Here is a 72,089-nt window from a genome sequence, read left to right as displayed (position 1 = left end):
TAATACACAAAAATATAGTAGACCAAGGAATATGTGACAACTGAGACAGGCGATGCAGAGTAAAACAGCCAGCGCACACTTGTGAATATTAGAGATTTGTGGCCCATTTCCCCTAAAACCATAGTTTCAGAAAATTGTATTCACTGGAAAACTGGCAAAATGTCGACTTATTGCGTGTCTTCCATAACGGCTCATGAATATCCGGATTGCTGACAAGTGACGGCATTTACAGTGGTGTTTGTGACATCTGACGCAGGAGCTGTCCTCTAAAGCTTTGCCTTCCAGACAGAAACTTTTCCAGATTACTTTATGTCTGGATATGATGTACAAGTTTTCAAAAACTAATGCATGGGAAGCTGTTCATCCAATGGAATACAAAAGGGAGAAAAAATATGTTTCAGTCTATTTCTTTTTTCACGAGAAACAGAAAATATTTTCCTAGCTTTTGTTGCCTTGAATTATAAAACTTAACCTCAGACAAGCCTTAATATAAACTATGTCTCTGGTCAAAGCTTCAAAACATACAAATGCATTCATTTCCCTATCCTCAAACAGCGTCTTTACATGATATTTAATTCATAGACTACTTTTTTTTCACCAATGCATTAATAGCTCTTAAAGTTCACTGCTACAATATTATACGGCTATTAAGAATATAGATGCACAGTTGAGGAGAGCATTGAGCTTACTAGATGAAGGCCAGACAAGGTCGCGCTGCTTTGAAAAGGATGCGTTTGTGCAATTTTTGCAAGCCTGAAGAAATATTCGAAAGCTCTTTGTTCAAGGATGTATGAATTCTTGGAATCTCAGTATTCCACTTACCACGGCTGCTGAAGTGAGCGTTATTTTCTTCGCTGCTCATGCAAGGGGTTATTTGCTCCTTTTCTATCTCACTGTGTTATGTGTTGGCCTCCGGGGAGGCAGAGATTCATTACAGCTAAGGCCCACTTTAGCATGTTTGGAATGGCTCACATCGATCTATTTGGCCTTGGTAGATCGCTGTCTGAACTTTTGCATTAGTGGGTTGCATCGAGGAGCACAGTGTCCACACCTGACAGGTAATGAAGCTTAGACCCAGGCTTCTTTTCAGAAGTCAAAACAAATCTATTTGGATGAAAACCTTTTGGAGTCTTACCCTGTAATCTGCCTTTCATTATCTCCTCCTCAACTCATTACAGATTGGATTTTATTTATTTAGCAAATGAATAAAATAAGAAGATAAAGCATGGTGTTTGGGTGTATGTACTAAGCACACATGATCTCATAAGCTTTCCAACACATACAGCCTCTATTCCAGTGTTCTGACTTCTGTCAATAAAACCCACAGATAACAAAGTTTTCCCAGTAAAGATATTCCTCAGCCAATAACCTGGGAATCTGTACCACATCTCCTGCCAAACACTAGCCTCTACTGATGAATCTGAAAAATTGGAAAGGTGCTTGACAGATGTGTACTGGCAAGAAAACACTGTGATTGTGTCTGTCCATCACAGGGCACATTGTTTAGCATCTTCCCTCAAGAGAACAGGGGAGCGCTATAGAGCCTGCGTCGAAGTGTGTTAGTGCGTGCCGTGGCTGACATGATATAGTCTCTGAATATTGGCGAAGTCTATTATGTGTGCTGAGATAGAAGGGGATTGTGCGATGGCATCTAGCGCTCAGCAGGAGCAGGAGGAGTGGAGGGTGAAGCTCCCAGTGTCTGTGCACAGAACATAAATGTTTCAATAACTGCACCTACTTCTGAGTATCCACCTACTTCTGGGGCAGATGCTTCTCTGCGAGCATAAAAGTGGGATATAAAGGAGTTATACTCAATCTGAGCTATCTGCCAGGACTCTGCAGAGCTTTAAGTATAGATCTTCACCAAGTCCCCAGTTGTTTGAGGGTCTCTCAGGCAGCAGATGTATTTCCAGACCCCACTTAGCCAAACACTGGAAGTTGATCAATGGAGGGGAGGAAAGGCACAACTGAGGTGATGGAGATACCTGCCACTGCAGCAGCACGGACTGATCTGTTACTGACAAATACTCACCCTGGGACATGAATCTCCTCCAGATCCCTCCAACTGAGCTGGAGCACAAGAAGAAAGAAAGATAGAAAGAAATGATTTGTCCAAAAAGGATATAGCATAAAGAAAAAGTAAAATGTTTGAAGACGTCCTGGCTTTATCCACAGTTTCAAGGTCGGACCGGTCTTTTCAGGCTAATGTGGATGAAAAGAATCCAATGCTAGATAATCTCTAATAAACAGCTTTTCTGCTTTGAGCTACACATTAAAGGGTTGCAACACAGGCAAAGCTCATAAACTAAACATGAATAAGCAACCCTGGTCTCATTTCCTTGCAGATATAACATACAGTGTGGGGCTTCATGTGGTTTGCCCCTGTCATTTTCTTCTTTTGAATTACAAGGTGCATCCAAGGACGTCTAAAATTCAAGAGCGCGACAGTGGTCAAATTCTGCCTTTTTAATGTTACACTTAGGATCGTCTTTTAAATGGTTTACACCACGTTGAATGAAGATGAACAAATCAAAAGACAAAATTGCTTAATATTACTGAAGCAACACAGAAAGATGTCAGAACATCTGCCAGCAAAAGGAAATTACCTTTATAACATTTGACCAGCTTAACACTGAGCAAGAGGCTGATTATCCACGATGGCCAACTGGGCCATTTACCCCAAAGGAAACTTTTTGTGTTTTTTAGGCTGTGATTAGTCATTATTTTCCCATCTGCTCTGCCACTGGTCGAGTGCACCTCCTGTGACTAATCACACTGGAAAGGGCTACCTCAAATTAGAAACAAAAGGGGGAAAACAGCTTTTGGAGAAATAACCCTTCTGTTAAAGCTCATATCAATCCTACATACTCTGCACACACTAAGAGTAAATCCTCTATAAGGTGGATCAAGTTGACACAAAAAATCAACACCCTACCTTCGCTTGCAACACCTGATCTTTGTCAGTGATGCAGCAAGTATAGCAGTTTGCTGACATCCCTTTGTCAAGAATGAAATATGGTATATAGAGAAAAATCAATAAATGTTGACTTACTAGCTGTATAACAGTTTTTCTCTCTTATAGTTTCCATTATTTTCTCCATTTTCTGTCACAGTGTTAGATTAAATTATATTTTAACCATTTCCTCTACTGAAAATACCTTAAGAAAAGAGCAACATCATACAGTTACTCAGAAGGGGGACAAACTATGGGCAAAAGCCAAAGGAATAAGGAACTAAAGACCCAAAAAACTGGGATAATGGAGCACTGGAGCACAAACTGGGTGTCATTAGGACGCTACAACACAGAGCGAACACCATCTCCACTGACACAGCGGCCAGGGAGGCAGAAGAACAGCAGATCAAGAAGGCCCTGAGTAAATGTGGGTATCCCAGCTAGACTTTTGTCAAAGCTGGGAAGGCACCAAAAGAAAGCTCCATCCAATCCAGGAGAGAAGGACAACCGCTGCCTAAGCGAAAACCTGTAGTGATCCCGTATGTGTCGGGAGTATCGGAGCAGTTGAGACGCATTTTTTCCAAACACAGAGTCTCTGTGGCTTTTAAACCCCAAAACACACAAAAACTGGTCCACCCCAAGGATTGGGTCCCCCGACACAAACAGAGTAACATAGTGTGCGCTGTTAAGTGCCAGGAGGATTGCCAGGATTTATACATCGGGGAAACCAAACAACCTTTGGCAAAGCGGATGGCACAACACAGAAGAGCTACATCTTCAGGCCAGGACTCTGGTCAGGCCAGTGGACACTCTTTCAAGAATGAGGATGTACACATCCTGGACAGGGAGGAATGCTGGTTTGAGCGCGGAGTCAAGGAGGCCATTTACGTGAAAAGGGAAAAGCCGTCTCTGAATCGAGGGGGTACATCTTTCGTCATCTTACAATGCAGTGATTGCAGCCATTCCCCAACTCTCTGTGAATGGTACTCATGGCCTTTGATCAGTGGCCTTTGATCAGTGGGTTTTGGTCAGCGGTTGTTGATCAATGGTCATGAGATTTACATAATTAAGATTAAGGAACTGACCTCCCGGCCCATTGTTCCTTCAGTGAGCTGGTTTCAGTCATTATGCAAAGGTACTGTTTATAAGATTGGGGAAACCTGCAGTCAGCTGAGACTGAAGAAGTCACTGGATGTGTGACGAAACTTTTCTCCCACAAAACGCTACGTCCAGATGAACAGAATCCACTTTTGGAGATTTACTTACCTGGATGATTGAGCATGCATCAAGACGTTATTAAAATATACATAATTATCACATTGGTACAATACAATATTTATATTGTACCAAAGTGAAAGGTTTTTCGTTATAACATGATATTATGTTGTTTAAACTTAAGGTATATTGTACAAACTTGGAAAGTATACTGTATATCACTCCCTCAATAACAGTCGTCGTTCTTTTGTTCTTTGGGTTTTTATCAACATAAAGTGCCACCCCACCTCCTTTTTTATTAATTCTGTCTAGATGAAGGAATTCATATCCATTAATTTCAAAGTCTTCTTCTTTTCCAGGGGTCATCCAAGTCTCTGATATGGGATCACTTTGAATGGCTGTTTAAACTTTCTTATAAATTCTTTAATGCAGCATTCCCCAACCCACAGGCCGTTTGGTACCAGGCCGCGAGAGTTGAGGTTCGTGTGTGGTTTTATCGGTTTTTATCGTTATTTTTTTTAATCATTTTTATCATTAACTCTGTTTCCCTGGGTCTTTTCCTGTGTGTTATGAATAAATCTTCTTTTTTTCTGTACTGGTTTTATTTTGTTGTATTTATCCACAATGTTAAAGGCCAGTCCATGAAAACATTGTCGGACATAAGCCTGTCTGTGGCACAAAAAAGGTTAGGGAGCATTGCTTTAATGGATTGAAAATTTGCATATAGGCTTCTACTGTTTAAGTGAACCACTGTTATACTCTTTTCTACCTTTATTTTCCTGTTAAATTGTTCATTTGTATAATAATTGCATTAATTTCTCATATTGTTAAAGAAATTGCAATGAGGGTCTATGTTGCTATCATAACCCAATGTCCTATTGTCAATATCTATATGAGTTGTTACTTGTAAACTATCAGACATCTGAGTTGACTGTACAGCTTAGACAAGTACCATCATATTTAGCCCTCTTCTATGCTCTGATTTATCAGTTATATTTTTCTAGTAGAATGAGGGCGATCTCTTTGATGACTAGAACTTTTGCCTGCTCTGGTGTTCCATTTAACTCAAATACCTTACAATCTGATATCCAAGTTGACTATATTTTCTTTGGTTTTCTTAATATTCATTCACAAATTTAGAAGATCATCATTTAGCCTGGAGAAATAGTTTGTTGCTTTATAAGAAAGCCTTCCGCAAAGCCAGAACATCTTACTACTCATCACTGATTGAAGAAAATAAGAACAACCCCAGGTTTCTCTTCAGCACTGTAGCCAGGCTGACAAAAAGTCAGAGCACTGTTGAGCCAACCATCCCTTTAACGTTAACTAGTAATGACTTCATGAACTTCTTCACAATTTTAATTATTAGAGAAAAAATTACCAGTAATCATCCCACAGATGTAATATTATCTACAGCTATTTTCAGTACCATTGATATTCATTTAGACTCTTTTTCTCCAATCCATCTATCTGAGTTAACTTCAATAATTACTTCCTCCAAACCATCAACGTGTCTTTTAGACCCCATTCCTACAAAACTGCTCAAAGAAGTCCTGCCATTAATTAATGCCTCAATCTTAAATCTGATCAACCTATCTCTAATAATCGGCTATGTACCACAGGCCTTCAAGCTGGCTGTAGTTAAACCTTTACTCAAAAAGCCATCTCTAGACCCAGCAGTCTTAGCTAATTATAGGCCAATCTCCAACCTCCCTTTCATTTCAAAAATCCTTGAAAGAGTAGTTGTCAAACAGCTAACAGATCATCTGCAGAGGAATGGTTTATTTGAAGAGTTTCAGTCAGGTTTCAGAGCTCATCACAGCACAGAAACAGCTTTAGTGAAGGTTAGAAATGATCTTCTTATGGCCTCTGACAGTGGACTCATCTCTGTGCTTGTCCTGCTAGACCTTAGTGCAGCATTCGATACTGTCGACCATAATATCCTATTAGAGCGATTAGAACATGCTGTAGGTATTTCAGGTACTGCACTGCAGTGGTTTGTATCATATCTATCTAATAGACTCCAATTTCTGCATGTAAATGGAGAGTCCTCTTCACATGGTATCTAACCAGATTCTTACTCTGGATGGCATTACCTTGGCCTCCAGTAACACTGTGAGGAAACTTGGAGTCATTTTTGACCAGGACATGTCCTTCAACGCACATATTAAACAAATGTGTAAGACTGCTTTCTTCCATTTGCGCAACATCTCTAAAATTCTAAAGTTAGAAATATCCTGTCTCAGAGTGACGCTGAAAAACTAGTTCATGCATTTATTACTTCCAGGCTGGACTACTGTAATTCATTATTATCAGGATGTCCTAAGAACTCCCTGAAAAGCCTTCAGCTAATCCAAAATGCTGCAGCAAGAGTCCTGACAGGGACTAGAAAGAGAGAGCATATTTCTCCTGTTTTGGCTTCCCTTCATTGGCTTCCTGTTAAATCCAGAATTGAATTCAAAATCCTGCTCCTCACATACAAGGTCTTAAATAATCAGGCCCCATCTTATCTTAATGACCTTGTAGTACCATATCACCCTATTAGAGCACTTCGCTCTCGCTCTGCAGGCCTACTTGTTGTTCCTAGAGTATTTAAAAGTAGAATGGGAGGCAGAGCCTTCAGTTTTCAGGCCCCTCTTCTGTGGAACCAGCTTCCAGTTTGGATTCGGGAGACAGACACTATCTCTACTTTCAAGATTAGGCTTAAAACTTTCCTTTTTGCTAAAGCATACAGTTTGGGCTGGATCAGGTGACCCTGAATCCTCCCTTAGTTATGCTGTAATAGACGTAGGCTGCCGGGGATTCTCATGATGCATTGAGTTTTTCCTTTCCAGTCACCTTTCTCACTCACTATGTGTTAATAGACCTCTCTGCACTGAATCATATCTGTTATTAATCTCTGTCTCTCTTCCACAGCATGGCTTTATCCTGCCTTCCTTCTCTCACCCCAACCAATCACAGCAGATGGCTCCGCCCTTCCCTGAGCCTGGTTCTGCCGGAGGTTTCTTCCTGTTAAAAGCGAGTTTTTCCTTCCCACTGTCGCCAAAGTCCTTGCTCATAGAGGGTCATATGATTGTTGGGTTTTTCTCTGTATCTATGAAGCACCTTGAGGCAACTGTTGTTGTGATTTGGCGCTATATAAATAAAATTGAATTTAATTGAATATTCTTGTTTGTTTTGCAGTGTCTGCATTTTTCTTGATTAGGTGTTCATTTAAATAAACATTTGTTCCGTTCAGCTTTCTTCCTTGCTTAAGCAGCTCTTTTTTTCTGTTTTCTATTAACAAATCTTATGATAATAGCAGGTATTTGATTTTTGTGTTGCTTGGAAGAGGATGACATTCCTCAATATTTTTACTGTCCATTTCAATACCATTGCTATTGAAGAAGGCCATTACCTGGTCTTCCAAGGAGCATAACTCTTACTCTGGTGGTTCCCCTCTCTCTGTTGTTGTTACCCGTGCATATGTCTGGTGCTTGGTTTCCAGTCCAGTCACTATTACATCATTTGTTTTTGATTATTGTTCCAGATCTGACAGTTATCCTTCCAGCATAGTAATCTTCTTGTCCTTTTGCTCATTTTGTCTTCTATTAAATTAAGTATCGGTTTTTGTTGTTTTGAAATAGTTATTTCTTCTGACATGAAGTTTGGAGATTTCTTTATGTCCTCCAGTTCCTCCTCACTGACGTTGCTCCTCTTAGGCAGCATCTTATCGATGTTAATCCCCATTAGTTGCATAGGTTTGTTGTGAAGCCCGGATCAATCCCGTGTCTTGCCGATGCCCAGCTGTTAACTCTTACTGACTGGTGTCTGAGCTTCGTTGGTTGGTGGTTGAGCTTGGTGGAACCTTTTCTTTAAATTGAACTGCTAAAGGTTTCTCAGTTTTCTCTTCTCTTCTTGTTTCAAGTGGTCCCTCAAGTCTCTGTGTCTGTTTTACTTTTATCAGCAATGAATAAAAGCTTATTTTGTGATGCTAAGTGTTTGGTGGAAATAATGGCCGTAAATTGGGTAAAGTTACATAAAAGTAAAAATGATTATGAATGAATCATTATTTATTTATCTTAGTGAATCAGTAAATGTGTCAAGTGCTGTGTGCAGGCAGGAATGGAGGACCCAATGTGCAGAGTCATGGAGGCAAACTTGAACTCAAAACTCAGCTTTATTGTTAAAACCCCCAAAAAACTAAATGGAAAATGCAAATAAAACTAAACAGGCAGGTAGGCAGATGGACCACACAGTGAAGAACGAGGGAGATCACGACACAGACCAAAAAAAAAAAAAAAAAGCCACAGGGCTTAAATACACAGAGGGAGCGATCAGGGAATGGAAGGCAGGAGGGAAACACAGCTGGGACAAATCAGGGCTAACAAGACAAGGGAAGCAAAACCAGACACATTAACATAGGACACAGACTATCAAAATAAAACAGGAAACATAACACAGAGACGCGGACTTATAAGGGGTAAGTTCAATAGTAACGTAACACTCAAAACACTGGTTCATCAACCCAGGTAACCCTAACAAAATTAACAAATTGAATCTACTACACACTCAGGAGGTAAGGAAAAAGTACTGATTAAGAACTCATTATGTAGGAATTTTGAATTTTTTTTTTTCCGTATTGTAAAAGCAACAGTCAAGTGAAGAACTGAGAAAAAAAAAATCAGTAGTTGAAGCTCTGAGATTCAAGCTTTATTTCCTTTTAATAAAGGACACCTCATACTACAAAAACAAGCAGAAGTGGTAATTTCTCCAAAGTGTTCTTATTTTTGGAATAATAAAAGCATAAGAAAATACCTGTGAAGTAAAAAAAATCAATGAATAGATGAGAATGCTGATGGTTATTTGAGTTTAGCCCTTTGATGTAGCTACTAGACTAAAAGTACATATAAGACTGATTTGAATTTTATTAGTTTGGCTAGTGTGCATCATAAAATAAAGTTACCCTCTAAGTGACGTGACAGAGGCTGCAAGAATACATTCTGACTGAACAGTAATGTTAAAGTAAAATGTCAGGGCAATCCATCAAACAGTTGTTGAGAGCGGTTTGGCTAAGGTGTTCGACTGACCAAGCAAGAATCGTCGCCAATCCTAGGACCACGCTGCTAGTTTAGCCAAAAGTACACACAATACCATTAGAAGAGCCTGAGGACGGAGCTTATTATATTAACAGAAATGTAAATTTAGTCATAAAAGTGCAGAGGCATTAATTCTACAGCCCAAAGAACACTAACGTCTCGAGTCCTGCTGCAACCACAACAGATTCAGGTAAACTGAATTTACATCCTGATTTATTTATTTTTATTCAGTAACCTGTCACCTGCACAGACAGGCTGCATCTTCTTAAAAGTGACTCATCAACATGTCACTATATGTCAAAATCTCTGAAAGACCATCCAATAAATAAATATTACTCACCCCACAGATAAAAAAGTATAAAGGCCTAAAACAGCAATGCACTCATTTCTCCTTAAACTAATTATTCAAGGCTTTGGGCACTTAACGCTGGAAATCTAGCCGGCTGTGCACTGCATTCAGAAAGGACTGAAAACCTATGATATAATGAAGGATCCGAGTCTCTCTAAAATGAGCTCATATCATTCAGGCAAACAATGTTATGCTGTATTAAAGTATGCAAAGGATTGATGACTCATTTAATTACTTTTCCCCCGTGCTGCTTATACTTGGGACTTCTACAGTAGTATTTTCATACCAGTCCATTCTTTAGCTCAGTTATGCTAAGCAGCTTTTTTAGATGTGCTCATACTGGATGTATTTGTGCTCTTGTCTCCATGTTGTTAGTTCCTGCATGTAGTCTAAGTTTGTGTGCACTCAACCATCTGTGGGCGGCTGCGTGGGTGAGTTTACTTACATTGTCCTTCAAATAAAGACTAAAAGTTCTCAAAAGTAGGTTTATAACTTTAGAGTGAGAGCTGCTGGATGTCATAGGCCAACGATTTATAAGCCAGCACAATACTGTCATCACTGCCGTCCATGTTCAGATTTCAGATGAACACTAAAGAGAAGGCAAAGACAAACTGACAGGATGTAGAAAGGAACAGTGGGCACAGTGATGTAAGACAATATTACCCTGAAATGTAGATTAACTTATTTAACTTTGAAAAATGTTGGTTCTATAAAAATTCTTGATTCACTGGGTGACAGAAGGACATAAAAATGACAGAAAATAAGCAAAAAAGGTCACAGGGGACCTATTATGCTTACTAATAGCCTAAAAGAACTCATAAAACCACCTGCTGCTGCTCTTTGCTCTTTAATCTCCTAAATCTGCTTCATGGTGGCTGGATAGAAATGATCAGACATGAGGAAGAAAATCAAGGAAAACGAGAGGGACAGCAAATACGATTGTTAGGATTTTTACATCCTTGTGCTACTGTGTGACTGTCTTTATTTTTAACGCATCTGAATGTGATCTATGAGAATCTGCAGGGGGATTCACATATCAGAGGTTGGTGTTGATAAATTGTGAAAGTGTGGTCTCTTCGGCAGCTATATTTCTGCTTTGACCCCGGGAGTTTCCACGTTTGAGGTGAATTCAAACTCCACAATGGCTTAGTATAATCCTCCTAGTATCTTGATGCACTCCTTTCAACTCAAGGCCAACACACCAGTGTTTGCGTTCCTCACTTGCTCACATTTCTTTGTTGGTTTTTTGGGTTTGTTTGGTTTTTTTTCCTTTGTGTGGAGCTGTTTAAGATGCTGACAAGTTCACATTTAGATTTTAATAGAAACACCTGCTTTTGAGATGAGTTTCTCTAACACAATTTTTCTCTTTTTGTGTAAAACTGGCTTGATTAGCTTGTAACTTATAAAGCTGAGGAACTCTGGCGGTTTAGACTGCGTCCCTGGCTTTTTTTATATGATTTCATTTTGTGCAGGCTTCCATCCATCTTTTTTCTCCTCTGTGTCCTCACTGAATGGAAAATTCAAATACAACGAATGCACCACAAAGCATGCTTATTTTAATATGTCTGTCATCAGAACATGAAGCACCTGACACTGAATGATAGATTTTTCAGATCAGAAGAAAAAGAAACTGTTTTATTTGTTGTCAGGTATTGTCCACCTGGGCCTTACCCAGAGTTTCTGCCTGATTTCTCAGATTTTTTATTTCCTCATTATCATCTCTCAGATGTAACATTATACTGCTACTTTAGTGCCATTATGTTGATATTATTTAGTTTTTTTCTCCAAATGATCTGAGCTAACTTCAGTAATTATTTCCTCCAAACCATCAATGTGTCTTTTAGACATTACAGGGAGTGCAGAATTATTAGGCAAGTTGTATTTTTGAGGAATAATTTTATTATTGAACAACAACCATGTTCTCAATGAACCCAAAAAACTCATTAATATCAAAGCTGAATGTTTTTGGAAGTAGCTTTTAGTTTGTTTTTAGTTTTAGCTATTTTAGGGGGATATCTGTGTGTGCAGGTGACTATTACTGTGCATAATTATTAGGCAACTTAACAAAAGACAAATATATACCCATTTCAATTACTTATTTTTACCAGTGACACCAATATAACATCTCCACATTCACAAATATACATTTCTGACATTCAAAAACAAAACAAAAACAAATCAGCGACCAATATAGCCACCTTTCTTTGCAAGGACACTCAAAAGCCTGCCATCCATGGATTCTGTCAGTGTTTTGATCTGTTCACCATCAACATTGCGTGCAGCAGCAACCACAGCCTCCCAGACACTGTTCAGAGAGGTGTACTGTTTTCCCTCCTTGTAAATCTCACATTTGATGATGGACCACAGGTTCTCAATGGGGTTCAGATCAGGTGAACAAGGTGGCCATGTCATTAGTTTTTCTTCTTTTATACCCTTTCTTGCCAGCCACGCTGTGGAGTACTTGGACGCGTGTGATGGAGCATTGTCCTGCATGAACATCATGTTTTTCTTGAAGGATGCAGACTTCTTCCTGTACCACTGCTTGAAGAAGGTGTCTTCCAGAAACTGGCAGTAGGACTGGGAGTTGAGCTTGACTCCATCCTCAACCCGAAAAGGCCCCACAAGCTCATCTTTGATGATACCAGCCCAAACCAGTACTCCACCTCCACCTTGCTGGCGTCTGAGTCGGACTGGAGCTCTCTGCCCTTTACCAATCCAGCCACGGGCCCATCCATCTGGCCCATCAAGACTCACTCTCATTTCATCAGTCCATAAAACCTTAGAAAAATCAGTCTTGAGATATTTCTTGGCCCAGTCTTGACGTTTCGGCGTGTGTGTCTTGTTCAGTGGTGGTCGTCTTTCAGCCTTTCTTACCTTGGCCATGTCTCTGAGTATTGCACACCTTGTGCTTTTGGGCACTCCAGTGATGTTGCAGCTCTGAAATATGGCCAAACTGGTGGCAAGTGGCATCTTGGCAGCTGCACACTTGACTTTTCTCAGTTCATGGGCAGTTATTTTGCGCCTTGGCTTTTCCACACGCTTCTTGCGACCCTGTTGACTATTTTGAATGAAACGCTTGATTGTTCGATGATCACGCTTCAGAAGCTTTGCAATTTTGAGACTGCTGCATCCCTCTGCAAGATATCTCACTATTTTTGACTTTTCTGAGCCTGTCAAGTCCTTCTTTTGACCCATTTTGCCAAAGGAAAGGACGTTGCCTAATAATTATGCACACCTGATATAGGGTGTTGATGTCATTAGACCACACCCCTTCTCATTACAGAGATGCACATCACCTAATATGCTTAATTGGTAGTAGGCTTTCGAGCCTATACAGCTTGGAGTAAGACAACATGCATGAAGAGGATGATGTGGACAAAATACTCATTTGCCTAATAATTCTGCACTCCCTGTATTCCCACAAGACTGCTCAAAGAAGTCCTGTCATTAATTAATGCTTCAAACTTAAATATAATCATCATATCTCTTTTAATCAGTCAGGTACCACAGGCCTTACCATTACCTAAAAGGCATCTCTTGACCCAGCTGCCTTAACTAATTATAGGCCAATCTCCAAGCTTTCTTTGTCAAGCAGCTAACAGATCATGTGCAGAGGAATGGCTTATTTGAAGAGTTTCAGTCAAGTTTCAGAGCAAGTTTTAGAGCATGCTGTAGGTATTAAAAGGTACTGCGTTGCAGTGGTTTGAATCATATCTACCTAACAGACTTCAATTTGTTCATGTAAACAGCAAGTTCACTTCACACACCAACGTTAATTATGGAGTTCCACAGGGTTCTGTGATAGGACCAATTTTGTTTACATTATACATGTTTCCCTTAGGTATAGCATTTTTCACTGCTATGCAAATGACACCTAACTTTATCTCTCCATCTTTATCCATGAAGCCAGATAACACACCAATTCTTTAAACTGCAGGAATGTCTTAAAGACCTGGATGACCTGAATTTTCTGCTTCTAAATTCAGATAACACTGAGGTTACTATACTCAGTAGCATATGGCTGCACCTCTCTGAGCCTGGTTTTTCCTGTTAAAAGGGAGTTTTTCCTTCCCACTGTTGTCAAAGTGTTTGCTCACAAGGGGTCATATGATTGTTAACATTCGCTGTTTTCTTTGTATTACTGTATGGGGTCTCTATGTTACAATATAAAGCACCTTGAGGCAACTGGTGTTTTGGTTTGGCGCCATATGAATAAAACTGAATTGAATTACAGACCAGGAAGTTTTGGAAATCCTCTGACCTTGTCATCCAGCTATCACAGTTAGGTTTGTCAAACTCCTTATGCTCCTAATCCTAACATTTGCCCATTTTTTCTGCTTCTAACACATGAACTTTGAGTACTATGTTCACTTGCTTCCTTATATATCCCACCCATTAACAGGTACATGATGAAGAGATAATCAGTGTTATTTGCTTCGCCTGTCAGTAGTTAATAATAATAATAATAATGGATTGGATTTATATAGCGCTTTTCAAGGCACCCAAAGCGCTTTACAATGCCACTATTCATTCACTCTCACATTCACACACTGGTGGAGGCAAGCTACGGTTGTAGCCACAGCTATAATGTTATGCCTGATCAGTGTATATGAAGCAGTACTGAGAAGCCCAGCGTTATAGTTAATGATAGACTTAGAATGTCTGAGTAGTTCCAGTTTTTTCTTCTTCTTGTATCTTTACATAAAAGTGGCAACAACGATATCTTGGAGACCCAAGAAATCACCAGGTTTTGAACAAGTAAATTCATAGTTATTATTCAGGTGGTGAAGCCACTTTATTGACAGATAAAAACCTCAGAAACACAAAATTAAGATGTAAAAATGTTTACAGGGCCACATCTTTGCATTTGGATCAAAAAATAATCACAGAAACATATACATGGGCATGAGTTTTTATTTTATATAATTTTTTGCCTATTTCACATTTTGCAAAGCCAATAAATGTCCTTGACAGCAAGGAGGCTAAAATGGTAGCTGGGTGATCTGTGGGCTATTAAAGGTGATCTCTGCTGTATAGTTTAAATTGATCAGGACAGCTATGCATATCAATGAGAGCCTATGGTTGAATTAAAGCATCAGAGTGAGAGGGTCCTGTTGAGAAGTCAAACAGCTGTCGGGGGATCCAATTATGGTCATGCACAGAGTGCACACCTAAATGTTGTGTTCCCCACAAAGCCCTCTCACTACACTCAAGTTAAGCCGTCTCGCCTGCAGCGTTGGTGAATATTTGAAAGTATTGCCGGAGGAAAAGAACGAGGCTGGCATTTCTCCTTCTACAGAAGTGGCCTGGTACCCTGGTGGCAGAAAGTCTCAGTCTGAAAACACAGCAAAAGTCAAATACAAAAATGCCCTCTGCGCCTTTGTCACTGCTTAAGTGTTTAAGAAACTCTCTTGTGCATTGTCACTGCGGGTTCAAGATATTGTATGAAGCTGACAGAAGGTTAGGAGAAAGAAGTAAAAACAAAAGCAGGTCCAATTTAAAGATCAGATGGCTCAAACATTTGTCTTTTTTTAATGTGTTGAGCATATTATTCAAAGATAATTCAGTGACGCAGGTGCAGACTTGAGTTTTTTAAGCAATCAAGTTGATGTTAAACTCAAAATCATATTTTACTGAAACGACCACACCTGAAAATGAAGTGAAATTTACAGGCAGACTATAGCTACCACCCACACACTACTCATCAGACAAAGAGTGGTCTGAAACAGACTGCGGCAGTCGCAAACAACCAGGGAAACCAGGGCCTGTTTTTATCACGTTCCTTTCTCCTAGTCGTCATGATTGACTTTAATGGATTAATGATATATTTGTAGAAATGTTTCTTGCCTTTATATTGACCTTGGAAAGCACTTTGTTGTTGCTGATGTTGATAAAGTGCTTTATAAATAAACCATCGTTATTACATGATATACAGACAGCATGCTATATAATTCCAATAACCCCTTTAAAACTGACTTGATATGCAAAATACCATCTGTCAGCTTCAGCCTCAGCAAAAACCTTCTGCAATGCAATCAAGTACACTGTGAAACTACTCATTTAGCTCAGCCTGGTCCCTACATTAACCCTGCAAGAGCGCACCAGGGAATCAAATCACATACTGTACAATTATCATTAACAATGTCCTGTTTACCTTTTATGCTCCACTTACTACACTGTGAACAGGAACAGGAACAACAGTCCAAACACTGTAAAGCATCTCCCTCGAAATATACAGCTGCAGCATAAACATGCTTGTTCACTGAATATTCGGCTTAGTAACAAATGATTTCAAATAACACGATTTCTACATGTGAATATTAAATGTCAGCAGCTGTTATTGTGTGACGTTTTGGCTCTGTACCCAACCACAGTGAATTTTAAATCAATCAAATTTAAAAAAAAAAAAAAAAAAAAGAATTGTTTTCAACATTTATCCTTTGCAGCCAATGACTGTAAATAGACATCACCAAATACTGCATTTCCTCTGTTGGTCTGAGATCAGGTGGGTGACTTAGTCATTGAAGAATATCCCATTTCTTTGCATTGAGGAACTGTTGGGTTGCTTTTGAATTATGCTTTGAGTCATTATTCATTTGCACTTTGAAGTGTTGTCTGATCAGCTTTGTAACATTTGGCTGAATCTGGGAGTATAGCCCTGTGCACTTCAGGATTAATCCTGCTGCTTCTGTCAGGAGTAACATCATCAGTAAGCACCGATGTGCTGAAAGAAGCCATCTATGTCCACTGTGAATGACCATCTTTGAACAGAGGCGGTGGCTTACAAAACCCACTGTCTGCCATGTTGAATCCAGTTTTGAGATCCCTTGCCAGATGCCTCAACACCCACTCACATCCATTTGAGTGCAGTAAATCACATGATAGTGTGGGGCTAGGTTTCACAACGGGTTCACCCAAAACCATGACTGATTGTGACCCACACCCGTTTTCACACCTTGGCTTGTGTAATTAGGTAGAGGATCAATAGGGGGTCCTTGACCCTCTTGGGGAAACTCCCATAGGGCTTAAATTTGGGACTCTCCACCAATTGCTCTTAGAACAGAAGAAGCTTCTCGGATGAGAGGTGAAACATCTTCAAGTAACTTAAAGAAGTTCAGATGCTTTTCTTTCCAAGCTCCTTAGACTATGGTGACCTGGATGACTGAGAACCTTCACAGACATGTGCTTACTGTGCTCAGTGATAGAGTTGCACTGGAAAAGTGATAATTGTCCTTCTTTTCCTGAGTGTAACTAGTAGTTTGCAACTGGTAAACTTTATGCGTGGCCATTTGTGAACGGGTCTATGGTTGTACACCTTCACAATTACAGGGCTACATACCTCGTTTATAGTACTGACTTGACCACTCAAGTTTTGCTCTCTCTTTGATGGGTTAATTTCTTAGCATAATGATGGCCTCATTCACTTGCACAGACATCTTTTCCTGGGTAAAGATTCAGAAGATGGCCCGAAATGTACAACACCTGGCCAGTTTTCTCCCAGGCTATTTAAAACCCTGTCTCTGAAGGCCTTCCCATTCTCCTCTCCCACTGCTGCCTTGCTCCTGTCCTGTGACAATAACTATGTCCAATTGTTGTCAAAAAAGTGAGTTTAAATTCATTTCTTTTAATTAACACAGCTCAAAAAATGGAGACGGGGGCATAATAACAAAAACACTACCCCCCACTAAAACATGACAGTCCTTATTAACTTGACTATGTTTAGGTCAGGTACTACCCACTATGAGGTCATTATCCTGGAAGGCACGTCAGACAGAAAGTTATGGAGTATATACAATATCATGTAATGCTTGTAAGCTGTGCAGCAGAAAATCTTGACTAGTAATTTAAACTGATAAATATGAGCTTTGAGCAGCCACTAACATGACATTTTAAAGCAATGATATGCAAATTAATATACAGTGCAGCAGACAGACTGAACTCAAGGTTGGCAACGAGTGCAACAGCCTTAAATGTTAATCAGCAGCTCAAAAAAAAGGAAGCTAGGACAAAAAAAAAAACAAACAGTTAATATGTGCAAAAATATTCTTTAGGTAATATTAAGTATGCAGTGATGAAGGGGACTGGGAACTTGTGGATGACCAAAGTTTGTTAAGTTTGCCATGAGGCTAAGATCACAAGAAACAATCGTGTTAGTCAGCTGTGTTTAAGGCGAAAATCAGGAAAGCTAATTTCCATAATTATCTTTTGCTGAGATTGCAATGAGTAAGAGACAGCCTCTCCCCGGCTCAAATAATAATCAACAATGAAAGTGAAGTGTAAAAACAGCTTAAAATCAATTCAGCCCACAATACCTGAAGTGTAAATCATGAATACCCTGCTTGTCTATTCATAGCACAGTTCAGCCCGTACAGGGAGTTCATTCAAAATACAAACCAACACAAACATTGCATAGGGGTTAATCCAGTTGCAAAACATAGCCTAGTGGAAGCTTAGAGATCAACAACAAGCAGAGCAACAAAGCAGGCAGCAGACCCGCAACACACAGCAGAGCCAACACATCAAGACACAACAGGCAGGTGATAAAGAGAAGCTGTGATTTCAGCAGACGACATCTCAAGAAGCAAAGTCAGGAAGAGCAGTTTGAGCCCACAGCTGCTATGATTAAAGTCAGAGCACAGTGTAAATATCATTACCTCTTTCCAAAGTCTCTGAAGTTGCATGTTGGAAGGCAAGCTTGTTGGAATGCATAAATATAAGCAACATGTGTCTGGAGCAATTTTCTTTTATTAATTATATTTTTAGCTGATCTGACTTTATTTGAAAGAAAAAGTAAACGTTTGAATAGATCCCCGATTTGAAGGTGGGCGTTAGATATAGGTTATCCTCTCATGCTCTTGGGGAGCATTTTTTGCACAGATTTCTGTGGAGTCATTGACGTCCAGTGTGATACTGTGGTGAAAACTGTGCTATCTGCCTGTGATCAACAGATATACATGCACTCATTGGCTACTTTGTTAGGTCAGCTGATCATTAATGCATCCAGTAAGGACCCACAGGCTAGTAGTAGAAAGTCAACATCCACACTGATCAAGAAGCACCTGGTAGCTCAGTGCAATGAGATCAATAGAAGACAGCTACAGAAATTGTTGATACTGTGTCCTTCCGTTAAAGAAAGAAAAACTTGACAAAAGTAATAATAATTAAACATTTACTGAAAATTAACCAATGAAAATCTCAGATGTTGCTTTTGAATTGTGATTCAAGAGAAGAAGAAAAAACTAATTTATGTTGGCCTCGACGGAAATGATGGCACCCCCTAGAAAAGATTGAAAATAAGTGCTATGCCCATCAGTGAAATGTACAAGTTGCCAAATATCAAGAACTTTTCATTTTAGATTTTAGTGAATAATATATTATTTATAATATTTAGTGAATATGATGGAAAGCTACAGTGGAGTGAAAAATTATTTGATCTCCTGCTGAATTTGTAAGTCATACATAAATGAAGAGTCTCTAATTTTTATAGCAGTTTCATTTTAATCGAGAGACAGACTATCAATCAAAAATCCACAAAAACACATAAAAGTTCTAAATTGATTTGCATGGCTCTCCCTCTCGCTATTAAAATGAAACAACTCTTTGAAAGTGAGCAAACTTACAAATTTAGCAGGGGGATCAGTTTATTTACTTTTTTCACTTTTGCACAGGAGAAAATATGGTGTGAGGTGACAGTGTGTGTGTCTGTATGTGTGCAGTAATTGGCTAAAAACTGCTTAAACTTACAGCTGAAAAGGGGTATGCCAATCTTTGGATCTATATTTGAATCTCCACTGAGATTCAAAGAAAAACGCCTCAGATAACAGAGAATACAGGAGTACATAAAGACTAAAAAAAGAATCACATGAGACCATAAGAACAGACTCCTTTCATTCTTATTGTATTTACTTAGCAAGAGAGTTGGAAAAGTTGCCTTCAAATCTAACATATTTGACTACTTCCCAGCGATGTTGGTGCATCGCACTTTGTTTGACCCATTTTTAGTTTCTTAGCCGCCCCACCTACGCTATTTCTTTGGTCTTCTGTGTGGTCTTCTGCTGCTGTGGGCCATCTGCTTCATGGTTCAATCTGCTGTCTGTTGAGAGATGCTCTTCTGCACACCTTGGATGTAATAACAGTTATTTGAATTACAGTTGCTTTACTATCAGCTTGAAGCAGTCTAGCAATTTCCCTCTAACCTCTGACGTCAACATGGCACATTCACCCACAGTACTCCTGCTTACGGGATATTTTCTCTTTTTCAGATCAGTCTCTGTAAACACTAGAAGCATCAGCTGTTTCTGAAACATTCAGACCAGCCGGTCATTTAAAGCCACTTACATGACCTTTGTCTCCATTCTGATACCTGGTTTGAACTTCAGCAGGTCATCTTGACTATGTCTACATGCCTAAATGCATTGAGTTGCTGCCATGAGACTCAGTGTAGAATGTTATAGACCTGTCAGCCTCAAACATTGCCGTCATGGTTGTGCAGTGTAAAGGAAGGGACCAAACAATTTTCAGGCAGTAGAAGTACAGGAATCAAAAAATGTAGTCTGTCATGACTAGATGTTTAGATGTCAAATCGTCATTTCTGCTAAGTCCACAGCCTGATGTGTTTGATTTTTAACATTCGAAATTCATGCTCCATGCATACCTGCTCTACTTAGTGTGCTCTACTTACTGTATGAGCGTGCAAGGAGATATGTTCAGTGAGACACACTGAACATGTCGGCCTCTTCTGCACTGATTTTGTTAATCTGTGTATTAACTACGGCGTTAGTAACGTCAGGGTGAATTTGGGGATTAGATTGTATTTTTAAACATTCCTTCACACTTAAATTCCCTCAGTATAATTACTCCACTGAACCTCTGTTCTCTGAGGAGTAACCTGCAGTATGCAATATGACAACAAAGTTTTAAGCATAGATTTGACAGTCTATGATGAAAGCACTTTAGCTTCCTTTCAAGGGAAAACCTTTTGCACTCCATCTCCCGCTTTTCGAAGTTAATGACAGTGTCACGCTACTTCTTGCGCTTGGCAGTCTGTTACCCACCCATCATCTCTGAAGCATGTAACCTCATTATTAAGTGGACTATATGCAAGGTGTCTAGAGGCTGCATGGTTTGTAATGAACAGAGATGCTACTTAGTTTAATTTGACAGGGAGGCATTTCTTCTCAGTGATAACATACTGTAAAGTAATATCCAAGTCTATGTTTGTCTATCTTCCTCTCACAATTCCTATCTCAAAATGAACATAAGTTACATCTATTGTTTGGAGTTTTTTCCCCATTTTTATTTTTTTATTCCCACAAATTTAACATTCATTTTAAAAAGCATTACTAAAAAGCACATTTGGTTTTTAAGCACAATTTATTTCCACAGTAAAACAACCAGCAGACATGAAAAACAAGAAGACCAAAATAAGAATGAGGCTTCAGTTTTATCTTAAACTGAAATCGGCAGCTTTGTTGGTGACATGCGAAAAACATATTACAAATATTAAAGAACCAAAACATGACAGGACTCAAACTGAAAATTAGCCAAAACACCCTCCTCAGCTTATTTGGTTCAAACTTTATTGCTGTCTCACAAGTCTTCCTAGAAAAATATGACTTTGCAAACAGAAACAAACAGGGAGAGAAGAGAGCGTAAAATAAAGCAAAATAGATTTTGTCTAAACCAAGTATCGCCCCTAAGACAGTTTAATTGTCATTCAGCATTAAGAACTAATGTAATTTAAAGTGCCTCAAATTACAATTTTTTAAATGTCTGATTTTTTTTTTTTTTTATAATTTGCATTTCAATAGCTGGTACCACATCCTCTTTAGATTTGAAAGCATTTTTCTAATAGGTAATGGCAGATAGAGTAAGCATGAATTGAGGCAGAGATTTGGGAAAGGTCTCAGAGGGGGCTACCGGAGGCTCCTGGGCCAGGCAGATCCACATGTACTAATGAGAGATGAAAGAATTGAAGGGTGGGGGCACAAAGATGAAAACAAATAGCCTGTAGTGACAAGAGCATAGAAAACTGGATAAGGAGTGTATGAGGTGTAGCTCCTTAAATTCAGATAAATTATCCCCAAAAAGATTGCTACAAGTACAGTTTAGCACGCCTTCCTTTTGCTCCAAACAGTATTGCACAGTATACTTGAGACAGTGCATAAGAGCTGCGAGCAGCTGATGAAGGAGAATATGTAGTGATAAATACCGTGACCTTGGATATTATGGGAATATGAACTGCTACACTGTGGCGCCTTATCTGCTTACACTGTAAACTTCTAGTTGGTGATTCAGCTGGCAAGTAACACTTGAATGACGAATCTGCTCTAAAACGTACATCAGCACATCACACCGTGTCACAGAACCACAAGTCAAGTATGACAGCATACAGCTGCTGAAGAAACACTAACCTACATCTTTCAAGATTCAAGCTTTTACTTTAAAAACGTCATCAGAGATGAGAGTGGTTGCTAAAGGAACATCTGTTCCTGATAATCATTTCAAACTCGCATTAACTTTTCTGATTCTCGTTTATTTTTGTTATTTTCTTTTTGGCCAATGAGAGCCACAAAAAAAAAAAAAAAAATACAGTTGCAATTGCCAACATCTTATTCTTTAAGGTGAAGTAGCGAATTTGTAACTCAACAGAATATTGGTCTTATTAAATATTTCTTTAAAAATAAATAAATGAATGCAAAAAATGTGGTGAGTGAATCAAAACAATCAGCTAAAGGTGCTAAAATGCCCCACAGCTTTAAAAAAAAAAAAAAAGCCTTTATATGAAGCCTTGAGCTGTAAATACACCTTTTTTTCTCTGTGTTTGTTGTGTTTTTTCTCTGTGCATTTTTTTTCCTTTTGCAAAAAGTTGCATTCCTCTTTCATTCAGAATAATAATGCAGAAAATATATATTTTTCCCCTCTTGTGCAATGCAGCTTTATAATTTGTGCGTCCTCTCTGAAAAATAAAGCGAATCAGGTTCCTGCATTAGGACTGATCCAAGTTGTTAGAGTTTTTAGCCCTGTTTTGTTAAAGCATAGCAGGCAAGAGAGATTTGCTTGACTGCTAAACTGAACAAGGACATTGATTTGGAGCTTGGGAATACAGCACAGAGAGGCATGGTACTGCCCTGTTTTCCCTGGCATGGCTTTGCGTTTGGCCTGGGCTGATGGATCTCTCACTGCCTCTGTCTCTCTCTCACACACACACGCACACACACACTCTTTCCTCCAAGAGCAAAACACTGGCAGCCAGAGGTGTCTGGAGATACGCACACATAAATACACACATACAAATACACACAGCAGGCAACATTGATTTCCTGTTTGGCATTACTTAGCAGTGAATGACACAGCTGAGGGGCGCAGGCTATTCTCTAGACCACAGTGCAGACAAAGATTGTATGCATTCTGTCCTTCGTGACATTTTACAGACAAGTCTGCCAGAAAGGGCTTGTGTTGATCATTAGCACCTTCACTACTTTTATAAATTGTTTTCAGCTTTTCTTTGTCTCTTGCTGGGCACCTATCTTACACTCTGGGTGTGTCTTCCTGTCCACGTTCAATTTTCATTATAAGAAATGGGCTTTTCTTGGCTTCACAGAGCACTGCTGACTGCTTGGCTGGCTTGGCACAATGTTGAGCCATCCAACAGGTAAACATGTATTATCAGCCACATGGATCCTCAATCACAAACAAACACAAGCCTCTATCCATTTCCAGGGTAATCTAGAGATGGGCATCTTTTTTTATGGCTACAGCAGGCAAACAGATGAGTGTTTACTTGGAGACCTCATTTTGTGAGCACTTCCAAAACAACACAGATACACTTTCATGCACTTTGTTAAAGAACTCAGAGTGCTGGCCTGTAGGTGCACTTGTGCGACTGTTGGAAAGTGTGAAATGATGTCTGCGTCTCTTCTGAGTTTCGCGTCTCTTTGAGTTCTGCCAAAGTTCCTGTACATGTGCGTCTATACAACTCATGTGTGTGTCTCTCTCTCCCCCTCTGTCTCACTCTGTCTTTGTAGGGTGCATTATTGGACGCAGTAGACCGGACACTGCCAGAGGCGTACACCAAGCGGTCACGCGGCGTGACAGAGGAGAGAGCAGAGCTGCTGTCAGAAGGCCTTTTTAACACACTGCTGCTCTCCGTTCAGGGACATTTCGAGAGCGTTTGACTGCAAAAGGGCTTCGCAAAGCAGCGATAAACACAATTCTGCAAAACTCCCACAGAAACACCACCAAAGCCCTGAAGGCTCCCCACCTGAAAATACCGCGCTAATACCTTTGATGTTCCCAAAGAGACATGCAAGAGAGTGAGAGGAGAGACGGTGGAATAGGGAAAAAAATAAAAACGACAGCAGCTCAGCGCGCACGCTTTTTCTCCAGGCAGCAGCTTCACACATCTAATGAATCCCCATTAGTTGACGTTTCCACGTGTGGGCGATTAAAGGAAAAGTTGTTTCAAGAAAGTCAGCGTGCATTGTAAGTTATTTAATTAACTCACAAATGATGTTTTATTCAGTTTTATTCACCATTCTCAACCTGAGTTTGACTTGCGATATTTTCTTCTACCACATGTTGATGTTTGAAATTGGGCAGATCACCCTTTGTTTACTCTTTTTCAGTATGTTTTAAAAGTTCATTGTCTTGTAGCAACGATTTTACTATCCAGATATTAACTTTGCTTTTTTTTTTTTTAAACATACCATTTCCTTCTCACCATATCTCATTTTACTCTTCAGTCGTTTTCATCTAAAACTGCACAAAGTAACCCTGAAATAACAGTGTATTTTGTCTGTGTTTGCACATATAGATATGAGTGCGCTTCCACTGTCCCTGAGCACACTTAAGTGTGTGAGTGCTTTATTATGCTGCTTCTTTCCACTACATTATGAAAGCTAATTCCTCACTTGCACACTGTTTCTAATTATATCCCCACCACCAGCCTTTTGTTATTTTTCAGTGCCTATATTTCCATCACAGTGCATTGACACAAAAGGTCTGTGAACCCTTCTGCTACCACGTGCATGGTTTGAAAGTTCACTCAGGATGTAAGTGTAGTGAGCTGAACTGGAAGGATGTGAACACCTACAGCGTGGAGCTGTTTTTTAAATCCATCTCTCAACACTACGTTTCTCTATCTTTAAAAAAAATACATATGCGCACACTCAGACACGTTTACCTACACATATTCTCATTCTAGAAGCGACAACTCCAGAGCGCTTTGACAAATTTCTTTTTTTCTGTCTCTAGCCCCATTTCACATTCACTTTCTTGCCTCTTTCCCACTTTCTTTTTTCCCTCGGTTTCCCCCCGGGCTGTCTATTACACAGCGAAGGTCAAACTCATGTCACCACTATGTTTAAAACCAAATGCACCTGTGTGTCAAAGGGCATGGTTGTGTGAGGAACGAGTGAACTTGGACTTTAAAATGTGACATTAGCCAGTGGGTATTAAAAGAAAACAAAACTGGTAACACTCTTTTCTTCCATCTGCAGCCTTCATGTTCATGTGCAAAACTAACTTCCTCATCAAAACCCTTCGATCTCACAAGTGTGGACAGTAGTGAAAATAAGGTCCGTCTACATAATACATTTTGATCAATCATGTTGAAGTGGTTAATTTAGAAACAATAGGCAGTGCTTGAATGTCTCATATATATTAGTAATGAGCTAGGAGGCGAAGGAGATGACTATCAATGTCAGAGTAATTTCAGTTTTAGGTTATGATGGACGGATTTCAGGTCCTCAGGGAATCTTTGGCTTTGGGAGGCATGAGTGACTCAAAGGGATCGGGAACTTGGCTGACCCGGGGTCTCAGTGTACCCTGGTTAGGCTCCTTTAGGCTGTGCTCCTCCCGGCTGGAACTGGTGTAACTTGGATCCCTGAGAGGCTGAAGCAGTGAAGTACAAAACAGACTTTGAGCTTGCACCTGGGGTCCAGTGTTAAAGCAGGGAAGGCCTCTAGATGGAGGCGGCAGCTGCTTCGCTTGGTTAGCCAGAGGCCCTAAGGAACACCCCGGCTTCAGAGAGCCAAACCCACCAGTGCCCCCTGGTTTGAGTGCAGGGAGAGAAACGCGCTTGTGAAAGCGAGGAGGCTGCAGCATGCGAGGGCAAGTCAAACCAGCAGATCTAGCAGTGACAGAGTTCTGCAGTACCGCAGCGGGGGCTCTCCTCTCATGCTGTGCTGCTGATGCTGGACTGTCCCTGGCAGTTATCCCCTGTGGAGCTCCAGAACCCAGGCGGTGCAGGTTGGTGTTCGGGAGATGACTCAGCTTGTCAGGGCCTGTTGGCCCGGACGCATCTGCCACAACTGCTTTAAGAGGACGGTCAGCATCTAAATGGGTTGCTTCCTCTGATTTACTCCTTGTGAGGTCACTGCGGCCCACGGTAGGGGTTGTTCTTACTAGTTTTCCCTGTTGGAGGTGCTCGTTGAGACAGGGGTTGAAAGGCCGTAGTATTTGAGGCTGTGGGGTAAAAGAAAAAGGAACAGTGTATCAATAAGTGAACACTAAGTGTGTGATATACAGGCAGTGTTTTATTAACATGTTTCTGAAGTAGACAGTTTTAAATAAATAAGTGAATAAATATCCTCCCCAAGTATCTTTGAACCTCATGGAAAATTGCGACCCTCACAATATCACAGCCTGTTTCAATTACCAGCCACTGAACTAGTCCTACATTAAAAAGAAGAAAAGGCACAAAGGCAGCCCTGATTCAGCAGAGGAGAATAACCTTGTTGTGCGAGTCTGAAATCTACTGACACTTTTGAATTATTTTGCAATCACTGCTGCAGTGGGGCTTCAAAATATTCAAACTGGGAGCTACAATACACGCTGCCTACGTGAGAACATGCTGAGCTGTTGAACCACACAAAATTCATACCAACCATGGTGTTGCCCTCCAATAGGGGACATCCAGTTTATGAGCACAAAACCATGCACACCTGGATGAGAGGAGCTAATTATCCCGTCCAAAAACAAAAGAGCTGCTGACACAGACTCAACGTAAACTTATTTTACTTTGACTACATCGAATTGTTTCAAAGCAATAGTCTGTATATAAAAGATGGACATAGTCGGGGACGTCACCAGCTGGACTGATCTGTTTTTGAAGGCTTGTGCTGAGCGGTTTCGTCTTTGTTATCATAGCTATTTGACACCACACAGAACAAGCGCAGGTTGGATCAAACGGAAGGACGCTGACATTCTACCAGTTCGTTACATTTAAAGTAAGCTTGCCCACACCCTGCATTATCACCCTTATGTAGGGCTGCTCAATTAATCGAATTTTAATCACGATTACGATCTGGGCTTTCAACGATCATTAAAAATGACTGAGCCGATTATTAGCCCCTCCCTCGTGCTTTACTCTCGCGCTGCTCCGTGTGGCAAATCGAGCGCACCTCTCTGCATTTCGAACACGTGTCACAACAATTAAGAGCAGCGGTCTCCAACCTTTTTTGCGCCACGGACCGGTTTATGCCCGACAATATTTTCATGGACCGGCCTTTAAGGTGTCGCGGATAAATACAACAAAATAAAACTAGTACCGGTACCAAAAAAAAGAAAATTTATTCATAACACACATGAAAAGACCAAGGAAAACCGAGTAAACGATAAAAACGATAACAAAATAACGCTGAAAACCAATAAAAACCCTGAAAACCATACATTTCACACCTGAGCCTCAACACTCGCGGCCCGGTACCAAACGACTCACGGACCGGTACCGGTCCGAGGCCCGGGGGTTGGGGACTGCTGATTAAGAGGACCCGAGGGAAGCTCGGAAAGCTAAGCAGAAGTTATTTGGAGAGGAGAGTGACTGCTGTTGGTTGAAAAGAGAGGTAAAAAAAAACTTCAGTGGTGTGGAAACATTATGGTTCACGGAGTCAGACGTGGATCAAGTAGACATAGTGTGTAAACTTTGCTACGGTGTTGTAGCTGCACCACAGAGCAACACTGCAAAGTTCACTAAACATAGATGTTTACATTTTTCATTTATTTTTTATATTGCAAACATTTGCACTGTTATCAGTATTTGCACACTATTTTATATTATTTTTTGACAATCTTTAAAGTCATTATTCAATACATTGTTATTGTTAAATAAATATCGTCAAATAATCGAGATCTCAATTTCAGTGAAAATAATCGTGATTATCATTTTTGCCATAATCGAGCAACCCTACCCTTATGAACACTAACGGGGACTATAATTTGAAAAAACGAACATCCTGCTCTATTAAAGGAGACTTAAAACTAGTGATTGCAACAGTCAGACATAAACTCATCAGCAAAGTGTTTACTGACATCACACAGCAAGGAAGACAAAGACCCTTTTACACCCGTAGGAATCGCCCTCTGCAGGCCATGTGAAAGAATGCAAATTTAAGTCACATCCATATATGGTGTTGTATTCAAACTCAGAAGCTAGAGCTATCTTTTATATACACAGTCTAAGCTGACAGAGCCAGTGTGCAATTAGCTTGTATTTTAAGTGTTTTATTTATCTATGTAACAAACGATGTACGCATCACCTGCTTTATTTGTTTAGATGTAGCCAGGGGAAAGCAAACAGATTCTATATATTATTCTGCATGACTGCTTCACTAAATACATCTTTTTTTTTTTTACCAAAGATGAACAGTGACATAAGATAACCTTTTTATAGCAACCACCCTGTAACACAGGTGCAGATAAGCAGCAGATTACAGGACCAGACAGTGGTTACTGTATCTATAAGAAGTCCAGCAAAAGCTGAGATCCTTGCATCAGATGCAACAAGAAAAAAATCAATATTCTACTCCTGTACTTGCAGATATCTTATCCAAGTACATTTTCAAAGTAGTTCATGACCAAACGTATATAAAAATGCTTCAAGACATTTCTAGCCTTTCTAGCCTATTTAGTTTGTACTGCCAGTTTTTACAATCAGAAATCAGAAGACCAGCCTTTTGGCTCCTCTTCTTTGAGCAGTGCCTGTAGGATCCAAATCCACCTGGAACCATCAAAAGCTTCTAAAAAGCCTGAACTCAGTTTCAGCAGAACATATTCACTGTGAGTTCGAAGTGAAGGGATCTCAAAGGACAGGAATATATAGCTGCACTGGTCAGGATGCTGGATCTGTTTGTACCATCAGTCATTTGTATTGTAAGTGTGAGAGAGCATGTCTGAGGCCACAGCTCCATCTCCTGGTCCCCTGCCACAACACGTCCACTAGCGTGTTACAAAACCCTTGTTCACCTTTCGTTTTCAGTTTGCTCATTTAAAAAAAAAAAAAAATGCTGCTTTTATACTTCTAGATTCAAAGTCTGTCATTATGAAGTCTGAATAATTTCGGCTTCTTTTGCATCTTACAATAAGCTCCGATTAGTCCACCAGTCGACCCATCAGCATCTTAATATCTCATGTATATCACGACTCAGTGTGAGACATAATCCACAAATTAGAAGTGATGTCACAAAAGTAATTATCATATGAATCAAGCATCATCTAAAAAGGTGAGTGACATTATTAACATGACCTTATTTCCATTGTGCCTCTGACTCATTCAGAGCAAAACATACTAAAACCAGACGAATACATGCATTGTACTATTTCTGACAGTGTGCTTCACATTTCATACAGACTGAAATGTTTGTAAGAACTGCAGTCATATTCTACGTCTAACTGCAAGCTTTGTAATGAGCCCATATATTTACAGCTTTCGCTAGTAGAGATATCCTGTATCATTTGGGTCATAGTCAGCAATTATTTGCATCTGCAGCTATCTGCTACAGATACTAATAATTAGCAGCAATCACTCTGAGCAGTTCACTGCACTGCCAAGAAAATATCACAGCTCACTAATGATAGCTATCACTTTTACACAAAATCACCAGTGGAACCCAAAAAAAAAAAAAAAAAAAATCATGTTAATTTGTGACACCTGGAAGATCTCACATCCCACTACAATAAAATCATCTCCACCCACCCTCAACATGTCACGAGAAATGGTTTGTTATTAAGAAAAGCAACCTGCAAGAATGTGAAGTGAAAGGATGCAAATAATTGCCATTTAGCAAGAAGACTATGTGATTGCTGCACATAAGCAGATGGGATCGTCAATATGGTGGCACTCAATTTTAAAGCAAGATTAGACTTCATGTGTCGCTCGTGGTGGTGGATTGTGTTGAAATAAGAGCTGTGGAAAGATTGAGAGTATGTGTGAGTACTTAGATTTGCCTTGTTGCGTAGCTGCATTTGATAGGGGAGCTAGAAAGACTGTGATTACTCAGGACAGCAGTAAATATACACTCACATCCAATAACATGAGGCTATTTGAAAATCTTACTCCCTTTAATACCCTTCATCCATCAAAGTGAGCGCCTAATGAGTGAATAAAATATAGAAAAACCAAACCACACACAGAAACATTAGCCAAAGCATGCACAACAGTTCTTATATAGTTAAATTACAGAATGGAATTAACTAAAAGACAAACAATAAAAGCAAAAGCACAAAAAATATTGCCGTAATAAATTTGTAAAACATGACAGAAGACTCAAAAAACTGTGACAACTCTGTGACCCCAAATTTATATCCATTAATAAACGCAGGCATAGAAAGAAGTCAAAACTGAAACCCAAACGCTAATCATGCAAACGCAGAATTACAAAGACATGCTTCTGTCATGCCATGTGTCACAAGACAACAGCCCAGCGAGCAGGAGGTGGGCAGCACGTCCATTTCATGTTAAAGAGAGGATTACTGTACCACGCTGTGTCAGTGAAGTACTGCACTAGGTGCTCCACTCCTTGCATAGGCATTATGTGTGAGGAGGCAAAGGTATAGAAGAAACACTGTGAGAGATTCATTTTCAGACTTTTAACAGACAAGAGTACAGAGATGAGGAGAGAGAGCGGGGTTAACGGATTAGAAGACAGGATGAAATGAGATTCGGGAGAAAGAGAAAGAGAGGGTTACCGACATCTAAGGCACATATTTATTGTGCCATTTAGAATTAGAACAAAGCCCAAGAGAAGGTTACACATTAGTTCCACAAACCAATTTAATTCATTTACTATGACCTCCTTTCATTCGCACCGCTTCTCTTTTTTCCTATTCTTAAGACCATTACTACTGGCAGGAACTCTTTGCTGCTTTGTTTACAGCCAGGGCTCCCTGAGGGGGGTCAGAGCATTAGTGGTTTATCCAGTAAAATAAAAATACACTTTTTATTCATTCCAGTTTCAGTGTCTCATTGTAATATCTAAATACATCAGCCTACCAATTATATTCCAGTAGGTTTAAAAGTCATGACCACTATCCTCCTACTTTTTTTCTTCAACTGTGCATAGCCTTTTTTTTTCCTTTTCGCCTTTGTTTGATGCTGTTTTGTTTAATTAGACCACGCAATTTACTGGTTGGAGAAAATGCACTTTGACTGAAGGCTGGGGAATAAGGACACAGCTGTCAAAATGTGATTTTGTAATAATTTGAAACATGCCAGAAAATATACCTGTGTCACTTTTTTCCCCTCTTGATACAAAGCTAAGTCCCACTGAGGTAGATCAAAGAAACACAGCGTGGGTTCTTTTCTTTGTTTGTTTTTTCCATTTTGTGCTCTTCACACTCACATATGTGCATTTTCTGAAGTCTATTTACCCATTGTCATTCTCTTTATCTGCCTCCTCTACTTGCTAGCTTGTCAGCACTGCATAATACAAAAGCCATGTGACAGCTACTGAGATAGGTGAGGTTGTTGTGACCAGCCTGCCCTTGTTTCTATAGTCTTCTCTTTCTCTATAGGCAAAGACAATGTTATGTGTGTTATTTTTTATTTCTCTTCCCTGCATATTTTTACAGCATTCCTGTAGAATGAGTATAAGAACTCGGACTTAAAATACAGGTGTCTACGGGTTTTAAAAAAAGACAATAAATGATGTTATTTCTGACTGAATAGAACTAAAAAAGGAGAAAATAAGTCATACAGGGGAAGCAATGGAAGAGGATGCATGAGGATTAATTGTAAAGGACCAAAAGTCAGACTATGTATAGTAAAACAAACAAGAAACAGCTATTTGTCCTGTTTCTAATCTTGTCCCATATTAATCTAAAAGCAGACAGACCACAAACAGCTCTGGAACATCATGAGGCGAAAAAAATCCCTTCTACTAACTGGAAACAAGACTCGGTAGATTAGAAGGCTTTAACTTGAGACAAAGTTCAACTTTACAGACCCTATATGCTGTGTTATGGAAGGACAGAGAATAGCTGCAAAGGGTGTTAGTGACTCACTCTGTCTGCGCTGGGGCATGCTGGTACGGGTCAAGCCCTGGTGCTGTGCCTGCCACGGGGACAGCAAAGGGGTGGGCAGCACACCCTACGCAGAGAAAAACACAGAGGACAAAAGGCATGACATACCAGGTCGTCCACACACACACACGCACACGCACGCACGCGTGCACAAAGACACACACACACAGTGAAGCATGCTCACATAGGAAAGCAAACTCACAGGCATAAACACATTGTTTAAGGATAGGGATAGGCCGCTTCACAAAGCACACACACACACACACACACACACACACACACACACACACACACACACACACAAATGCGTGCACAGTGCACACGCAGACAAACACGCTTATAAGGCACATTGAGGCGGGTGCATCACGTCAATGTTAAATCCATTATAATAAAAGTTGTGATGCAATGAAAACTCGGGCTTAGTGTTAGTGGAATAAACAAAATAAATCCCTTAATACTAACATTCACTCTAATCTTGAGAACTTGAGGAGCCTTTTTGTTTGAAAAACATGAAGAAAAAAAAAAAAGCAATGTTTATACTGAAATGTTAAATAAAATATAAATAAATTAATCTAATGTTTACACTGAATAAAACATTAAATCCAAGGCTCTGTTTATGGCATTCATGATAGTTCAACTGAAAGGTCATCACAACCAGATACATGGACCGCTAAGGTAAATAATGATTGGTTTTTAAGGCAGCGGGCAGGAATGAACAGTTTTATCAGTGCTGATATCTGATAGCTTACAACCTCTTGTGGATATAATTTGTTTTCCTTATAATGTTTTGTGATGAGCAGGTCGTCAGCTGGATAGTGGGATAGGAATGGTTAAAACAGCACGACAGTTAGAAATGTCAGACTGAAACTCAGGAGGTTATTTTATTATTCATTATCCTTTTAAGCACCCCCCTACCTAGAGATTTCCAATAATCTTTATGTTGTTTTTCAGCTGTGAAAACCACTCTTTTCCTCCTACTCTAAAATTGTAATACTGCTTACATAAAAACTATTAGCCACATACAGTATCTCAGCCCACCTTTGTTGCACAACTGTCACATTACATTGCCATATGAACATTTTTTGCACAAGGCTGAGAAAATACAAGCCTCATTCTATACACTGCGTTTTCCCTAAGGTTAAGCAATTCAACGTTTTCAGCTGTCAGTGGAAGACTCATGGTGAAGAGGCAGCTGTGCCATTTTGTTAAGTGGGTAGAGAGTAGAGCTATATCAAATACTACTTCTTCCTCGGTTGTAGAGAGGGCTCCTTCTTCTCTGATATAAGGGAGAGGCACAAAAATTGTCAAGTAAAAAGAACAAAGAAAGAGCGATATTGAAGACATGAAGGGAAAGGATGCAAGTTCCCAGCAGGTCCACCCCAGATTTCAGAGCCCTCCTAGTGTGACTGCTGCAGCGGGGAGCAATAAGCCTCCCTGATCTGTGCTTGTCCGTGTCCTTCCTTTAACACCAACAAGTTTTTCAGTGGGAGGTCTTCACAGAAGCTTTCTGTTGAAGCTTCATTTGGGGAGAGGAAACTTTAGACGACGAGAACAAGAGAGCGTGTTGGAGGGCTCTTGAATGATTCAGACAGTATCTGGCAGCTTTAATAGAACTCGGCAGCTTAGCCTTTTTTACATTTTCCACAGCTGTAAAAGGTCTCCAATAAAGGGCTGACAGAGCTTCACAAGAGCAGTGAGACAGAAATTGGGAAAATTATACAAGTTATTTTTTTTATATATGCCATCCATCAATTTCATCATTTCTCTCCCACCAGCACATAGACTGCGTCTGGCAACACTTCCTTCTCAACTCTTTCTTTAAAAAAACAACAATGTTAATCTCCTAAACCTCCTTGCGGCTGACCTCGCCCCCTAAATCAGCGGTCCCCAACCCCCGGGCCTCGGACCGGTACCGGTCCGTGAGTCGTTTGGTACCGGGCCGCGAGAGTTGAGGCTCAGGTGTGAAATGTATAGTTTTCAGGGATTTTATCGGTTTTCAGCGTTATTTTGTTATCGTTTTTAGCGTTTACTCGGTTTTCCTTGGTCTTTTCACGTGTGTTATGAATAAATTTTCTTTTTTTTCGGTACCAGTACAAGTTTTATTTTGTTGTATTTATCCGCGACACCTTAAAGGCCGGTCCATGAAAATATTGTCGGGCATAAACCGGTCCGTGGCGCAAAAAAGGTTGGGGACCGCTGCCCTAAATGGTCAAGCCTTTATGGATTGGACCACCAGTCCTTGTGGAATAGCTTCAGCAATGCATACATAACACACTTTTGGTATAACACAAGATTAGTGGTGGAGGTATGTGTATGCTACATGTATAAACTACAGCATTTTAAGATACCAATATCATTGCAACAATAGCTTTTTAGATGTTTTAACTTGTTTTCTTAAATAATGAAAGTTCTCAAAAGTTAACAGATATTGTGATATCCCCTCAAAAATGTTAAGCCAAATGGGAGATGCTACACCTGAACTCATGTAATTTCATAATGGAAGGCCAAATTAATTCCAAACTGGGTGTGAGAGTGGACTGAGGCTTCCTCTATAGGGGAAAAAAAGTTAACATTGTGATCTCTTGATGAAATAGAGCTCTACAAACACAGAAGTACAATGGGTGAACATTTCAAATGAGAATCTGCAATGAATGTGCTCATATACGTTTCAACTGTATTAGGTAGGATTGTCCCAGAATCACTAAACAGGATTTGCTGGAAAGGTCTCACTGTGCTGAATCCAGTAATATACGATATTGGTTAGGCTAATTCAGACTTTCTGCCTGAAAATAGAAAATATTTTTTCTTTTGGTATGTCAGTTTGAAAATACAGTAGTAAGTGCTTCACCTCCTATTGTACCTACTTCAAATCTAGCAAAAGAGCTTGATTGAGCCAGACTGATATTTTTCTGGGAGTACAGAGAAATGAGGGGGATGTACAGTAATAAACAATTTTTAAAAATGTGTTTGCATGCGTAACATTGCTATTCTCAGTGGAAATAGCCATATTAGTATTGGTGGTAGTAGTATGTTCACAAGAGACCCTCTCAGACTGAGATGCACTCTACCTCTTGTGTGCACAGTCCCCAAAGCAGATGGCGAAACTTGGGAAAGTAGGACAAGAATCTAAAAGTCGAATAAAAGTTTTTCTTTGTGATCCTACAACCTTTCTTCAAATAACAACACTATTTAGAGGATACATCTGAGCCACTAAAAACAGCCCTGCTCTGCTCAGGTCTCCTAATCCATTACACGGAGTTTCACGAAGTTGGTTACAACTAATACTCCTGCCCTGGCCCCAATGTTTCACTTCACCGACTTTGGCAATTAAATCCTCACCTGGCAAAGATGACTCTGTCGTACAAGCTCGTATTAATGAACATGCGTGTGGAATGTGTGCCTGATGCGAGGGGGCAAACTGAGAGAATGAGGAAGGGGAAGTAACACTCGCATCTGAGTGGGGAACACCTTTGGCAGCTTAACACTAATCACTAACCCTCTTCCCCATCCTCTCCCTCTCAGTGACAACAAAATGATCTAATTGTAACTGAGGTAAGAAGTCAAGAAGAGCTGTAATGTCAAGGAAAGAACGACAGACAAAAAAAATACAAAAGAAAGAAAGAAATCAATGAAGCAAATAAGAAAGATAGAAGAAAGAGCGGAAGAGATAAAAGAGACACGAAGGGAGGTGTGAGAAGAGAAGAAGAGATGAAGAAGAGGATGTTTAAGAGGCAAAGAGGGAGTGGGAGGATAGCCGTAATTATCCTCTCTGTCTGCCACTGATGAAACACTGCCTATTGTGTTGTCATTGTTTCACTGCTGTGGCTCATCTGCGTGTTTGTTTATCTGGGTTATTAACAAGGTCGGCTCCCCAGTCCTCAGTCGGCTGAACTCATTGTTCAGTCACATTGAGTGTGGCCCGCACTTGAGTACAAGAGATACATGTGGCACAACCCACTCACACACACACAAACAAAACGCAGACAAACAGGGCATCTCTCACATACACATGACAGAAAATAATGCAAATATATAACCACAAGGCTGTGTAGTTTTCTATTGTATTACATCTGAAATTACTCAAATCACACTGCTCATGTTTTATTTGCTGCAAAAGGAAGAGGCAGACAAAACATTTCTCCTGCTGAGATTGCTCTGGGAAGCTATTCACAAAGATTATTTTTCTACAGGCAACATTTAAGTAGCTCCTACTGTCACACTACACTTGCGTCATGCTGCGACAACCGTGTACAATCGTTGTCGGCATTATGTTCACCGACAGCACTATACACATTCCATAATGTAAGCCTTTCTTATCTTTTCTTTTTTCTTGAGCAAGTTTTGGCCTCAAAATTGGATTGCAAGCAGATCTAAATAAGAAGCTGTGGGAGCCGGCGGAGAATATGTTACCACAGCCTTCGCAGAGGCTGCGAAGAAGTCAGGAAATAGGTGAAGAGGATGGGTTAAAGCAGCCTGAAAAGCAATAGCACAAGTTCTGGTCACTGACAAAATATAAGCGGAATGACTGAAGATGCTGCATGAATAATAAACGACTCACTAACAAGTAAATACACTCATGTCCAAGGGTCAAAGGACACAAGCTCACTCTTTTGTGATACTCTTAATCTAAGTTCAAAGCACACAGAGAATTTTCAGTCCATGTCCAAGCACGGACATCTAGACCTCCCAGAATCAGAGAGCACATTTTGCCCCTTGGCTACAGATAAGGCAACTATATATCAACATTAAAGCTTTAAAAGATTATAGCTACTGGCCTTTGACATCAAAATTAATCTTGACCAAGCCGTTCAGCGTAGCTTTCAAAAATACTATTGCGGGGCACGAGGTACTCCAGTGCTTTGACAGAGCACCCCTTTAAATGTCAGAGGAGAAGAAAAATCAACAAAAAAGGGCATTTTTGAGAGCAAGAGAGAAAAAAACAATAACAATGACACCATGTTTGTGTGTGTGTGTGTGTGTGTGTGTGTGTGTGTGTGTGTGTGTGTGTGTGTGTGTGTGTGTGTGTGTGTGTGTGTGTGTGTTAGAGGAAGAGCATTGGAGAGTGAAATAAAGACAGCCAGACATGATTAATTTGTCAGTAGGGAGGAGGGAAAAAAAGGCAGAATAGCTAGTCTAGGAAAACCACACACATAGAAAACTGTGGGAAAAGCAAAGTACTATAAGAGGAAAACTCTTAATGAACCCAGACTTGCTAAAGGTGCTAAACCTGTCAGTGTGCTACCGAGAGCTTCGATACCAACTAAAAAGACCAAGGAAAAAAAATCTGTTTCTTCCTGGTATTTGTTTACTCTGTGTTCTCTTTTATTTTTACTTCTCAAAAAAATGAAACAAACTCAGAGCTAATCTTTAGGAGCAATTGCAAGCTCTGGAAAGTAACATGCTGTAAAAACATGCTGAAAGTAGTCCAAGGCTGCAAAACAAGAGCGTAGGAAATGGTCTTCACTCTGGTGATGACACCGTAATGTAGATTAAAGCAGGAAGAGTGGAATGTGGTGGCCAGTACAGATTACTGATGAAACAAGCAAAAAGAACAGAGATAAAAATCACAAGAGAAATCTGTTTTGATTTTTTTTGTTTTGTTTTGGGTTTTGTTGGTTTTTTTTTAATGTTTTTGAGCATTAACACACACCAGGTACTACAGGTCACAGAAAGACGCTCCCACCACGGAGACTGTTCCCATCAAGCTCTGCTAGCCCTTCTTTGATGGTTACCATAGCAACTGTTAAACCATAAGCTCCTGTGGCAAGCAGGGACCTTCTATAGTTGGTAAGCTTGCTTGTTTTGTCTTTTATTCTTCACCTGTAGTCGGTATAAGCCAATTTAAAAACATTTGTCCACTCTTAATAATCATGACTTTGGCCATACCATGTGTTACAGTTAAGCAGATATCAATCTTAAAATTATTTCCTTTTGTGTCACAGTGCTTATATCTGCCTCTTTGTGTGAGTGGGTGTGTGCGTGTGTCTGTGCATCACACCCTGTTAGCTGAGAGCAGGTCAATTAAGGGAGTGTTTACTAGGCACACTGCCTGTGGCACTCCCACCATTGAACCAATACTTGGCTGCCACACATCACGCTGTGCTGGCTATGATAAACACAGCGAACACATATCTATCCATCTGCCACCTGTCTATCTGTGCGCCTCTATGTCTACTTCCTTCCTCCAATAAATCTCCTTCTCCATCACTCCGACATTAAGACCAACGTCGCAAGTCCCTGTTCAGTGACATCTAGCTATTAAGAGTGGAGGACAGTGTGACAAGCTTGCTGACAACCCAATAAGCTGTGCTCCACAGAGAGAGCACAGTATAGTGATTTAACCCCTCCAGCCAGCAGCTGGAAAAGCGTTCTCATGCTTTTTAGATTGTTACCTGAAGCTAAAGATTTGAACGACCTCACACAAACACCTATATTTTTTTTTCCTTTACATTATTCTTTGCATTAAATAAACTGTCAAATTATGTTTTATCAAATAGAGGTCAGCAATATGCTGTATGTATGCACTCATCATTGTATCCCAAAGTGAGGTCTGATGGTCACGACTGCACAGAAAAAATGTTTTTTTTTAAATTGATGAATTGATGTTTCAGACTCACAGCATGGTTTGGTGGTCTCCAGTACGTCTGGGTGGCCTTATCATAGTGGTGCTGCATACGTTTGTCCACCTGTCTGTCGCTCTGTCTTAGTGAAGAAGGAGCCCTCTGGTGGTGGCACTGACACTTGACCTGCTGGCCTGTAGCAGACTGAGGGAAAGGCGGGAAGAAAGGAGGGAAGGAAGGCCAAGAAAGGGTTTTAACTCTGGTGACTTCTTTTCAAGCCTCTGCTCTCACGCTCTTTAAAAGCTTGCCACTTTATACGCAGTCAAATAAAAGTACTCAGAGAGAAAACTGAATAGGCCTTAATATACTGAAAGCAAGTCCCCTTTTACTACAACACCCACTGTGCACTTGGATTCAGCTCACTTCAACTTTTAAATAATAACTGGGTTGAACTTAAAAGAAAACATCTCACTAGAAAGTTAATTGAAGCTTTAAGAAAAAAAAGATAAGTTTTTTTTTTCCCACTGGGATGAATCACAAACATTTAGCATCACCAGTCAAAAACCTAACTGATGTGCTGCCACACATAGCAAAAAGCTAAATATATCAGATGTAATCACTTGAATGAACAGAAAAAAGGGTCTTCAGCAAGGGTTCATTTTTAAATTGATAAATGTAATTTATTGTTAAAAATATATATATATATTTCTCATCCAAAGCAATAAAATTCTATCCACTTTTTTTTCCAGACGATTTGAATGTGCATGAAAACTGGGAGCCAGCAAATTATCACCCTGCTCTGATTAAAATTGATGCACATTAGGGAAAACCAAGACCAGGTTGTAAATGGCTACAATTACCTTTACATAGTAATTAAAATATCCTGCAGTAAATTAAACTCGCTGACATTTACTTTAAGCGCATGTTCACCCAATATTGCCTCCTTTTTTCATCAGTCAAAACCTTTCCTGACAAACCACTTTCCTAACCTTCTTTTTAATTCAAACGATTAACTCAATCAATTATTGAATCAGAAGGTCAGAGCAACTAATGATGTGCACAACATTACATTTTTGCTTAAAAAAAAAAAAAAACTTGAGCTTGATATCACATTTTTTTCATATGTGGCTGAATAGCAAAGAAATTTTGGCTGTGAAAAGGCATGAAAGGATCTGACATGAATCGCAGGTGTTTGCCAGCCTTGGTAAAAACTTCAGTGCAGTGAGCATGAGCAGTCTACCTCAAGTGCAGCAGAAGACGCCTTCAAAGCTACATACTGTCAAGCAACACTGGGAAATCAGTTTTTTATCTTTGATAGTTCCACTTTCCTCTCTCCCATTATTTCATTTTCACTCCCATTTTCTCCTCTTAGCCTTATATGTACACAAACACACACATAGATACACACTGTATACAGCAAGAAACCGTCTCCCATCCACACGCAGCGCCTCTATTGTTTTCTCATTACTGCACTATGTTCAATTTACTCATTTTTTTCCACATGTCTGTTTCTCAGCACTTTCTAATGCTTTACCTCCCTCAACTTTACTTGAATCTTTACCAACTTTAATATTACCCCCTACCCAATTTCAAGGACATAAAGCAGGTCCAGTCGCCGTTTACTCTTTAACTCTAGTTCCAATATGAACCAAATGACCTGCACATAAATGTTAGATTTTCACCAAACACACTTGACAGAAGAAAACTTCCAAAACTTTTGTGTTTCTTTGTTTTGGTTTCATCATTTAGCCTTTTACTGCGAGGACATTCTTCTGACATTCTTCTAACAGCTGCACACAAAATGCTTGAGTACAGTCGGAGGAGTAAAGGTTGCTGTTTCCGTTTTTATTTTCTTTCTGCCATCGTCCAACACTTTCACTCCTTCAGCTTCTACACTCATTAAAGTCAGCTAAAGATCTGAAAACATGCCCCAGCCTTTTCTTACAGCCTCTGCTTGTTGAGGCTAAGGGTGGAACAATATCGTTCTGACTGAAGAACCTGTGGGTGGGTGCTTATTCTAATTGGAAGAATGCTATGCAGTGGCAAGACAGGAGAACAGACCTTGCTTTGACATTTTGGTATTTCTTGATATGGCGGGGATTTGAATAATGTCAGCTAGGCATACTGTTGTTTGGCTAACAAGGGAGCCTGGTCAGGACACTAATGAATGTTAGAGAGGAGATGGAGCCAGCTAAAGGCAAACAGAATGGAAGTTGTTGGCAGGCATGAGTAACACACTGGTGTGCATGTAGGAGTCCAGAAACATACCCAACTCCCACCTATGATGAAGGGTATTGCAGTATATCTTCTTTGATCACTTGAACACTAGAAAAGTGGGTCTATCAGACTTTTTCCACTACATATTTTTATCAATCCATCTGTCTTTTTAAACCTTCAATTGTAAGATCTGATAGAGAAGAATAAGGCAGTAGCAATGGCCAGACATGCCTAACTATCGCAGATCAGTAAAGAGATCTGATGTCACAGGGGTGATCTCTCAGAGAGAAAACACTTTGAGCGCTACATGAATGCAACACGCAAACATGAGCCTTGAAGCCATTTCAGCTCTGCCTGTAAATCACAGAGGATCTTGTAAAACCTAGATCTCATCAAACTGAAGAAGAGCCTGTATTGATCTTCTGTATGTTATACTTGCATTTATAGTTTATGAGCACTCACACCTGACTTTATTATTTCTTTCCTCTTTCTTTTTTATTTTATTGACATTTTCCACTGTTTTTCGGACTAAGTCATTGATACTTTGTGTCAAAATCTCTACTGTGTTTGCATTTTGCCAAAAGAGGATGTTATTTCTACTAAACCTGTGGTCAGTCAATCATAAAAGCAAATAAATATTTTTAGTTTTTTCTGTTTACCATACTAAAACACATTTTAGTGTAAGGGTTTTCCTTTCCTTCCTTTTTAATTTGCTAAATAGTTTTTTCACATATGTTTTTAGTTTTTAAATTTAATTTCGTCAACTATAATAACTTCGATGCAGAATAATTCATGACACCTTTAAACACAATTCAACAGCAGATATGCCTCACATACTATGCTTGGAAAATAACAAAACAACTATTCTGTGTAATTTCTGTCTCAGCTTTGAGGCAGGGCGACTGAACGGTTACACTCCAAGTATATCTATATGTGGCACAGATTCCCCTTTTCAGTTGTATAAGCCATGTTTACAACGACTCACAATCTGTTCCTGTCGATGTTGTTGTTGTAGTTCTTGACACTGCAGTGTGAGCTGAGCAATGATCTTGTCTCGACTCCTCAGTTCCTCTCTGAGCACCTGCACTTCCTTTACCAGCACCTCCAACTAAAAACACGCACACAAACACATACATACACACCCTTATTTAGGAACTAAAAAAAAAGAGCATAATAAAGTGATAGATCAAGAGATAGATATGTATCATAAACCACATTTTCAGTCAATCTTCACTGTAAACTGCAGTCACAGTTTCTTACCTGTGTTGCAGAGGTACTGTCTTCAGATTCCACAGGAACATCTGCTGGAGTGTCTGTATCCTCAAGCTGGAGACAAACAAACACACACATTCACAAGAGAGGGCACGCACACAGACAGAGAGTACACAGTGAGTTAAATCAATGGCAACTGCCTACAGCATGCCTCAGGAGCAATATTTCACTATGGTGGAATAATTTTACTCTTTAGCACATACACTCCACTGACCCTGAACTGTCAGCCACAAGTGTTAGATACCAGAGGCAGAGTTTGTTTTTGAACTAAAGACATTTATTTTATATCCAAAAATGTCCTTGTATCAGTGGCTACTTGTGTGTTCAACTTTTCTATAAACTCCTACGACATTAATGTAATTATTATCCCAATTATTTAATCAGTGCCATCCGAAGGTTTTTAGACACCAAGCATATGTACTTAACTGGCTGGTATTTAATGTTTAATGAACATTTTGTCAACTAGCTTGGTAACAATTTTCACTTAAAGGGTACATTCCACTTCAGCCTCATTAATGTTATGTAGAATTATCCAATTATAATCTGCAGGTATAAAGAGAGTTGTGCTGGATTTTAGCCTTTGATTTAGGATTTAGCACAGCTGGAAGCTCATTCTACAATTGCTTTGAGTTCAGGATCATATGAAGAAAAAGCTGCACAATTAAGAACAAAGTTGCTAAAAAATATATCTTCCCTCTTGAGGCTATACAGCCCAAGTGTTTGACTAATTGCAGCGAGCACGCTGAACAGATCTGAAGGAGACATTTGGATTAAACGTAAACATTACTTTTTATGCTGCTGAGGCTAAATTGAGTCGAGGCATTCGAGATAATTTTGTTTTACGGAGTGTGAAGTGCCGGTGCCGGTGCATTTCTGCGATTGCCTAAAATTGGCTGTGTTTCAATAGAGAGACGATTTTGTGTGTTCATCGTACATGTAAGTGCACATTTCCTCGTTCAGTTTCTTCCATTTCCCTTTTCTTCATCCCAGTCACCCAATCGGTTTCTTTCCTCTAAGTGGATTTCTCTGATTGACAGGGGTGCATCTATTAAGTGATCGCCTTCACAGATGCACATACTGTATATACAAAACGGAAGCACAAGTGTACTGTTGCACACAAGCCTTTTGAATCACACAACTTAATTCATTTTACTGAACTGAATTGCAACAATTCACAATGGATGAGGCAATATATGAGCAAAAATAAGACTGGCCCAGTGCATTAAAACAAATAGCAAAGTCTTGTCTTGTCTTTTATGATCTCGCTACACTGCAACAGCTACTGGATTTATGTAATTAGACACAAAAAAAAATCCCCCTAAAAATACTCAGTGTGGAAACCTGTTAAGAAAACTAGCTCCTTTCAGTTTTATTAAGACCCACTTTTAGTGTGTTCAGTGATATAGTCTGCCCCCAGCATACTGAAGAAGATTACTAAAACTAAACCTACAGAAAACTAGTACAAATGTATAATTTATAGACAGAACTGCAGCCAAAACACCCTCATCCCCATGATAAGCAGTGTTTACAATCAGTGTGGATTATTAAGACCCAAAATAAAAGCCTGAGTCTACTGTTCATGTTAAGGAGTACAAAGGTTTCTGTTATTGGACAAAGAATACTGGACAAATATGCAAGTAAGCGTATCGGTTTTTGTGTTTGCATCTGTGCAAATGTGGGTCGAACCTCTAGTAACGTTTTGAGCTTGAGCAGCTGGTTCTTGAGGAAGCTGCAGTCCTGAGTCATGTGCTCGAGTGCAAGTCCATCTAACATTGGCATGTAGCCATGCTCCCTGCCTTCCTTTCGGGCTGAGTTCTTTGAATCTCTGAAACCATCATAATGTTGGAAGACATGAGCCCTGAGGGAAAAACAAAAAAACAAAGACAGAGAAACAGTGACATATTCAGTGTATTCATATCTTTTTAATTTGGCTTTTTACAGATTTAGACTCATGTTTTGTTTGGTTTTTTGTAACATTTTTATAACATTTCTTACTCTTTCAAACCTGACTGACCTGGTATCATTATGAAAGTGATCTGATCCACTCCAGCGATGGTGTTTACGCCGCTGCCCCTGCCGATTGGCCCGCTCCGGACGCTCAATATGGGACATCCTATCAGTCTCTATATAGAGAGAATATGAGATGTAGTAAATATACATATATGTATGTCTGGAAGAAGAGGACGTAGGTGATGGTTGGGGATTATGACCTAAAATTTGTAAAGCAACTGTTTGAGATGTAGCCTCGATGTAGAGTATAGCCTTAGAAAAATCACTTCTGGTGATACTGTTATGTTTTTTTGGGTGAATTTGAGGCATAAAAATGCAAAGATACACATTTTACAACAGCCCTAAGTTACACGCACACAAAACTCTATAATGTATTTAGTCCCTGTCATATGTCAATGTATCACTTCATTGCAAGCAGTAATTTCACCAACTGTTACCTGAAGTCACTGAATATCATTGAGTTTCTGTGATCTATGGTCACTAGATCGCTGCCAGGAGCTTCCTGTGCTGATGAGGGCTAATTCTAACCTTTACTCTAAGCTGAACCTATCCGTACTCCATCCTTAAAAAAGTGTTTACACTAAAAACTAATCATTTAGTTTCATGGGTTTGCCCTCTAGACCTAAAACAAAGAAAAAGTACTAACAATGTAATACAAACATACACAAAAACACAATAGCACAATGCACTACTATGAATGCCCTGTGGTAATGAATACCACTGTGCTTCTTTCAAAAATTTCAAAACATCTGCATGAAAATGATGCGATTATCCATCTCATTCTCTCAACTGTTCCCACTATCAAATGCAAACAACTGCTCTCTCTCTCACACACACACACACACACACACACACACACACACACACACACACACACACACACACACACACACACACACACAAAGTGACAAGCCATTTCATTTTCAAGGAGGTAAAAGGACACAGTATTTGGCAATACTCAATAGCATATAGCTGTGAAATGAACCATGACTGCAACAAAATTGACAACTAACAGAGCGCAACCCCCAGGAAATCAAAAGGACCCTTGACTTTCTATATACCAGATGCTCTTTGGACTGAAGGAAAATGGGTAGAAAGAGATAAAGAAAAAGAGATTTAAACAAATATTGGCAGACTAAAAGATCCAATCTGAGGAATTCAGCAGTTGTGGTTAAAATACTTTACCCAGAGTGTCACCTCATAGCACAGGAGCAGACAGTCTGTCTCACACTGAGCTGCTACATTCCAGGAAAGTTAACCACGTACAGTGACTGCTTTTCAGCTCAGAAAAGCCTAAAACAAAAAGTAAAACAATCTGAATATGTTCCAAGTGTGGGGGGAAAAAATCCGTAAATGTAGAGAAACTCAGATGAAGACGAGAGCAAAATAACTCCTTGTCCAGTCAGCTGGTGAACTGTTAAAAGGCCAGAGAGAAAGTCAACCGAGCTCCCCTCCTGCCTGGCCCAGTCTTTGTTGACAGCCTTGTTTTTCTGGGAACTCCCTAGGAACTGGAGCCGGGGAGAGAGGACTGTGGTGGTGGTGGTAAGAGAGCAGATGAGGTGACTGGTTCGTGTCCAAGCTAGGAAGTCACCAGCTGAGACAGGCAAGAGAGGAAAACTCTGGCCCCTCTTTTTGTCAAGTGACCTGACAGCTGGATGAAAAGATTTTGTGAGGCCTCCTTTATCCTCCACTTGTTTTTTAAGTCCTCTTCTCCCCTTTTGCTCTTCCTGTTTTGAGCCGGGGTGTCTTTAGGAGTAACACCCATCCGTATCCCACATCTCTCGGCCTGCCCTGTGGGCTGGGTCAAACTGGAGTCCTCAGCCTGTCTTGCTTTCACTCTGCCTCACATGACACTAACTTTACCCATGACTTACTGAGCTATAAATATGGCTGCTACCCGAAAAGGATTAGGAAGCGATGACATTCCAGTTCACATTCCTCTAGAGTGTCTCTGTGTCCCTCTCTCAAAAACAAGGAGATCACTCTTTATAGACAATATATACTTTGATGCAAATTTCCTGGGTATGCCAAGTACACAATAAATTCTACGTTCATGAAATTTCTAACAGTCTGTTTCTATTCTATTTTTTTTTTTTTACTTGGAAGCACAGATTCAAATCTAATCTCATAACCTTGCATGTGCACAGGAAAGCATGCACACAAAATCTACATTGCCTTTTAGGAGGTTGAAGGGAGTCTTGTCAGAGGTATTGTGCATTAAACCTATTATCCTTGAATTCTACTTTGATAAGAATGAGTGATTCAATCTTAAAACCACTCGAGTTCAATAGATTTAATGACATGAGAGGTCAATCTCAACCCTTCTCTCTCCTTGTGACAAACATTATCTGAAGAATCCAGTAATAATACTGTCAACAGTATTATGAGGTGGTAATGATGTGACCTGATTACCTTTAACACCTACATAGAAGCTATTTTACTCAATCTTAATGAATCTGGAGTTTGATTAAATTTGCAGTGAAAAGTGAAAATGATTAGAGAAAACAGCCAAGACTCAAGGATCAAGGCAGAGGTGGGTGACGTGCTGTCTGAATATAAAAGCATTAAACTAATCATGTAAAACCATACTGATGCTGTCAAGAGAAACATATGTACAGGCAGGTCTTGCTAAGCCTGTATATCTACTTTGGTTGTGTGTGTACCATAGGCACACGTACCAAGTACATGTGCATCTGTTCATCCGTCATAAACACAGCCAAACAGCTGGCTGAAAACTTCTAGAAAGTAGCTCTTATCCAAAGCCAGTTTTATGTCAGACTTGGAGCTGAAATTAATAACTTCATCAATCAAACATTAAAAGAGTCCACCACATTACAGACAACCCTGTATCCATTAAAAGAGTTTGCTGGATGTTTCTGAGGCAAATCTTCACCCAAGGATACAATTTGTTCAAGCCATTATATGCCACATAATGAGACTACTAGAAATAGAAAGTTCTGGCCTTGGCAATGGTTTAATTTACAGTTTTGATCAGAAAAGCTTTGCTGGAAGTATCTGCTTATAAATAAAATAAACAGTTCTAGCCAATAAAGCTGCAGCAATTTTCATGGCCGTAAAATAACCTTACAAATCTGAATAAGATAACTGCAGTTAGGAACTACATGTCTATGTGTGTATGTCTGCAAGTACTCAGGTGTTCTGACCATGCAAGCCATCCTCTGGGAGGTCCACATCCAGCATGAGGTCATCATCATCCAATTCTCCTGTTGCCAGAGGGTCCAGGTTGTTAAGGATGTCCTGAAAATCACAAAAATAAACACAAAAATTATAGAAAACAAAAGCATTAAATAGCATCACTGTTATATTACTTATATATGAGTGTATTAAAGTTATTATATTAATTTGCTTCTGGGCAAAGTAAGACCAGCTACAAAACCAGGGAGAGAAAAAAAAACAAGGCTGAGATGCAGTTTTTGCCTGTGGTTAATACATCCTTGCAAGCATATTTTTTGTGTGTGTCACATGCTTTTGAAATGGATGCAGCCTTTTATTATTTCTGTTATTTCCAATCTATTTTCATTGGCCAATTAATTCATTTACTAGAAAAAAAAAAAATAGTTAATGCAGCACTATCAATTACCTTGTCTTTGATACCGTTTCAAATGATCGTCTTACTCCAGTGCCACAACAGAAAGAAGATGATCTTATTCCATACATCAAGACAAAGACACCAGAACAGGCTTTCAGAAAAATATTGCCCGTTTATGAATGATAATTCAGAAAGCTTTGAAATTTCAACAAAACACTTCACACAACAGCCTCAAAATATGCAGCTATTCTGATTGCCGTGCAGCTGTCTACCAAATAATTCAAAGCACACCCAAAGCAAAGGAAAGAATCAATAGTTCAAAGCTTTATTTTTCTACAGCAATTTTGTGCCTTACGAAGCTAAATTGACGGGGCTTTGACTAGAAGACAGAAGCATAAAATTACTCATTATTGAATATCTCGTGAGTTGCGCGATAACTGCCTTGTACACAGTGTTTCAGACTTAATGAAGAAGAAATGAATGAAGGAAATAGAATAAACAAAACATATTTTTGCATTCTTCCAAACGGTATCAACCAAAACGTGGGTGGAATCTTTGTTGTTTGAAGAGTCTGTATACAAATCAACCTGTCACTTTTGTTTTTTCTTTTATCATTTCTCGCTTCCTTTTTTCTGATTTTTGACTTCCTTCTCTCCCCCAGCCTGTTGCACTCTTTTCTCTAACCTTGTAACTCCCATCCAGTAAATAAAAGTTTTAACACTAAAGGTAGAGAGAAGAGAGAATGTTTTTTTGGGGGGGGGGGGGGATCAGCCACCTCTAAATTTGCACAGTTAGAAATGTATATTAGCACCATAACTGTGACCCAACACTGAGGTAAAGGTAGATCCTTCTTTGCAGCAAGGCATTTTAACTCTTTAGCTATTTGATAGTTTCTCCATGTGTGCGCACAAATCTGTGTGTGTCTTGAAACAACTCAAAACATCTATAAAACAGTCACATAGCAGAGAGAGTAAAACAGCAGCAGCTGAGCTTGTTCAGCTGGAGCACTGGTGTGCAGTAAGAGGCATTTGACAAAACGCACAGCTTTGTACAAAAATTACACAGGAAGCACAAGTTTTTTATGAAGGATGGTGTTAAAATGCATTCAGTATAGACACCTGAAGCTTTGTGTGATATTATGCACATTGCAGAATCACCTGTCATGACTCCAATATCAAGGTAAATGAAATGTAAAATTATCATCCACTGAGCAATATAAAATTCCCCCTACATCTTTCATCACTTCCTTCTTTTCTTCTACAGAAAATCATTTGGTTTTATCAATATACTCTACTAACATCAGCAACATATTATGGATTGGTGTTTTCTAAAAGGATACTTTGTCACGTCAAGACGAGGAGCAAGGGACTGAACCTCCAAACTGCTTCAGCACCTGAATACAGAACCTCCCTTTTATTGACTGTCCTCAAATTACAGTTTGCACTTCCAGGGGAAATTTCAAATCACACTGGCAGGACCCAACAGCTTAGAGCAGTGAAAAATTCAGGATAATCTCCCAGGAGGCAGGTGGGTGTGCACCCATGTCAGCAGTAGATTGGATTAAGTTATATGTACACTAAAGTCCTCAACTCCACTAAAGTAGTCATTTATGATGGCAATCCATCTCTGGCACAGATCTGGCCCCAGGTTAATTACCTAAAACACAGACAAAAAGAAGGAGCTTTCACTGTTTTCTGTGTATTAAGGATATCTTGTTGAATGCAATAACCCCCGTGCTCTAGCCAACTACTGTATCATCTTGTTAGGTTAGGCTGAGTATGAGTTTTTTAAACTAATTTGATCATGATGACTCTTAAAAGCTGTTTTCTTTAATAATCAATATGAAAGTCGCATGATTTGGGAACCTGCAGATTAAACTGGAAAATCAATCCCTGCTTACATATAGAACGTAGCTTTGAACCTAATGTAGTATTGTTCACAAAAGGGAAAACTATTTGGCTTGTAGCACATGAATTTGACAATTTGATGCGCACATTTTAAACACCAAGTGTTTTTGTCTCCTGCAATACAAACTCTGTAGGATGAGCAGATTTCGGAACAATAAAAAGCCTCGAGTAGTTCTGCCAACTTAATCTGCTTCACAGTGCTCTGCTTACACAATGACATCAGCTGGATCTTCGAATACACTTCCCCGGATCAAACACTAATTAAAACCGTCAGAGTCACTGGAAAAGGTGAAATGCTAAACTTCTTTCTCTCAGTTTTAGTTATCCCTAAAAAAAAAAAAATCCAAGACTGCCAGCATGAAGAGTTGGAAAAAAAAGTTCATGGTAGAAAACTTCATTGTAACCATTGTAACCATAGCTTTTCATGGTCTGCATGTAAATTAGCCTCATGGCACACAGTGAGTTAAAACCACAAACTACAGATCTGGACAAAGTTCATCTTTGTTTTAACATTTTAAAAAGACAAACCTCGGGGCAAGATAAAATTTTCAAACCAACAGTTGCCAGGGTGAAGTTGTAGACTGACATTTTTTGTGGTTTTTTTGCCTCTTTCAATCCATATAAAGTGAACTGCAATCCTGTGAGGAAATCCTACATTGCTTACTTTGGCAGGGTAGCCAAAACAGATCTTTACTTTTGTACCTCACAAAATAGCATCTGAAGAAAAACACTGTGTAATCGCAGCTTAAGTGTCAATGCAGTGCTGTTTCTGGCACTGCATGGGTATCTATTGTTACGTGTGTGTGTGTGTGTGTGTGTGTGTGTGTGTGTGTGTGTGTGTGTGTGTGTGTGTGTGAGTGAGAGAGAGTCATTGTATGTCATTGTAGTCCATTCACCCAAATACTCTGCAGCTTTTGGACACTCACAAATACCTTTTCTGAATAGAACCACCGCAGGATGACTGAAATTGGGGATAATCCCGTTTGTACTCCAAGTCTTCTTGGCTTTAACAGGAATGGTTAGGCATATGCTTTGAGTGGTTAATATTCAATATATTCAGGAGTAAAATTCAAAGAACAACAACAAATCCTGGGTTCAGAGAGAAAAATGTCATCATCGAATCTAAGTTAAAATGAAAAGAAATATTATTTTTAAATTACTGGTCGAGCTTTCATTCAAACCAACATCCTGTCTAATAACGGAATTCCAATATACAGCAAAGAAGGTATGCGACTTGTTTAATTACAACTAAAGCATTAACACCTAAACTCCTAAATAAAAGCTGGTATTAAAAGCTCATACTTGTAAAAAGACGACTCTGAGCAGACACAAAACTTGTACCTTCTAGCAACTAGAAATGTCATATTAAGAGCTTCTTTGGCACAACCTTGATATAAATTACTCTGTTGCTGTCAATGTGCCTTTATAGCATAAAAATAATTTAATGAATCACTTTTTATACTCTACTTTTTTTCCCTTAATGTTCCAGAAATTTACAGATAATAACACTGATCATTTGAAGATGTCTTCCATTCATTATGACCCCTAAAATACTGTCAAGTTTTTTACTATTAGATATAATAATGAGCTTCTTATCTTCCTACATAAAATCTTATTAAGTAAAATACTGTTTTTACATATATAGATCATTTGCATTCATCAAAGATACAATGACATAGCTAAAAGTGGCAATATTCTTCATGTAATTATTTTTCTCTTCAATGATACTATGCACTGGAAAGCAGAAACAGAGGCATTGTGGTGGGAATATACTGACTGCCATTGTTTAATGAGTGATAGCAGCTGCAAAACAGAGTAAAACAGACCTGGAGAAAACTTGAATCAGCAGTATGTCTTTCCAAGATTTATCTTTCCTCCTCCATTTCATTTGGTGCACAGTGTTGACAAAATAACAGTGCTGTGCATAGTCTAGAAACTGTAGTCACAAACACTCGTATAAAAACGATCTTGGTTACAAATAAACAGTATGATAAACAAAAACAGGCTGCATTAATGCAGCAGTTCTTTAATACTTGTGAAAGTAAGACTAGACTCTATTTGATTCTCATGTTACGTGCCATTTCATACCTTTTAAATAATTGTCACAGTTTTACATGTACTTTAAACAGGTATTTTACTTTAAAAACATATGCAATCAAAAACATTCAGTGAATCACATATCCTTTCGTTTGGACTATGAGAATACTTACTAAAAGCCTCACCCTCCTCAAACTAAAACATCTTCCTCCCTCCTTACAGTGCAGCTATAAGGATCTAGACCCCAGCAGCTACACTGTAAGGCAATCCACTTAGGGAAATGCACACATCACAGTGAAAGCAATCTAATATTGGGATTGCTTAATGATATTAAGCAGGGAATTATTTAAAATCGACTCACCTTTTATACTCACTTATTAGTTTGTTGTTAGAACTAAAACAAAGTATGTGCCCAAGTGAGGAAAATTTACCTGACATAGTTTTTCCATACCTTCGTTTGCTCATTTCCTAAAAATGACTGGAATTTATTTATCTGCAATCCCAATAAGCTAGATCAATAATATTGGTAAAATCTTCACAGATGCACTCCTTGGACAGCAAGCAATAAAGCCTGCTAGCTAAATTTAAAGTCCATAAATTGATCACACTTAATCAACCCAATTTTGTCACTATAATTGATTTTGCAATTATCTTGGCAATCTGCTATGTTATTGGCTTTGTTCTTCCAAACAGGGCCCTAATAAGCAGCAGCTTAATTCTTTCAACAGGTGGGGGTATAGCTGGGAATCCAAAGTGTTTATAAAAACATTGTGGTAATGATCACGACTGTGGGTATGAAGCGTGATCATGATTGATAATTATAGATCACATGATATCATTTGACTACCATCTTCACAAGGTAGAACTGTGTGTGTGTGTGTCTGTGCGACGATACCTAAACAAAGGACTGAATGCACCAAAAGAGATGTACACAAAAACCACTATTTACCTCAAAGCGCTGCAGCTGTCGGTCTAAAAATCAAGACAAACAAAAGCAAGTGAGCTATAAGCCTCATTAAAACAACAGCATAGCTGGGGCACTGGCACCATGTTCCATAAATGGCTGAGCAGTCTGCAGACAAAAGGCTTAAGCACCTCACTCATTTAAACACTAATGAATTGACCTGTCTCAACCTGGCTCCATAAAAGCCTAAAATTAGAGGCAAAATAAATAAATCAGGGATAAGAGGCGACGGTAATTCTGCAGCTTTGAGGAAGCCGAGGGAAAAACCAAAGGATTACTAAACAACCATGAGTTTGGTAAGGAAATACACACAAAAAAGGGAGGGAATGAAGGAATAAGGTAGAAAAAAAAGAACAGCTACCCAGGAGAAAAACGGATTAAAACATGCAGAATTATAAGCAAAAAAAAGATAACACTGAAGCATATTTCATTCAAGGTTTCATACTGTGAAGGGAGATGCTGAGCTGTAATTCCAAGGAAGGGAAGTATTTTCTTTTAAACGAGAGAAAGTTCAATGCTTATGGCTCAGGAAATCAACAGAACTAATTTAACTTCTCCATTTAAATGTGACCACAAAGTTCAGGTAAATAGGAATCAAAACAAAGCTCAAAAAAGCTCTGATGATAATGTCAAAGAACACAATCTAATAATCCTGCATTGCATGATGAAAAGGTTAATGTGGACTGATTCGACTCTACAGTAATTTGCGAGGCCAAACAGCACAACAAAACCCAATGCCAAATGAAGAATTACACATGACTGTCAAAACATATTATAATACAAATGCGCTTTACAGAAGTAAAATGTTTTTAGAGCCGTTACAATGCATATGGGTTGCTATTATTGTCCACAATGATATAAATAGTAGAACGCATCAATCAGCATGTGAATTTCCTACTGTGTCAGCTTCAGCTTTGTCTTCACCCACTGCGTTTATGATCGGCTGTGAGCTGCTTTAAATCAAAAACAAAAAAAACAACCTTCAAATATTCAAGCAGTTTAAATATAAAATGTTCCCAGGTCTACTGGTGCTGTTGCATTCTATGAAACATTGAGCTGAGGGCTGGAATACATCGGCAGTAACTGTGAAAAGTGGCCCTCCATTTCACAATGCCAATTTTGTAAAGCTGGTACAGTACAGAGCTGCATGGTGCATCATGGGAATGTTATTATGAGCTCAGGTAGCCCACTCCTTGATTTTGCACAGAGGCATATGAATGCAGATAGGGCCACATATAGCCAGAAAAATACTGGCACACACAAACCAGTAGCACTTACAAGCGCACCCACATCGTGTTGTCTAAAGGATGCACAGCGCCTCCAAGTGGACTGAGCATGGCACTGCAGTGCAGTGCAGCGCAGCAATACCGGCAAGAAAGCAAACATTACATTCCAGATGCATAAATGCTATTGTGTAAGCATCAGCTGGACACTAGTGTTTACCTTTTGTTCTTAACTATGAGAGAATGTTTTTTAAATACACCACATAAATTGGGCACAAGTAACCCACCTTTCTTTATTTTTTCAACATTGAATTCAAGAAGAGTTTGTTGAGAAGCTGTGAAGTCAAACTCCCGCAGCATTTAACTCAATTACCCCTTAAATAAACACAGGGTCTCAAAAGGTATTACACAACACATTGATTAAGCAGGACACCAATCTACTAATCCATTTGGAGACATCCGCTGTTTTGTGACAGGATTATTTCTGCTGCCTTTCCTCTACTTATTACAAATAAATATTTACCCAGTGAACAAGGGGAGAATGATTAATGACAGACAAACAGATGGAAAGGAAACGGTAGAAAAAAGGAGTGGGTTAGAGAAAGGTAACTGCATCCAATTACAGTAAATGGGCTCATTTCCTCTAATCAAATAGCTCAGTTAAATATCTCAAAGGCAGATTCCCCATAGAGTTAATTTTCACACACCAGCAGTCACCCACTAAGTTTCCCTCTCTCTCTTTCTTTTTGGTCCTACTTATTACCTTTTTTTCTTTTTTTAACTGCATTTCTCTCATCTAGCTTCTGCTCTCTCATTCAAATCATACAACACGCAATATCACCACTGCCCTCTTCACTGACCACACTAGTTCTTCAAAAGAAATGGATACTGCATGAAGGAATTCCTCTACAAACGTCTGGGTTGTTGAGCTTTATTAAATACTCAGTGAAAGTCAATGCATCAGCATCGTAACATCTATCCAGTGTCCAGTCACATCCAGAGATGCATCATCTAGCAGTTCAATGACAGAATGGAATCAAAGTGGATTTTTATTTTACTCTATTAGTGTAAGATCTGATGACTTCTTGGCATGAACTCACTGTCATGTCCAAGAAACAAGTTTAAGATTATCTGAATATAAAAAGTGTTTCTCCCCATGTCTACATGCCTAAATGTTATTGCCACGTGACCCTTTATATCAGGGGTGTCGAACTCCAGGCCTCGAGGGCCGGTGTCCCGCAGGTTTTAGATATCACCCTGGGTCAACACACCTGAATCAAGTGATCAGTTCATTACCAGGCCTCTGGAGAACTTCAAGACATGTTGAGGAGGTAATTTAGCCATTTAAATCAGCTGTGTTGGTTCAAGGACACATCTAAAACCTGCAGGACACCGGCCCTCGAGGCCTGGAGTTCGACACCTGTGCTTTATATGACTCAAGATTCAACAAAAACAACTTATCAATACTGAAACTTAAAATATGACTGCTTGAATAAAATGCTCCCTGCTTGTTTGAATATCATGCTAGGAACACATTTTTAAAAAGGTGTGAAGGAAAATCTTTGTCATTTTACAGTGCTTTGCATGTGTCTTTAAAGTTTATTTTTTGGGGGGAAAAGGGCATTCATTTAAAAAGAAACAAAAAAAAATAATCTTCTTAGTTTTAATATTTGTTGTCTATTTTTATTATTTTCAATTAAATATAAGACTTCAAAATTGTTGAAATTGAAATTGTGAAAAACAACACATTTTGTTTTTATTTATATTTCAGAGAATCATTTGTTGTACTTGTGATATTTCTGAGTACTAATGAACATATATGTTTTAAATAAACAGGCCAATAAACAGGTTGACGTGGACCACAAGATGACCAAATGCACATGTCATGCTCCGATATGCTGTTCATATTATAGATGGACTTTTATCGAGCCTTTGCTTTTTCAAGAAGTCTCCATCATGATAACAGTTGAACTAATCTATTAGAGAAATGCACTCAAACACACTCATCTGCATACACAGATATACTGACTGACTCCTGATCACATACACATGTCTAATGCACATGTGCTTGTAATGATCACAGCACTGAACAAATACAGGCACATCCTGTACATACACAAAACCAGTAGTGCTTTTTTGCTTTTGTATTCACTCCTAATCCATTACTGTGAGATAAACATGTGGCACTTTCAGTGCCTTGAAGGTTGTGTCACATAATGAAAGTAGTAAACACACAAAGCGTATTATAAAATTTCTAATCCAGCTCATTTTAAGCTCTTTATGCATTCCTGAGATCAGGTGCTTGGGTACCAAAATATAGAGAATCAAAGCAAGGCCAGAAAATTCTAATACTACACGGCTGGTGAGCAGGTTAGTTTTCCTTTGAGACAGAACGAAGCCTTGGCATGAGACGGGCAGAGAGAGCTGACTGAAAACTAGAAAATTTTGAATTTTTTTTTTGTTCTGGCCATTAATGTATAAATATAAAAAGAAGAACTATTTAAAAGTGAAACTGACTACTGAACTTTGGCACCATGAAGGCAGCATAATCTACAAGTAGGGCATAAAGTATATACACCGTATTTTTAGACAAGACAGAACTAAACGTAGACTTGGCTCTTGAAATTAACACTGCATACATTACATTGGGTATATTTTAGTCTTCCATTTCTTGGTAGAAAAAATCAAAAGCCCTTTGAGGTCTGCAAGATGCTTGAATTCTTGTCTGCAGAAGCCACAGAAATGTTAACAGACCATTTCTTTAATGTGTAGCAGGTCATGCTTAAAGGCTCAAAACCTTTACATTTCCTTCAACTCTCTCCTTCTTACTTGGAAAAAATCCAGTTCTCAGTCACACAAGCCTATTCTTTGCCAACTTTCAATCAGCTAAAGCAGAAGCTCTAAGTGTTCTCCGAGGTTTTTAGCCCGAGTAACCACATAATCGCTAAAGGGTTTTGGCTGCTCTCCACCTCTTTCATTTTCTAAAAAATGCTACTGAGCTATCTGCCAGTTGACTTAAAGGCAAGGAGGGGAAGATTGGCAGAAGAAGAACGCTTACTTTTAACACACATAATTGATTACTTATTCTTCAGAAATATGGATATCAAACTATTCCTTAATTTACTGTTAATTAGTTGCTTAAAATAATTTAAATTTCATATTTTTTTAAATCACAATCAGAGTAGAGTCAACTGAAAAAACGAATTGTGGGGTTTTTACATTTTTATGTAAAAACTAGTTAAAGGTGAAATGAGGACTTACTATGCTGTTCAGCTCTGAGTCATCATAGCTGTCTAACCGATGAGCCACAGGCCCCCCAAGGGGCTCAAGCCCCTCTTCATCCCACATGTAGGTTCCACCAGAGCTGTTGGAGGGTGACAGCTCCACAGATGAAATCTGGGGGGCATCAGTCTGCTCTGGAGATAGCATCAGTGATCCTTGGGACTCCTGCATAGGACTTTCTTCCTTATGACCTGCAACCACATAGACAAAAGGCTGAACAAACACCACAAAGGATAGCACTGTATCTATTTGAATTTGCTTTCCAAAGGGTGAATTTTACCAGTCAGATCCACAGACTCCCAGTCACTGGTCTCATTTAGGAGACTGTCTAGCTGGGCATCACTGGCAGCTTTTCTGTTGTCAGGCATGTCCCCATCACTGAAAACATCTCCCACACTGTCGAAGTCATCTAGAAACTCTTCACTGATGTCACCTCTCTCTATAGATGAAGCAGAAGATAAGGACATGTCTTCCAGGGTCTCGGCTGCTGTTTGGCCACCGCTTTCTCCTCCTTTTCCTTCTGCATTCCCAGAGCTTTTGTCACTTTCACTTTGAGATTCGACTTTGTCAGCCTTGTAGGTTGATTCATTCTCCAGTAGACCTACACAATCAGAGGCAGTTGAAGAGCTGATATCCTCCTTAATGTTACCTGGTAAAAGAGACTTCTGCTGTTTAGCCTGCCCAGTTCGGGGCAATTTGTAGCACAACGACACCCCACTGCTAGCCATTGACTTGGTCAACACACTACTGGGGAGCAGAGCCTTCCTTAAAGTACGAGGAGTAGTTGGTGTCGTAGTGATCAAAGGGCCAGGCAGAGAGGACGCAACTGATGAATTTTTGTTGTACTGAAGTCCTCCAACCCCACCTAAACCACCTAAACCTCCAAGGCTGCCATGCAGTCCTAAACCCACTCTTCCATTACTCAGTTGAGGGGGTTTGACAAAACTACTCCGAGGAGGCCGCAGCTGAGTGTTGGCCAGAGGCTTGGCTAGTTCCACAGCCCGATTAAAAGAGAAAGACCGTATCATAGGCTCACTGGTGGGCGAGGGAATCTGTTTAAAGTGAGTGAAACTATTTGAACGAACCATGTTGTCCAGTGCTACAATCTTCAGGCTCTCACTGGACTGGGATAGGCTGTCTTGAGAGTTGCTTCTGGTAGAGCTAGAGCCTAACCTTGGTCGCACAAGCCGAGACTCCAACCCTGTCTGAGTAGGAATGCTTGCACTATTACTACCTGTTTTAGAACTTCCATTCATGGGGCTCTGCCCTAACTTGGTCCCAACTTTGGGAGTCATCTTTGAGGATTGCTTTTGAATAGCCTTTGGGCTTGAGACAGCCACCATCAAAGAGCCTGATCTGCCCATCTTAGGTGTTGCTGGAGAGCCATTCTTTACTTCCTTGATCACAGAGGGAAGCTGTGTCTGAGCCTTGTCTTCACTTTCATCCTCAGGGGCAGTGGGAATGGATGGACTAGAGGGGTTTACCCCCTCATCTCTCTTCAATTTTAGGGAAAAGGGTGACGCCTGGATCACACCATTTGGGCGTGTTGCTGATGGAGTAACCTTGCCATCTTGCGTAGGGGTGGCTGGATGTGCAGAACCATTAGAAAGGGCACTGGCGCCACTAGTTGAGGACCGTCCACTGAACTTAGGCAGTCTGGATACCATGGCAGACCTGATGGATGCTTTTTCTTCCATTAGATGCCAACCAAGGCATGGAGCGGCATGGAATTTTCCACAGCTGAGAAAAAAGAAAATTGACATAAAAACAGAATAACATGTGATTAGAGTGTCCATAACTTTACTTAGTGATAAAGTATCACACGGTAAAACATTTGAATTAATCACTAGTCTTTTAATAATTCTTATTTTTATATCCATGCTGCTGTCTAAATATCAAAACAAACTGTCTAAATAAAAGAAAAACAAATCACACCCCTCCCCCGCAATTCTTATTATCTGTCATTCAAAAAAAAAAAAAACTACTTTTATTTTTTTAAATAATGTCAGAAATCAGTATCAGTGAACTCTTGGTTATTTATATAATTACAAAATATGTTAATTTGACTTTCGTGTGTTTTTCTTGTCATCAACACAAACCTGCAGTGGATCTGTGATGTTCAGTGTAATAACCTATTCAGCTGAAAACCATGTTGCACTATCTAACAGATCTGTATAGTCACTAATTGTTTTGATACTTTTCTAATGCTTATCCCACTTGGAGTTGTTATTATAACAGAGCATCTTTTCCTGTGAGTGACATCAAAGCCTACTAATGAAAGCCCAACCCAGAAAGCAGAATGCCAAACGCAGTTAAGATACTGCAACTAGCAAATGCACTCAGATGCACAAGCACACACATGCAATTGCGTGTTCTCATCAGCAATGCTATTATAATTATCTTGTAATTATCCAGTAATAGTGCTAAAGATATTCCTTTCCACCTGTCGCAACGGTTGCAATCTTCTTTTCATAGACTGTTTACTGTGAGTGGAATTAGGAATTAATCTGGCACGCATGGGGACCTGAAACTTTGTCACGCCAAGTTTGTCTTGGTGTGTGCATGCAGACCCTCGGGAAACAAAAAGGCTCTGCCCTTTCAGCTGTCTCATAACCACAAATTTGAATCCCACATGGTAAATCTGACGTCTCTTCACTGAACTCTGCTGGAAACATTTGTGAATGTCTTAGATAATTCTTAGATATAAACTACTGAGATTAAGTAAATGTATTAAGATTAATAACAAGTTCATAGAGTGAGCTTTAATTTTTTTTAGAGGTTTACAGATGAATAGCCCTGCACCTGGCACTGGTTTTGGAGAATTTGCTTCCAAACTGTCTCGCCAATGAAAAAAAAAGAAAGAAAAGGAAAGAAAAAGTGGGTAAATTGGTAGACACTGCCTGTGGGACAGGGGGAAACCAGAGCTGGGAAGGTGGCCAACATAATGAATAGTGAATGGAGGATATACAGTATTAAAGCCAATGAAGGGAAAATACAAGCCTGTTCCCTCTGGCTCATTGTTTGATTCATTCAGTTTCAATCACCCATGTGACAAGTGTACATGTGTTGGTGGTGTACCTGTATGTTATATCCATCTGGCTAGGGAATACTACAAATTGAAAAGTTGGTGATACCCAGATGGCTGGTGTAGTTAGCAGAAAGCAAACAATCTGTGTAAGGAAACAAAGCAGTTACCAAAACTAAGTGCCAACAGAAAAAAAAAACCTACTGTTACACCAAATGTTATTTAAAAATTACAAGTTATCGTTCAAGAAAAGCTTATTGTGTTGTAACTTTGTGGCAGATCAGGAAGTACCCATGAGTGGATCCCCTGACAAACTGTCACACAGCTACAAACACACTTACGGGAGCAATAATTCAATCAACTCTGAAGAGGTGGAGGGGGTGTGCTGAGTCACAATATGGATCTCCTAGCTTGGAAAAACCTCTCTGCTACAGTGTCCCACATTCCTATACAGGAACACGTGCTCAAACAGACTCTGCCACGGAAGTGTCTGGCAATGCCGCCTTCCTAATCTGTTTCACAAACACACATGTGTTTAGATGCAAAATGCACACACTTACACACAGATGAAAAAAAAAAAATCAGGTCAGCATGTGCAGGCAGGGCAACCAAAGCCTCTTTGCCCTGGAGGGGGTAGTGACTACGCCTGTCTGTGTTTAATGGGTGGTGATTAGACTAAGGGTTTTTGCAACTGTCAGTGGCCTCACAACATTTCCAGTTTCATTCATATCTACAGTGGCAAGTCACTACCACATAGCAGCAAAATCACACAGCAAATGTGGCAAATACTTGTTCATCTGGGTCGTCTCACCCATCACTCAGCCACTGAAAGTTATAATCAGTAAGCTGCTGCCTGTTTATAGAGATGCAGCAAGGAAAAATAACACCGTTGAGGTTTTGACCTTTTATTAACCGCAAGGCAAGTGTATCAAAAAATTCAAACAAGTGACCTTAAAACATTTAAATAACTACAAATCAACAGGCAAATAATGTCCTATCATCAAGGCCTTGTACGAGTTAGCATTCAGATGGGTATTGTCTATATAAATTTTTCTATACTTTAAAATATACAATAACCCCGTTTTTGTTGGCTGAATAATTTCAAAGTGAATGGCCTTTTACTAATTTCTATGCACAGAATAGCCTTCCCAACCGGCTCTATTCCAATAAAAAGTACAAAGACAAAGGTCAGCACAACAAAGCCACAAATAAACAAAATCCTAACTGACTGACACACATTCAGAAGTAGCGCAGTAAACCGTGCAGACCATCTGTCAAACGCTCATATCTGGAGACTTGCCCCTCCCCCACAGCCAAGTACTGGTAAAAAAGTAAATATCCCTTTGCTGAAATCAAGTATGAGGTCTGAACAATAACTATATGGTTCTTATGTGATTCCAATAGTAAAATAGCCCAGGAATAGTCCAGCTGTCAGGATTATTAGCATCCCTCCCTGAACTGAAAAATGATGTCACGGGAAAGCAAAATATTGGGTTTACAGAGTGAAGCTGTAAAAGATTATGTTCATCTCGATGTCCAAAGCATCATTATATCATTATAATAAATTATCTGTGATATGCAAAAGCAAGCAGAAGAAGGGTTGACAGGAGTAAGCTTAAACTAGAAAAGACAGGGACATTCACGTAAGTGCAATTAGAATGGGAGAAACAGAAGGACGAGACTCGAGGCACACTTTTCCTACAGAGAGATCCTCTGCTGGACAGATAGCTTAGCATCCAGTGATCCCTGTGTGTGAAATGAACAGTAAAGTGACATGACATCTTTTCTTCCTCTCTGTCCCAGAGGGATGGTGCACTTTATTTCATAGTGACAGTCAGGGTATTTGGCCTTCCTTCAATTCAAACTCAGAGGACAGCCATGCAGAAAGCACCCGACAGAGGAGCAGGAAGGCTGAAAATTTTGATCTGGATTAGTAAGGTCGTTCATTTCTCTTCTGGCAAAGCTTTCACTTTTGATGCGCACACATGCACCCAAACTAGAAAGATGCATTCTTCAGGAGTAACAGGATGGATGCAGATAGGATGCGACAGCCTGGAGCGATGATCTATTGGGTCATTGGGGCTACGCATGAATGGAGGTGCTCTACTACACACAGTAAATCCCCCATTCCTGCTGTTTATCCCCATAGCTAATCTGTCCCTAACTCCCAGTGCTCATAGTTCCCTATCATTACAAAGCCTCCATACCATCTCTCTAGAGAGCAGTACGTCAAGCTACATCCATCTTTTTTTTCCTCTTCTAGCTTTCCATCAGCAGACTTAATAATTTAAGGGATGAGAAGTTTTTTTTGATTTTATTCAAACTCTGCAATAAGTATACTACAGCATAAGGGATGTCAAGGAAGATGTAATGTTTCTGGTGGGATTCTTATCAATATTTTTACTAATTGTACTCATGCACTAACCTTACAATCCAAAGTCACGAGATTCATTTTCATTTTCTGTCTTTCTAACGAAAATACTGTTAGGTCATTTTTCAAAGTGGCACATTTTAAGCAGTGTTTAAGTTGAAGGGGTTGAAAGCAACAACTATATTACCTCATGTGGGACTGAACAAAAACAATAACATCATAAAAATAAACAAATCTGTAGCCTACTACACTACTTTCCATAACTCAACTGACACATTATCCCTGTCTGAAGAGCACAGTATGTCATCCAGCCTGCTCTACTGTGTGAGAATAAAGCTCTGAAGTGTATGGGCCACCCCAGCCATGCCCATTCAACCTCTATCTTAAAGCAGTTTTACCATCAACTCAGTCATTTAGGAACTGTGTCAACCAACTAAATTACATTTTAAAAACGAAAATGCACAGCCTAAGCAACTTCACACAGCACTGAATCAAAACCAAAGTGCAACCTCATTTGCATATATTGACTGAGTCTAGAGTCTCACTGGAGTAATAACTAGGCCAGTCATCTGGACAGAGCAGTTGTGGGTCATAGCTGTGTCCCTGAAGAGATTAACAGAGTGCCATTAGAGAAGGCTAATAGAATGAGACAGGGTTGAAAGTAACGCTGGCGCTAGACTAATGTGTATTGAGTGAAAGCAATACTGGGAAGAGCTGCACTGATGTTAAAGGATGCTAATCCAATGACAAAGCACTGAGAATTTGGTAATGTTCTATACTAAAACGTGGCAGATCAAATGACAGAGTGCAACAGAGGAAACAGTGAGTGCAAGAGAGGGGAGCAAGATAAGGTGTGGCAAGCCACGGCACTGAGATCTACAGCTAGACCACAACAAGCAAAGACAAAATCACATCATCACATCAGTGCATCTTTCAGTGAGACTCATCTAATCTATTCCCTAATGTGCATCACAGAAAAGTAGATTAAAAACTATTACCTTAACTTGGTGAATTTATGTTGAGTTGTTCATCATTTTTATCCCCAAATTAATCAACAAGGGGAGAAATAAATGCAGTCAAGTGGATCTACACTTTGTTTCCTCCATCATCTAAACTGAAAGTAAGGTAGCAGCAAAAGAAAGTAGAGCACAGGAAAAGGAAGACACCCTTCAAAGGTTGAGCTGTATGCTGCCCTGCTCTGTCTTTGCATGTGTGCCTGAGTATGCGTGTAAAGTGACGTGTGTGGCGCGAGCGCTGATGGGTGTGTGGGTGGAGAGAACAGAGCCTTTATGAGGGCGTTAATATTTGATGGGGAATCTTTTAGGGATCCTACTCAGTGTGCTGTGAAAGGAGAGGAGAGCAGAGGAGAGAAAACACACCAAAAATATGATCCGCAATATGTTAAAAAGACCAAAGTCACATAATCGCCCCCAACACAGGAAGGCTTATCTACAAGCTGAAGAAGCAATTTACAGAATGCTGCCCTATGCTATCATGAGATCACCAGAGGGAATAATCAAGGAAACAGATCCTGCCTCCAGTAAAGAGAAATATACTGTGGCTCTTGTAAAGCTCCACTGTGAATTCAATTTACTTCCACTCATTTCATGGTCAACACAGCATACTGGTTCCATTCAGTCAACCATTTCTGTTAAGTGCTGGCAGTAAAACCATTCGAGCACTGCCACTTCATCCTGTTGTGTCTGTGATCTCACATGCCTTGATAAGTCCCAGCATGGAGTCTAAAGCAATGGTCATTATAACAGCAGCAGAACTGGAGGCTAACATACAGGATTTCTAAAGCATAAATAAGGTTTTACTTTGTTTCACTCAACGCTTTTGCCAGATGGCTCAATATAAATCAGCTGCTCTGCCTGTATGTAATTACACCAGAGGTGCAAAGTAGATAACTGTCAAGCTATTTTGAGCCAAAAATACTTTCTATTAAGGCTGAATGGCAGTTGAGGATACTGTTGTGATGCGACACTGATTTGGGATATATTTTAAACATTCAACCATCACACTGCCAAAGAAAGTCTGAACCAAACTGAGTCATACTGCTGACTAGTCACGACACACAGAGACACCTTTTGAAAAGTTCTCATAATCTACCCTGAGTCATCCTTTACAAAAACACCCCTTTCTGAGGTGTGGAAGTCTTGGTGGCACTTATATAACTCTAATTATGTTCTCTATCATCACAGGACAGATGTCAGCTCTCCCATTCTACCAACACCAAGCTGTATATTCGAGGTTTGGTATATACGTTTGACATGCATAGAGGGACATTTCTCTGTCTTCTCCCTCCCTCCTTACATGACCTTCACTTGAACCATCCTGTGAGAACACTGCAGTGCAGCTGACAGCCCCATTTAATTCCCAACTTATGATTGGCCACAAGGGTGAGAACGGCTGATAAGTGTCACCAAGCAACAGCGCAGATGTCAGTCATTGTCAGCGAGGTCATTAGAGCTGTTCAAAAGCAGTCAGAGGCTGGTTTTTGAAGTAAGTCAACATAAAACCATATTACTGTGTGGTCACACAAGCTAGGCACTGAATAACTATACCACTGGGCGACCTGCAGTTTCAATTTAGTCATAAACGAGTAAAAATGTGGCTCAAATGAAGTCACTGCACAGTGAGGGGTTTCTGTCAGGGACGTATTTACACCTACGATAAACCCCGGAGGGTTTCAGTGCAATTTAGCGTTGCACTTGACTAACACTATCCCTCTAGATTAATCCTAACCTGGATTTTTCTGCTGGTACAAGGCATATGTGAAATCACCAGCACGAAATTAGTCATAAACAGGTATCCAGTGCTGCTCTGAAAACCTCCTCCTTGCTTTGGTTGCTAGCAGGTTGCTGTGGTCACATTAGATTGCATGGAAGATGCTGACTTGTCTGTAAATACACACAATCTGCACAATCCACCAAGCACAACCTGTACTTTTAAAGTAAACATTCTCCATTTCTGGTTTCTGGTGCATTTTTTCAAGTTTTAACGCAGCTCCGGACAGCAAATGGCATGTGTCTGCAGATAAACTTTAATGCAAACTATGGCCCAACGTGGCAATCTGCTAGCAACCAAAGCCATCACAAAGATATTTTTGGTGCAGTACCTCCTTTGAAACTGATTTCACCTTGTGACAGCTAGCAACCTCCAGAAACCACTCACCATCCAGGTGAAGAACCGGTAAACATTTCTTCCAAGCAAGGGTGATACAGACTGGTCAGTACACCTGTGTACTGAGGCCTTAATTACTAGATATGACACACATTTGATAACTTAAAGGTTGTAGTTGTTTTTTCTAACCCATTCATTAATTTTTTTTTCTTTCATTTATCCAATTCAGGGTTGCTGATGGTCTGTAGCCTATCCCAGCTGCCATTGAACAAGAGGTGGGGTACACCCTGAACAGGTCGCCAGCCAACACAGAGAGACACGTAACCATTTACACTAACATCCACACCTATGGCCAATTTAGGTGATTTAGCCCATGTTATTCTCTGGATGATATCAGAGCAATGGCATAACACTCTTTACTTTATCAACAACTCTTAAAACAGACATGGGTTCTCAAAATTTCCAGCTTATCTTAGGGCCTCCCCCATGGAGTCGTTGACTGGAACAGTCAGTTAGAAGAATCCCACCTAAAAAAAACCTGTTCCTCAGTAAACTGAGCCTTCACCCACACAAGGGGCGAAGGCTGATGATGTGAAGTGAAGTGGATATGCTGCTACCCACATGACATATGAACAGAGTATTCTCTTCATCTGTCTCAAGTAAGCTTGCTAGAAAATTAACAAAGAACACAGGGCATACACACTTTACAATGTTACTTCCTGGCACTAGACTTTATTTGCTGTATACATAATGTTTGGCACAGCTACGCTATCTTGTGGAAGAAGGGGATTCTCATTGTACACAAAAGAGCAAAGAGCAAAAACAACTCTGACTCATGCACCACTTTGCTGAGAGAATAAGCACAAAAAGCACATTTTGTAGATGCAAACAGGCCTGCTGTACCCTATACCACCTCTAACCTCTTCCTTACTAACCCTCATGGGACATACATAGCAGAAAGAAATCAAGATAGGAGAGAACTGTGGCTTTTAAAAAATAAAGCAATGTTTTCCATGACAGCCAACAGAAAGGTCGCAAAGATGAGACATACGTCTAAACAGTAAGCTTTTAATAGTTGTTCCTATTGGATTTATCCCGTGAATGGATGGTACAATGCTATTAGGTCAGCTTCCTCTATGACCCACTTCCCTCTTTCCTGTGCCGCCTCCTTTTCTACTCACTCTATCAGGCTGGCTGTCTCAACAAACACTTCTCCCAATCACTACTTTTTTTCTTTAGACAGCACATTTTTATTTAGTAGTTATCAAACAGTCTCTGTAAAACCAGGTAGAACAAAGCATCCACATATCAAATGCGGCCACTGCTGGCAGTTAACGTTCGCAAAATGCTTTGTGTCCATTTTCTCATCGTCTGTAAATATTAAGTCAACTAGAGGGGAACCAATCTAAAAGAGTCCTGAGATAATAGAGAAACATTTCCATTCACCTCAGGAGCTTTGTGGAATAAAGTGAATGGATACTCGTACTTCTATGTCCCCCTGCTGTGTAATTTTCTTTGAAAAACAGAAAGGCACCACAGCACAATGAAATCCATTATCTGCTCAAGTAAGATGATGCTATTGCGGCTGTGCCTGCCACGCAAACAAGAGTATCTGAATATCACATTCATGTCTGTGCAGGTAATTGCCGAGGCTGACATTTAGAACTGCATTTCTTTTTCCCTTTAAGGAGGGTATGAGTAATGAGTCAGATCTCACAATTACACAACCATCAGATCCAGAAAAGGAAATGCACTATGTAAAATAATACTACTTATAAAGTGAAAGTTTCCCTAGGGAAATAAAAGTTTAAGAGTGACATGATATGGCACTGCTTAAAGGCTAAAAAGGGACGATGTACCAAATGAAACTGGTGCAGTAACATGAGTACAGAAACACTCGGGCAGCTTTCATGAAATGGGCACTGCTCTGGAAATAAGCCATCGTGTCTGAGAATAACACCCATTTTCAGCAGATGCTTGCAAATTACAGCCAGTCCCATATGGTAATTGAGAATGACTCAGCAGTGATTGTGGAGGCAGGCAGAGAGCAAATGTTCAACCTCATAACAGAGTCCACAATCCTCAGCACATGGCCGGTGTCTGATCCTGGGGACATAACCACTCTATATCACATGACTCAAAGCCTTGAAGGATTACCGAAGGAGACTTAAGAGTTTGAAGGAGAGTGATCGCACGACCTGTTGTAGTGAAAGTTAAAATCGATTACATCACCTGATGCCAAACTGAGAGTAACTAAAGGAAGGCCATACAATCCATGCACAATTCATTCAAATATTCAGATTTTGATTTGTTTGGTATTCATGTGGTTTCAGTTTGTCACTCACTTTTCCATGGCTCACACACATAAGCTCATTTGTTTCCAGGAACTATTATGTTAAAAGTTACTTGTGTGTCCCACATAACCAAATGAGCAAAATTTAACAATAATTCATTCATTTTTTTAAATTTATTCAGTAATTATTGTACTTGGCAGGTCAGCAGGACTTTTTAGGGGGGGCTGTAGATGAACGTAGCACATGTCAACAGAGACAAATACCAAACATGCTTAAAAAAAGCTTAGAAAACTGTCTAACTATTTTTTTACATGCTGATTTTCCATAAACTCTGATATTATTCAAAAGATAAACACCAGAAATGTTAATTTATGCAGTTCTGTTGTTTTCTCTGTCATCCTGACACCAGGATCATGCTACAAACAAAACAGCATATTCTGTGTTTTGTTAAACTTGTAATGAATGTACAGTATACACATTTAGTAGGTTAAAAGTTATAACAATGTTTTTTGTTTTGTTTTTATGTCATAGAAAGCAAAGTGTGGCACTTTGTCACACTGACTCACTGAAACACATGAACCGACCACTCTAAACACAGCCTTTGCTTTTCCACATATGCCACATGGATCTGTCTGCTGTAAAACATACCACTTCCATTTTAAGTCAATATCTTAATAATATTATGACATCATCCAGCCAGCAATTACACACATCTGCTGTCAACGCCCTGCACTGTGTTCATAATTATGCCTGGTTAAATACAATTTTTGGAGAAAAAGAACACAAGGGCTCTTCAACCAACTGAACCACTCCCAAACACTTTACTGATTTTATTTACTGATGCTTTATAGAAGAGAAAATATCAACCTACACAAGAAATTTCCAGCACATTACCTTCTAGTGCATGCAAAATTAGGATTTATCTCCCAACTCAGCCATATGATCGTTCATTCTTATTCTCTCAGTATTTCGACGTTGTCTTTTCATACTTTCAAAAGCTTTCCCTAAAGATGCCTAAAAGGGCCTTGCTGATCTTTGAAGGACACTTTAACTCCAAGGACTCTGTGTTTATCCATCAGAGATTCTGTGTCAACACTTTACTACGTATGGAGCTATTCCAATCCTGTAAACATCTGCAGTCTTACCGAGGGAATAACAGAACTGATAAGCGTGGCTAAGTATAGCTCTAATGACAGGCCACATACAGCGAGAGAAGAGGGCAAAGAGGATCAGAGAAAAGTCAAAGTCAAATCAAGTTCCTTGGCTCTATGAGGAACACACATGAAAACCTGCACAATGTGGTTGAGCATAAATGTCAGAAAACCAGAGATGTGGACTAAGTATAACACCCACAGCAGACAGGACTGGAAACAGCTCATGTCTTAAAGTATAAGGAGTTGTGTAGGGCTCATCTTGCTTAACGCTTACGTCTTCATCCTCCACCTGTGATTTCTGGTATTACTGTATAAATAACACTTATCTGTGCTGTACATAGTGATTTTTCAGCATTTTACGACCCTGTCACCCTCGAGGTTGCACTTCAAGAGCGCTATGGTGTCTTGGAATGACTGCTACTCCCAGGGTAGTGGGACAAATGTGTGATTTCACAAACAGCCACATTACAAAATACACTGACGCTGACAGTTAAGGCAGGCCAAAGAGACACAGCAGTTTGGGTGGTCCACTCTTCAGCAGACGTTCAGCTGTTGTAGAGTGGAATCAGATTGTAAACACACCCTCAGCCAAGGTGGCGCTCCAGGATCCTAGCCAACAGGTGTCCAACGTACACACTCATGGATCAGCATGTGCGTTCGTGTTTGTGTGTGCGTGACCCCACCCTAACACCGGACAAACCAGACTGATGTTCATCTCGCTTACACTAAGGGCAATCGGTCACGCCTTATCCTAATGTGTACTGGCGCTGATGCCACGGCGCTTTACACTGTCTGGCCTGTTATAGATCACAGCCTAAAATGGCACACACACACACACACCTCATGGTAAAGACTTGAACTGTCAGCAACTACAGTCGAGGTATAAAAATATGAATTTGAAGGCTCCACTGCACGGTCGCTTATAAAAACCCTGCTTGAATTTACACCCTTGTCTGCTGCATGTAACTTTAAGATCATCTATGAGTCATCTTCAGTTACCCTTAATTCCTGGCATGTCCATGAGCAAGGTATCTCAATGGTAAATCTCAAGGAAGCCAGATTTCCCTTTAAGCATTAACTATTTAGGTACCCAACAGGCTGTGAGACACTTGACAAGCAGCAGTGCTCCAGAGTAGCTAAAAATTCCAATTTCTGTTTGTATTATGCAATAAAGAACATTCCTATGGTGCACAAAGGTCTTATCATCCTTATTCACGGTACAGTGACTCTCACGGCATGTTATGACTGTGGAGGGTGTTGTTGGAAAGCATGGCCTCCTCTGCCTCACAGATGAAGACCAATTCACATCTTTGAAAATAAGGGCTCTATAGGCACACATACTGGAAACAATTTCTATTGTTGTCACGTCATTTCACAGCTAAAACAAGACTTGTGTAAGCTAATACGGACTGTCCATTGGACTGTCATTAGACTTACCTAAATGATGCCGTTACAAGCGTGTTTATCGCCTCGTGGTTGGTTGAGGGAACCGTCTACTTGTTCGTTGTCTTTTAAACAACATGGTGTTACAAAGTGAGCGGCCGAGAAGAGGTAGCAAGTCCTACAGTTTCGCGTTTGAAACTAGCTCACCGCGGAGATGCACTGGTGAAGTTAAGGCTAGCCCGTAGCCTGTAATCATGACACAAGTTTAACGGTTATCGCTACAGCCGATGCATCACAAAGAGTTATTTGTACTAAACAAATCAGCAAGCTTACACTAAGTGCTTGAAGATAGCTTATAAATAAATAAATTTAAAAAAATCGTCTTTCTCTTTAGTATTTCCAGCATACCGTTAAAAACAGCCCGAAGCAACTGTACCACTATCCGTGAGTTACACTGACAGCAAACATCGACCAACTGATGATACCGACACTGAAAACGGGTCGTCCGCAAAGCGGCAGGCGAGCTTTAACGACAACACGGCCATGTGGACCGAAAGAAATCCTCACACGAAGCAACACCTGGGCTTGTAAATAAACTAACCACAGCAGGAACCCCCCGCAAAGTTCAGTGTACAGACGGAGTCCCCCCAAAGCGCCTTCTCATTCGACATCCTCCCCTCGCTTTCGAGGGGGCGGAGCGTGTAGATGTCACCTGGGACTTTGCACGCTAATCTGCAAGCTTGGGTTGCATCTCTCTTTGCTAGGTGTTATTGAAGTCCTGTGAGTCAATTTCTGTCTCTGGCATTAATTTAATTCGCTCTTATGAGTTTATATTAAGTTGTAAGCTTTCAAATAAAAAGTAAACTACAGCTTGGTAGCCGCACGTGTGACGTCAGACCCATAGCTGAGCGTGCAGGGCTGTGCTAAATCTGTTTACTAGCCACAAAGGACACTACGTTTGCACCAATGACTGTAGAAAATAGTTTTCTATTTCCCTTTCAGAATGGAGGTTCAAAACAAAAGGGGGGTTTTAAAGGCCCAAACAACTTGGGCCTTTAAAACCCCCCTTTTGTTTTGAACCTCCATTTAAAGGCCCAAACAACTTGGGCCTTTAAAACCCCCCTTTTGTTTTGAACCTCCATTCTGAAAGGGAAATAGTATTAAGTGTATTTTTCCCAGTTGGCAAGACAAACTGAATCTTAAGTGTTAAACTTACAGGGGGCTGAGTGGATGTGCAAAATTTGCGATTTTACTCTTTTTTCTTTTTCTTAATAAAATGTACTGCTAATTGCTTAAAATAATTCTACCTCTGAGAAAACTGAGAAATGATTCCTTGAATTACTACTTATTACAACTAAGGTATGGAGAAGAACCTCTCTGAATACACAATGCATTAAACCTTGAAGCAGGAGCAGAAGACCACATTTCTTCTGCAAGATTCAGATTGTACGGTGATGGTGGTGTAATGTGTGGAGATATTTTTTGGCACATGTTGGGCCTCTTAGTGACAAGTGAACATCATTTAAACAACACAGCCTGCCTGAGTAATGTTGCTGACCATGTCCATCCCGTTATAACGACTGTGTACTAACTGTGGTCTTATCAGTGTACAAAGCTTAAATAATCTCAAACTGATTTCTTGAACATGACAGTGAGTTCACTCACTCACATGACTTCCTTTGAACTCTAGTGGACTTTATTGAATCTATATTACCAAGAACTGAAGCAGTTTAAAAGGCAACGAGGTGTTATTCAACAGCTGACGTTCCCTAAACTATGTAAAAGCTTGGCCTGCCTCAATAACACTCTGGATAAAGACC

The 72,089-nt window shown here is 39.8% G+C and overlaps 1 protein-coding gene across 6 annotated transcripts; it reads right to left on the bottom strand.

Annotated features, from left to right (window-relative positions):
* Positions 1–20,949: 20,949 nt before the first annotated feature.
* ccser2a (coiled-coil serine-rich protein 2a) lies at positions 20,950–70,972 on the bottom strand. Of its 6 annotated transcripts, none has more exons than XM_026189304.2 (12): positions 70,678–70,962; positions 70,324–70,515; positions 59,995–60,086; positions 57,197–58,656; positions 56,896–57,107; positions 47,118–47,211; positions 43,958–44,066; positions 43,630–43,801; positions 41,932–41,997; positions 41,657–41,779; positions 38,512–38,658; positions 20,950–26,062 (listed from the first exon to the last, which is right to left on the bottom strand). In XM_026189304.2, the coding sequence occupies exons 3-12, from the start codon at positions 60,009–60,011 to the stop codon at positions 25,337–25,339; spliced, it is 3,126 nt and encodes a 1,041-aa protein (XP_026045089.1). In that variant the 5' UTR covers positions 60,012–60,086; positions 70,324–70,515; positions 70,678–70,962; the 3' UTR covers positions 20,950–25,336. The 6 variants fall into 6 exon arrangements, with proteins under 6 accessions (XP_026045089.1, XP_080144163.1, XP_026045087.1 ...); XM_026189307.2 differs by adding an exon at positions 31,877–31,961 and having other exon boundaries at positions 25,833–26,062; positions 70,324–70,963; XM_080288037.1 differs by lacking the exon at positions 59,995–60,086 and having other exon boundaries at positions 70,678–70,972.
* Between the last annotated feature and the right edge of the window lie 1,117 nt (positions 70,973–72,089).

Source organism: Astatotilapia calliptera, chromosome 13, assembly GCF_964374335.1.
Source record: "Astatotilapia calliptera chromosome 13, fAstCal68.1, whole genome shotgun sequence".
In the NCBI taxonomy this organism is placed as follows: domain Eukaryota; kingdom Metazoa; phylum Chordata; class Actinopteri; order Cichliformes; family Cichlidae; genus Astatotilapia; species Astatotilapia calliptera.
This window is presented reverse-complemented; position numbering and strand designations above follow the sequence as displayed.

Excerpts from the sequence above, each read along its gene's own strand:
- ccser2a (XM_026189302.2), bottom strand. Across the intron at positions 57,108-57,196 it reads GGAGTCTGTGGATCTGACTG|GTCATAAGGAAGAAAGTCCT; the intron begins GTAAAATTCACC and ends ATGTGGTTGCAG. Across the intron at positions 47,212-56,895 it reads ACTCAGAGCTGAACAGCATA|GACATCCTTAACAACCTGGA; the intron begins GTAAGTCCTCAT and ends TGTGATTTTCAG.